Source organism: Cyrtonyx montezumae, unplaced genomic scaffold (genome assembly GCF_038088225.1).
Source record: "Cyrtonyx montezumae isolate F1298 unplaced genomic scaffold, pur_monq_1.0 scaffold_2, whole genome shotgun sequence".
Taxonomy (NCBI): domain Eukaryota; kingdom Metazoa; phylum Chordata; class Aves; order Galliformes; family Odontophoridae; genus Cyrtonyx; species Cyrtonyx montezumae.
In genome coordinates this window covers 30,453,915-30,524,530 of record NW_027071936.1, presented here as the reverse complement: position 1 = coordinate 30,524,530, position 70,616 = coordinate 30,453,915, and the positions used below count along the sequence as shown (strand labels likewise).

Here is a 70,616-nt window from a genome sequence, read left to right as displayed (position 1 = left end):
ATAAGCAGCTTTGAAGTGAGAAGGAATGGAAAGCAGCTCAATTAAAGGAAGAAAAACAGCAGGAGAAAGTAAAAGAGAAAGAGGATACAAGAAAAGCAAAGGTTCGAAGTGATAGGCAAAAAGGAATGAGCTGGCTGTGCTGTTCAGATCCCTATGGCTTTGACTACTGCCATTTTTTACCGTGGAACTATGAACAATAACAGACACAGAAACCCTCAACACTTACACTGAGTATGACTTAACAGTAAATTACATATTCACATGCCAGTAATTTTATCTGCACTATCTTGTACTCATTTGCTTAACAGAATATCTGAGTCAGTGTCAAAAATTTTAAGGTGTGTATGACACTATCCATGGAATCCTGCTAGAGAGAGGTTGCATTAATATGCTTAAGATACTCTTTGTTCTTTATAGAAACCTAACTGTAATTCATCTAACTACGTGCATATTACTTATTTTAATGTATTTTTGAGATTTTTTAATCTGATGTGACTGGTGTATAAGTTTGTTTTAATAATTTCATTGTGAAGACAGGCATCTTTACTTCTCATGAATCTCATCTTTAATTTACAAGGCAAAAACACTAAAAACTTCAATATCACATGATATTATATTTTCAAAATAGTTTCAAATTTAGGAAAAAACATGAAGAGCTAAGGTGCAGCTAAAAAAGAGACACGAGCTGTCACTCCTTAGCGTAAATGCATATTTAACAGTACATATCACCCTTTATAAATTTCACTTTTATATTTCAGAAGATCTGTCAGAATAAGATACTCATTTTTGTGATGCTTATTTATAATATTCAGTACTATACATTGAACGTGTCATACATAAAACACTGTCTAGCAATGTTTAAATGTACTCAAAAGAAATACTGGCAAACAATGTACACACCTCAATACGATCAACTCATGTATGGGCTACAGCTGTATGCTGGGTTTGGGCAGAGAAGAGATTTCTGTGCCACTTCACCTATACAGGCATTCTTACCACAAAAAACATTTGTTACAGTAAGGGCTAATGCCAGACAGCCTCTTCTTATTCTATATCTTTTGTACTTAGCACTACACAACTTGCCTAAGGGTTAAAAAACATTTTTCTTCCTATCCCTTGGCTGGTAGATAGAACTCTGAAACTGCAGTACTGAACTTCAATTAAACAAACAATAGTAACAACTGCAACCGCCATTATTCCATAAGATTATCTGCCACAATCTTTTGTGGGAACACAACAAAGGAGAGTAGCTGTCCTCTCTCAATGCAATAACTTGAATCAATAATTTAATGAATTATTTTGTAATCGCAAAAACTTGTGTATTTTATGACCTAATGCTTTGAATAAAGGGTGGGGATATAGACAGAGAAGCTAAGCATCCTACATAATAACAAAAAATCTCAAAAATCTCAAAAATCTGTGTGGAAACTATGGTAAAAATGCACCTCCTTTTAGGTTTCACTACTAGCTAAAAGACAGTTCAAAGGATTCTTACAATGTTAGAAAACATCACAGAAAATCAGAAGGAACCAGACTCACACAGTGCAAGAATAATTAGATGTACTTTTTCCACAAGTTCCAAGAAACTGATGTGAAAACCAGGTGTCCATAACATAGGTGGAGACTGGATGAATACTTGATTTTTAAAAACACCCTTCCTGGCAATTACAAAGAAAGAGCATATAAGAAGTTAAAATACAAAGCATTAGAGCAGTAGAATCATAGAATCTTTAAGGCTGGAAAAGACCTCTAAGATCATCCAGTCCAACTGTCCACCTACCACAGATATTTCCCACCATCTCCTTAAGTAGCCCATCTTAATGGTTCTTGAACATCCCCTCCCCTACCCCCACACCCACAGGGACAGTGTCTCCCCTACCTCTATGGGCAGCCTGTTCCAGTTCTCTTTCTGAGGAGAAATTCTTCCTAATATCCAAACAATAACTCAATATTATACCACAAGTCATATAATATCAGAAATATGCTCTAAGTCCATCACAATAAGACATCATGATGATGTCATGCTTGTCTTTTTTTTTTTTCCAAGGAGATATCATATACATTATTTAATTGCAGCTGGCTCCCAAAAGAATAAGCCTACAGACCTGCTAAGAGGGGCTGCCTTAAGGAAAGGAAGCATGCCAAAGAAAGCATAAGTGCTTCCAAATCACTTTGAGATTGTTTTTTTCCTAGATAAAAAGCAGAAAAAAATACCTTTAAAAGACAAAGGAGTTAAAAAATGGTAAAAAGTCAAGAGGAAGTATGAAGATAAAAACTGCCAAAGAAGTTGAAGTGGTTGCTAAAAGAAGCAATATTAAGTCATTTTATCAGCTCAACAACATCCCAAATAGCCAGTTTACCTTGTCAGGAAAGGTTGTCAAGAATAAACAGAAAATTCTCGAACAAAAAAAATGTTATTTTTCAAGGACCAACTCAGCTATCACCATGAGACACTTTAACAAAGAAATCACATTCCTAGAGCTACACATGAAACATATCACATTACCAAGTGAGGACAGGAAGACCTGCAGAAAGTTAAAAATAGTGAAAGTTAATGCAGACGAAGAGTGATATGGGACCAAGAAAAGCTTTTAAAATAACACACGAAGCAGAGATAATAGTTGTCTTACATGAGTGTGACTCAGTGCTACGATCATTGAGGTGAGCAAAACTGTGGAGATATGTGAAGTCATCTGCAGTGTCATTTTAATCACTTTTTCCTTTGGCTGAAGTAAGCAAGAATAAGTAGCATTTCATGTATTGGCCAGACTTTCACTCAAAGTATAATCAAAGGAACATCAGATACCATTTACTACTCAGCATACTTCATAGATGCCCCCAACACATGGAGAGTTTCTATCACAAACCAGTGCACAGTATCTTGAATTGTTATAATACCCCAAAAAAAAACTAATTGCTGTCATCACAATGGAGTTAACATGGTAAAAACATAGGCTCAAAAAAAGTGGTTCACCATACATACTGTTATTAAACAATGAAGTATTCTCTAAGCTATCCTGTTTGGCATTGCCATTAATTTCAATATAAGAAAATAGAGACATGCGATATATACATTCCTTTCCACAGCAACAACATAATCTGAAGATCTAAACCCTGTGAATGAAGTATTTGGGGTTGAGATGGCACTTAAAGCTAAAAACAAGAGCAGTCTAATAGTATAAAAAAAGAATTTTGTTAACAGAAAAAAAACTAAAAAAATCTATACTAGCCTGCAACTCAGTCACTTCATTAGAAAGTCAAAGTACAACAAGTTAGCTTGCATACACGAGCAGTGAAGAAAAAATCTACAGGATTTTCAGAATTAAATAGTTAATAAATGGGCAAGGAGGCAGTATTTACTAGTTTCATAAAGATCTGATTACAAAAAAATCTACAATTCCAAGACCATCCTACAAGCCCATAGCAAACAGTTTCCATCATACCTGATGGATCTGACAGTTAGAAAACAACCAGAGGTAAAGACTCACACACCTCATCCTTAAACTTAACAAAAATAAAATGGAAACATTCAGGACATATTACAAGATCATCAACTAAAATCAGAATGACTTTTTTTCTTCAAACCTCATTGGAATAAATACTGCCTGGGAACTAGGCCTCTCTTTGAACTTTAAAACAAAATGGTATAGTTCTCTGACGTTCCCCCATAAAACTTTGGGGTTGCAAAAAAAAAGTTCAGACTTTAAACCTGGTATGAAACAGCTGTATTACAATGCTATTTATTAGTATTACATGCTATTTTTAGTACTTGCAGTAAAACAAAACAATAATCAAGTCCAAAAATACAACATACTGCATCATAAGAGAAGTCTTATCTGGCAACCATTAGGGATATTAAAAGTCTGTTTATAAATGGAATTTTAATTCAAAGTGTTACAAAAACTTGATCCTTAAAAAAAAAGATCAATTTGTTTAAATCTGGTCAAGTTAGCTTTAAACCCTTTATGAAAATATATAGGAGTTCTTTCAGTTATTGCCTGAGATGCCTCCAAAGCAATGCATCCTGCAGTTGGGATTATACTTCCCAATCACATGAGGAAGTTAAACTAAAAAAATCATCTTTTCTTTCAACCCACTTCCGCAGAACATGACTCAAAAACAGCACTGTCAGCAAGAGGCACTGGCACAATCCAAGTGTGTAAACCATGGCAATCAGTGGCATTTTGGACACCCTACAGGATCCAAGACACTTGCTTGGCCAAGTCTGACAAAGGCAAATGAAGCAGCTGTGAAAACTGCCCATCTCGAGCAGCAACTGGAATCTGGATCTTCTGTCATAGATAATGGTTTATTACAGAAGAACTGCCTTCCCAAATTTGTGCCATTTGGTCCCATATTTTCACAAAGGTTAGTCCCATACTGTAAAATCCTCACCAAATATTTAATTAAAGAAACAAATAGTTGTAACTAATTATTAAGATTTTCATAAGGAATATCTGAGCAAAATCAGATACAATATCTGTTGTTCTTTGCACAAGTGGTTGTTGACCAGGACATAGAAGAATAGTGCTTGAGTTATTCTCCCACATTCAAATCAGAGCAGACTCTTACTGTATCAAATGAGGTAAAGCAACTCTCAGTTGTGGAGAATTTATAAAGGCAAATTAGTTCCCTAACTCAGTATACACACCAATATAAACAATGCATTTAATTATTTTCTTCATTAGTTCTACTTATTACTGTTTTAAAATACTGTATAGAAAATGCCAAAACTGATAAACAATTCAAAAAAACCCTAGAGAAGTGCAATTCTTCTGTAATTTCTTATGACTAATTTTTTTAGAGAGAGATTTCCTATTTTTTTGAAATCAGGAAGAAAATGACAAGCTTCATTCAAAATGAATTTGATTTTTCTGTCTGGTGACAGGTGATGAGGTTTTCAGAACATTTAGCAACGTGAAATATGACAGTATTCTGAGCATCACATGTTTACTTTACCTGATATATCAAAATTACCAACAGGGTCACAGTGGAAATACTAATTTTGGTATGTCAATTGTCTCCTGTATCATCATAAAATCCTCACTAGAAACCACACCACAAACTAAAAGCAAGGAATATAAAGGATAAGGGGAGAAAGATGTGAAGAATACTGAAAAATAAAACATTATCTACTATTTTATAACTGATTGCACACTGAATTTAGATGTCATATACATGCGCCTGACAGAGAAGTCGTAAGACACACAATTATAAGAATTATCATTATTATTCTATGAAATTGTGTCATTTGCTCCTACAAAAATAAAACCAATCTCACTTCTGAGTTTCTTTAGCAAGTTAACTTAAAACATTATGTTCTCACTAAAATTGCTTTAAATACCTTTCAATATTGCTCCAACAATCAAATAATAACAGCCCTGGGGCAAATTATCAATTCTCACTATTTATCCATTGAAATGTGCCACAGTTTCTTTAGTATTAAATAAATCACACTATAGCTGCCCATTAGTTCTTCCTGCAGCTTACTCCACATGAGTGTGAGAGCAAATTGAACTTGTGGACACTGCTACCACACAAGCTGAACGTACCAGCAGCCCAGTGTCTTCCTTGTGTTCTTGTCAACATACTGCAGTACAGGATCAACAAGTGCTTTAATACAGGATATCAGACCAATAAAAGTGAAGATACTGCTTGACAGCATACCCACAAAGAGACACTACATTACAGAAAAATCCTCAAATACATTTGGCCTCCAAGACTTTTTTTTTAATCTTAATGACAAAAGATCAGCTTCCTTTCTGTTACACAGATGCAGTCCCACTAAATTCACTGATGTTAAAAATGCAAGTGACTCAAATCTATTGAGAGAAAGTGATGACTTAAAAGAGCAAAGAAGCAAGCTTAAGGTGATAAATGGGAAAACAGAAATACTGAGCACTGGAATACACAGAGGGGGTGGCAGTGACAGAGGCAAACCAGCTGTGCTGTCACACTGAAAGAATGTGACAACGGGTGCTGTGTGTCACAGTCAAACACACTCCAAACATACAGACAAAAGCGTTTTAAGATGTGGCATTAACACATGATAAATGTAAGCTAAGATGGCAACTCCTATTGAAAACACAGTAAGTGTGCATATTTATAATTATTTCCGTAACTGCATGAGGATTTTTCTTCAGAAACCAAGCAAAAATTGTCAATCTCACAGTTAATTAATATCAAACAAAATGAGGGTATTATTGACTGTCCTATTCTGTGTGCTGCAGTGGTAATGCAAATTGACCTGTGTACAGAAAGAGACCATAATGATTGAATTAATGTCATAAAATAGGAAGCACTACTTTCAGAGCAGCCCTATTTGTAACAATTTTGAAGGAGTGTTTGACAAAACAAATCTGTGGCTATAGTGATTTGAATATTTTGCATGCAGCTTTATCTATTGATGAAGTATGCATCTTGAAAAGGGAAACACATAATATTGATTTTTTTTTCCTTTCCCAGTACGTGGACTCTTGCATATTAACCATTCTCAAGTTTCACTTCTTCTGAAAATTAGAAAAAAAATCTCAATTTACCCATATGTTAATGTATTTAACTCTTTCTGCTCAGATTTGATATGAGATTTTATGCAGCACTGACTGGAAGTTTGACGGTCACAAAATTTAGTAATGTGTCTCCTTTTTCAATAGTAATTATGCACAGCTCAGTAACTATTCCTGTAACTATTTATCAAAAGAAAAATCTCTGGTCATCTTCAATTTACCTGTTGTCTGTTTTAGCCAGAACAACTCACCTTGGAACTTTTCATGGGTAGATGAACAAAATGAAAAAGGTTGTAGTAGTCCCTTAAACACAAGAGACTATAGAGTATTTTTCACCTTGCTCTCTTTTCCAAACAATTGCAACTTTTTCTTGACTCACATCCAATGTATTCTTTTTGAACTCTCTCAGCAACAGACCCTCCTCTGCATGGTTTCGTATTACGTGCTTAGTTTTTCTTGTTTTCTTTGACATTCAGCTATCAGCAGGCCTGGCACGTGATCAAATACAGTTTAGAGCTGAGTACCCCCTAACATATGGAATGGCTGCTGACATCATAAGGTCAGCCACAGGATAGATTTTCTTGGAGTCTTTGGCACAGCATATAAAACAGACTGTTAATGGCCGCTGTTCTCATAAGTTGTAACTATTTTTTTCTTAGTAAGTTTTCAGAAGGCTGAGGAAATTCAGCAGTCTGAAATTGATGGACCTAATAAATGTATTAATGGAAGAAGTTGCATTACTGAAGATCTTAATTCACTGTTTATCTCTGGCCAGCTGGAAATGCATTTTAACCAGTCACAGAATGGAGTCTTGACCCTCAATCTTCCACACCCATCCACTCTTGCACAGGTTTATTACTTACTTTGCAAATCTCCTGTTCACATTTCCTCTTAAGACTATCTTATACCAATCTATTTTTATACACTGAAGAATCAGAAAGTATGATCACTTCTAATTAAGAATAACTTGATTTTTAGGGTTATTTCATGTCTAATTACTATCTATATGCAAAATCAATAGCTGTGGTCAGCTTAAGAATGTCCTGAAAGACTTCAAACCCAAACAGAGAGTCCCAAAAATTTGTGTGCCCCTTTATTTAAAAGGAAATTAGGTTTATTTATATAATTTAAATTCAGGCACGATCATCCTTTCTGTATGCATAAAGAACAAGATCTGATATCCCAGCAGAGCCACAAGAGATTACATACATTTATGAAAATAAATACATGACCTCTACATTTCCCTAATAATACAACCATGGCAAGATCTTCCTTCTACCTATACAATAAGCATACTTCATAGTACTGCTTGCTTGACAGCTGTACTAAAAAAAACAGCTTAACAAAATGAGAACTAAGGATGCTGTCATACAAGGGACATCACTGGGAAAGATTTTTAAAAAGTATTAAGAATTGTGTTTGTAGTCTGAATACAAGTCTATGCACCCACACTGGATACTGTAAGCATCAAGGAGAGATAGGAATAGTTTAGCATAACACACTGTACATTATACGTCAGGGCAATGGGATTATTACTCTTTGTTTTAAGTCACACCTACTGCCCTGAACTACAGGAAGCTGAATTGCTCCACACTAACCAAACACAGCAGGTTCTTGCTCTCTTGTTACAGATAGGAAGATTAAGAGAAGACATAACAAGTGGAAACAGCACATGGTAGAAGGTGGCAAAGGAAAAGAAAGGTCATAAGGCATATTGCTACACTATCTATATTATGTTTCTAAATGACAATTTGTGAAATACACCTTTCCATTAACAAATATGGATATTAAAATCATATAATCTTTTGAGTTGGGAGGGCCCCTTAAGGGCCACCTAGCTAAAATCCCTCCAAGGAATAGGGATGCTTACAGTTACATCAGGTGCTCAGAGCCTCATCCAGTCTGACTTTGAATGTCTCCAGGGATGGGGCTTCCACTGCTGCTCTGAGCAATGCATTCCAGCACCTGACAACTCTTACTGTAAAAAAAAAGTTCTTCCTTAGATCCATATTCAACCTCCTTTCTTTTAGTTTGAAAATATTTACCCTTGTCCTACCACAACAGGCCCTGCTAAAGAGTCTGTTCAACAACCCACCCTGCTTCCTCTTCCTGAAAGAAAGGATAGAGGAAATTTTCTCCGACTAAGAAATTTTTTCTAATATTGAGAATTCTTTCCAATTTCAAAGAAATTTGGTAAAATATGAAGCACCAGACATTGGAGAAGAACACAGAGCAAAATATTTAATAGTCATCCTGATGTGCAAGAAAGGGGAGCTGCAACAAAAAAAAAGTATAACAAATATAAAAACAAATGCTGAATGTAAGGACACCAGTGGGAAATGAACATGTGCCAGTCATGCAGTACAAAGAAGGAAGAGAGGGAGAAAAGCTGTTAAAAGCACAGCAAGAAAAGTGAGAAAAAAATATGGGATCAATAGCAAGCCCAGGAGAATGCTTAAAAGAGGGGGTAAAAAAAAAAGGGAAGGTAGTTTTATTTTTTTGTATGAAGAAACATTCAAAGTTAGAGGAGGAAGGAACAATCAAGAATAGAAAGTCACGAAGTTATGAGTTATGGCCTGGAATTTCATCTGAAGTTCTGCAGTTTGAGTTTTGCTGTTAATAAATTATCTTCACAGACCCACCCACTATTCTGATAGAAAAATGGCCCCTCAGTTTGTGCTGTACTGTTTATTCTATATTTAATGCTCCCCATAGGTGATAGAACACTTGAGACTGCCAACTGTCAACACATTTGACTGATATTTAGTATTAATGAGTCAATAAATATGCCCCTTTATAAAGAGGCAAGATATTCCTCCCTCTTTGATTTTTTTTATCATTAAAAATATACAGCCTTTCAAAGCATTCCCTGTCAAACTGAGATAATGAAGATTTCATTGGCCATGGACTTGCGCATGCTGATCTATCTCCTAAACAAAAGTGTCAGCATGTTTACACAGGAGGAATCTGGCCAGCTGGAGGGTTTTATTGAATACTTAAATATAAAATTAAACCATTTTTAACTATTGCATTTACTGTAAAAATCTGCAGAAGGTAATGACTGAATGGGTAATGTAAAACAAAGCACCAGCAGAGAACTATAACTAGAGGTTAGCCCTGGGAAACCCTGTCCCAGATCTCTGTAAAGCACAGCTGGAAGAAGGCTTCCTTTTTTTTTTTTAAAGTACGAAGCAATTAAGGGCATTTCCAAATAATAAAAATCCATTAAGTGTTCTAGAGCTGTTTTCTTTCCCCATTAGATTGTGTTGGTAAGTTACAGTATCCCATTGTCTGTCAACAGCTTTCCACATTTAACAGAACATTAAGGAGATAAATGCTTACATAATCAAATACTGTATATTTGTTTTTTAAATGTACCCACTATATTTAGTATAGCATCATGAAAACAAATACGGGAATTTGTTGAAATTGAGAACTGTATTTGCTCCTTAAAGAATTAAATTCAGTGCCTGCAGGCATGTAGACAACTCTGAGCACAGCCAGTACGGGACATAAAAGATCACAAAATAAAATATGCCTTAAAATAAATCATCTAAACTTCTGCAACCTACTGCTGATAGAGATCATAACATCACACATTGTATCAGTTTCAGCAACTTTTTTTGCATTCTGATAAAAACTGTGGATATCCAGAAGTAAACAGATTTCCAATTATTTTGAAAACCAGAGTGTCCCACTTCCAGACTCATGCTAAAGGATAACCCATAGGTCTGGCTACTTCAAATTTTGACGATTTTCTTCCAGTTCTGGTTTACCATGAGGTGCAAAGATGTTCCTATAATATTTTCTTACTAACGTAATGAAGGTATCATTGTCTTCAAATGAATTCTCAGCGAAGCCAACATAAACATTTAATATTGAAACACTCTGAGATGTCAGTATTGACACCTATGTACAGAAGTGTGCTCGCCAAAACACTCTGAGCAAAAAGATTCTCAAAACTCATCAGTAAGAATAAGGAACATGAAATGAAGAGACCTGAAGATGTTCCATAGACCACTGACCTCACAGAAACTGGAGGATAACATCCGTTTCATTAAACAACTTTGCATAAATGTTTTGATACTGGAAACAATCTAGGAGACAGTAAAAGAGCTACTACTCTGCCAGAAAGGCAAGCAGTTAGACTGGAAAGATTTTAGACAAACTAAAAAGCTTATATGTGATTCAATTAATGAAAAATTCTAGTAATGTAGATTAATGTAATAAAGCTCTCTTGTTTTATATTTGGCCCTGTTTGAATCACATTATACATTTAATGGGAACCTGTTCAGATTTCTCAATTATAACTAAAAAAATGGTTATTAAATATGAGTAAAACACATGTAAAGCAGCTCAGAAGTTTGTTTATTTACAGACACCTATTAGAAACCATCATTCAGTAAGACTGTATCTGATAGGGTTCTGGCATCACTACTAAGGATACGAGTATTCAAAGTTATTAACCAACAACTAGAAAAGAGATATGAAATTATAGTTTTATTTGGCAAGCTTGGATCATTAAAACACATTTTACCATTGCCAAATTCAGAATTATATCCAGGAGTAGAAAACATAGATATTATTTATAGATTGGACACAGCATCCTTCAGAGTAATGAAAGAAAAAGAAGCAGAAATGAAGTCTTCCTTCCACTGTCAGGATATGGCTAACAGGCTAAATATTATCTTTAAATCTATGAATTGGAGATGACTGAACAGAAGTATATGGATGTTATTACTTAGCATAACATTAATGAGATCAATCCTGCAACACTGCACCCAGATCTCATGCTAGTGTATTCACTACACTTGCAGAGCTAGAAAAGGTATACCAATAAGCATTAAAATGATACAAGAAAAAGAGAACACAGAGTGAGATTATATGTAGGTTAATATACTTTTTAAAAGACTAAGAAGTTGATACCTTCAGCAAAAACAAAAGATAGACAAATTCTGTTTAACTAAAAAATGAGACAATTATAATGATTGAAGTTGAAAGAAAGCAAATTTAAACAGGAAATAGAGCACAGATATTTCGCTCTGATTCGCTAGTTATTCAGGGAAAAGGAAAATTTTTGTCCCCAACTACATTCACATGAAGTCTAGAGACTATACTTTGGACACACCACCTATTGGGCTTCGTATATCATGGTACATCAATAAGACAGAAATGAAAAAGCCAGAACTACATAGAACGGGCTGAATAATACAGAGATCCCTTCTAAAAATTAAAAGACAACTCCATTAAGTTGTCTATGCTACTGAGAACAACTAAAACAATAGAAAACAAGTATAGTGTACTGATTCCACAGCCACCATTACATCCCTCAGGTTACCCCAGGTTCTTCAGGGTCTCAACAAGCACAGAAACATATTAAATCCAGAGCTCAGAGAGCGTTCCTTTCATCCATAATACAGCTGTCATGACTATGAGAGACCTTCAACAATAAGTCCCAAAGCTTCTGGAATCCCCAACATAAGGGAACTGCTGCCCAAAGTACAGCACTCAACTGAACTATTGTAGAGAAAAACAATGCCAAATATCTCTACTTTAAGCCAATTTTAAATTACCTAAGAAAGGTAAAGGTCACAATCAAATAACTAAATAACCACTCACCACACTTTAAAGATTAGAGCTTGCCAAATACTCCAAAGGCCAGAACCTCTAAAGAAAAACCCTTCCCCTGTGCTGGTCAGCTCTTAAATGTGGTTAGAATGACACAGGTGAATTGCTCACACCTGTGCTCCCAGAGCTGCCTGTGCTCCTTCACCAGATGTTCAATCACCAGTTCAGACCATGATTTAATGGTTCCCATAAAATTATATAAAGGTGAATATGTAGAATTTGCCTTTGTTGACCTGCCACCTATCAAGATCTTGGCTCAGTACAATGCTATATTCAACAAGTGGTGACAAGTCTATCTCCTTATTCTTTTTTTTTAGTAGCTATTGCCTAAATTTGCCTCAAAGTAGCTGTCTAGGGAATAACACCTGTGTTAAAGTAACCCAACCAGGTGGAACAAGACACTCCCCAGTTCCTTTAGCTGTAGGAACCACATTAGAGACATATCATTCTCTCTCTCTTCAGCAGCTCCATGTGCTAGTACATAACCCAGCCCCAGGAGGAGATGGTTCTGCCCACTCCTCTTTCAAAACAAAACTGTATCTAACTGCCTTTCATCAATTCTACTTCAGGGTTTTCATTTGTAATGGCTTCAGTAGAAAGTGCCTAATTATTTTAGCAGTTTAACCTTTATTGCCTACCTCTGATCAGAAAGATATCCATACCAGGAGAAGCAGAAATTTCACAATTCCCTAGAAAATAATTAGGGGAGAGGTTGGATGTCTCAAAATAGCTATAAAATCCTCACTGCAGGGAAGAATCAAAATAAATGGCATAAGAGTTTGTCATTCTATCTCACTGCTGTCTTTTTAAATTTTGCTTTATTTTGCTGGCTAACAGTACCTCCCTCACATCTTAATTGCAATATATTGATTCTAACAGTTAGAAGAAATATTTTACCACAGCCATATGACACCAAGTGACCTGAACATAAAGAATGTCTGGAATCAGTGAGATGCTATTGCTTAAAATTACTTGCTACGTGAGATGCAGTTGGCTTTTCAGCTTGTGTGATTTGTTGTGCCTCAGTCAGCAAGTACCTCGTAAATTCAAAGAACGTGAATACAACTCTTCATATATCTCAATCATTTAGCGGCATAAAATGTCACGCTTTGTACTTCCTTTAGAGGAGGTAGTACAGACATTTTTATATATGCACATGAGTACTTACGCAACTATTTATTTGATACTTGATAGTACCCCTGCAAATTTCCAATTTAAGATAAAGTATGCATATTAATTCAGATACCTGAGAAGTGTGAAAAAATTCTATTTCTTTTTTGCTCCTGAGGAGTTTTCTCACTACGTTTAATGGAATAAAGATACATTCTTTTACTGTGCTCAAAAAGGAATATCCTAGTATCGATGCAAATAGAACACTGCTTTAATTCCACTAAGTTTGTATTCATATCTCACAAGAGATGGTTGTATTGCCTTTTGGGACACAGTCTGGAGATTCACCTTCTGGAAGCCCCAACAGAGCCAGACCTCAGCAATGTGTTCAAAGAAAACAAGCTTCTTTCACATCTCAGAGCCCATAGGACAACCAAAAAGATGAGAGGGCTATTTGACGGAAAGGCTGAATTTTTACTTGTTAAAAAGAAAACAGACAGTCCCTTCGTCCGTTGCTTAGCGGAGAAAAAGAGCACGTTAAGAGGAGGCCGACGTATGCACCGCCGCTTGTAATTCGGGGATTAAATCACTTTAATTCCATGGGGCCGCGAGCCGCCACAGGTCCCGGCATCCGCTACCACAGCGCCCCCTCGCGGGCGCGGCGCAGCACACAGGGTCGCCTATCTGCAGGGCGGCATAAGGGGGCGGCTCGCTCTCGGCCGCTGTTACGTGATAGGGCGCGGGTTCGGGTCCCACTAGGCAGGACCAGCGATGGAGATGGGGACCCCCTCCCCCCCGCGCCAAAACGTGATTCCGCCTTGGGGTTTGTTGGTCTTCTGCCTTCACGACATCCCACTCTACAGAAACTTTGTGGAAGGATGGCCGCAGGTGGAGGCCTTCCAAGCCCAGCATGATGACCTGCTCATTGCTACCGACCCCAAGTCAGGTGAGTGGCCCAAGGGGAGATGGGGAGGAGAAGCATGGGGCACAGCTGAGTAGTTCACAGCCTCCTGCAATGCTGCCCCTGTAAAGCCACCCACAGGCCACAGGCACAACATGGCTGAGTGAGATCCTGGATGCAATCTACAATGATGGTAACGTGGAGAAGTGTCGGCAGGGTGCTATCTACAACCAGGTGCCCTTTCTGGAGTTGATGGTCCCTGGGATACCGAGCGGTGAGCATCTGAGGGCTGTGAAAGAAAAGGAGCAGTGCTGAGGCGGGTGTGGGGTCAGGGCACTGAGACCACATCTTGCAGGTGTCAAGTAAAGGAGAAAACCCTATCCCCACGGCTTGTGAAGACCCACCTGCCAGTCCATCTCCTCCCAGACTCCTTCCAGGAGAAGGACTGCAAGGTAATTCTGTGAAGCAGCTCCTTGTCTCTGTCTTTATGGGGCAGAAGAGAGGGGACACCACTCCTGCCCTGGCTTTCTCCAGGTGAACTACATGGTTCGCAATACCAAGGATGTCATAGTCTCCTACTACTACTTCTACCAGATGGCCAAGATCCACCCTGACCCTGGCACACTGAGCGAGTTCCTGCAGGCATTCATGGATGGGAAAAGTAGGGGCTGAACTCTCAGACTCCCCTGATAAATGCCAGTGAGGAGGGCGTCCTTTGCTGTGCCATTTTTCAGCTAACCCTACCTGCATGCTGCAGTGGCCTACGGGTCCTGGTACAAGCATGTGAAGGGCTGATGGGAGAAGAGGCATGAGAAGCGGCTTCTCTACCTCTTCTATGAGGACATGAAGAAGGTGAAAGTAGTCTGGAAGGAGGACCTGGAGCCCACCCCTGCTGCCCCAAGCCATTTTTGAAGGAGTGCCTGTGGCGAGCATCCCTACTCCTGCTTCTCCTCAGGACCCACGGCGATCGGTTCAGAAGATCCTGCAGTTCCTGGGCAAGGAGGTGGCAGAGGAGATGGTGGCAAGGATCCTCCACCACACCTCCTTCCAGGAGATGAAGAACCCTGGGGCCAACTATGAGACAATGCCCACTGCGCTGATGGACACAGCCTCTCCCCATTCATGCAGAAAGGTGGGCTGTGGCTTGTGGTGCCTGGTGAGGTGGGTCCCCAGGCCATACTGCAGCCTTCATCTGTGAATGTTGATATTTGGAGAGGCAGATTTTGCCTCACATGCTTTCCTACCCCCTAAGGCATCTCTGGTGACTGGGAGAATCACTTCACTGTGGCCCAGAATGAGCACTTTGACCACCACTACCAGCAGCACATGGCAGGCTCAGATCTCTGCTTCCAAATGGAAGCATGAGAGGTGCACACCCCAGGAGCTGTGCCCCAGTGAGGACCCGGTGCCAGATTCCTGCAGCAGCAGTGCCAGACTGGCACTCTCTACTGTTCATTTTGATTCCTGTAATAAAGTGCAGTAGATAGAATGTTGCCAAGAGATTTAACAACTATTCCACAAGTGGAAAAACCCCAGAGCAGCCAGGAGGTGCCCTCTGGCCCCACAGTGCCTTTTTGCCCAGGTGCGTTTATGCCTCTGAATTGCTGCAGATTGCTTTGCACAGTAGGCAGAGCAGAAATATCCATTGTCATTGCACCAGCCCTGGGTCTGTAGGACAAAGGCAAGAGGAAACACCTCATGCCCAGACACTAGTACCCACTCACTGGCACAGTGACATGGGATCATCCCCTCTCACCCACGGGTGTAATGCTCCTGCTCAGGCATCGCTGGAGTAACCTGGTCTCCATCCCACTGGCATTGAGGGTTTGCAATGAAGCCCCAATCTCCCATCTATGCCATTTCCAGCTTTGGTTTATGAGTTTCCAAGATAGTGAATTCTGGTACTGAGGAACATCTCCACGTGACTCCAGCTTCTGGTTTTGCCGAAAAGACCTGCAACCTCCCCCAAACGCAGCACGTCTCCCTTAAACTCTTTTCCCAGCAGCGCTGGCTGCTGCAGGCACTGCTCTTTTGCAACCGTGAAAACTTCAGACCAGCCTTCTGGGCACGAGCCTGAGCCCTGTGTCCCAGCAGTGAACCTCATGTAGGTAGCACCTTTCCCCACCCCCGGTTAGGATTAGGTGCTGAGCTCGGCACTGCTTCCCCCCCTCCTTCCCCCCCCCCGCCCCAGTGCCGGCTCTTGACCCTACACACACTTTCCCTCCCCCAGTGACGTCCCCATCCCCAAGCACCTCCCCCGGCCTCCATCTTCTAATTGGGAGAGGAAATTAAAGCTCCTGTGTCTGCGGGCACAGCGCTCCCTGCTCTTCACGGGACACAGCAGCAGGTAATGAGCAGTCCCGAACCAGCCTCTGAAACGCTAAGCCTGAAGACCGGAGGGGATCAGGAGGGGGAAATCTGTTTTCCCTGCCAGCTGCAGGGCGCTGGCAAGCCGCTGGGTAGTCGATCTCTGCAAGGCCAGCTTCGCGAGGGTGTGCAGGCTGCGAGAAATGCGTTTGGGAATCTCCACCATCGCCCAAGGGATCTAGAGACAGGTGCAGGTCTTTGGTTCACCAGATGCGTGGGTGTATCAAGCCACGCACACCAACAGCACCAGGAAGAGGACAAGCGGTCCTTTTACACCCACTTTTCTCAAAACTCTTCTCCTACCCCAAAAGCTGGTGCCAGGCTTCAGACTTCTTTCACAGACTTCTTTCTCTCTTAGCATCCTCTTTTTCCCCACCTCCCCAGGACACCAGCACACAGGACAGGGTTTTCTCCCATGGCGAGGATGGGTGGGCTCATCACGGATTTCAGGTCCTGACCAGGGATGAGGTGACCCCATGATGACCCCACTGCTATCTTGTGTCCCCTGCCCCCATCAGGATGAGTACAGTAGATGCCTACCTGCGCCAGCCCTGGAGCACTGTGCATGGCACCCCCATGGTCAGTGCCTTCGCTCAGAACTGGGAGCGAGTGGACAACTTCCAGAGCCACCCTGACGACATCGTTGTGGCCACCTTCCCCAAATCTGGTGAGCAGCCTCAGCATGGGAGAAGGACTGTGCATTGGAAGAGGAAGAGAGCACCATTTGAGGTGCCTGTGATGGGTTCAGATGAGAACAGTACCAGCCAGACCCTTGTCCTCTCCTTCAGGCACCACCTGGGTCAGTGAGATCGTGGACATGATCCTGCAAGGTGGTGACCCCAAGAAATGCAAGCGGGATGTCATCGTCAACCGAGTGCCCATGCTGGAGTTCGCTGCCCCTGGGCAGATGCCAGCAGGTAGTGGGCTTAGGGCAGATGTTAGCTCCAGGTTGGAGGGGCAACACTGGCTAAAAGGAGTGGGGGCAGAATGTGGTTTTCAGGTGTACCCTGCTAGTAGTAGGAGTGTATTTTGTAGGAACAGAGCAACTGGAGGGCATGCCATCCCCTCGTATCATCAAAACTCATATCCCAGCTGACATCTTACCCAAATCCTTCTGGGACAACGGCTGCAAGGTAATGGAGTTGGAGGGGACATAACAGGAGGGACCCTGCAAAGGGTAAGGGGGTGAGCAGCCCTGCTAGCACCTTGCGAATCCCCACATGCCACCAACACCAGCCTCTCTGCAGATCATCTATATGGGCCGCAATGCCAAGGATGTGGCTGTCTCCTTCTACCACTTTGACCTGATGAACAAGCTGCACCCCCACCCAGGGACGTGGGAGCAGTACCTGGAGGCATTCATGGCTGGCAAAGGTGGAAAGGGACCCATGGGGGCACATGGAGACACTGAGGGTGCTGCCATGCAGTGACATTCATGGTTGCTCTCCCCACACAGTGGCCTATGGTTCTTGGTTCGACCATGTGCGGGGCTACTGGGAGCGCCGGCGGGAGCACCCCATCCTCTACCTCTTCTACGAGGACATGAAGGAGGTGAGGGGCTGGGGTTGCCGGTGGGGTGGAAGCCTGGCAGTACTGTGGCTGAGCACCAGCCTCTGCCTCAGGATCCCAGGCGGGAGATTGCTAAAGTGGCCCAGTTCCTGGGGCGGGAGCTGACAGAGGGGGCACTGGAGGCCATTGCCCACCACACGTCCTTCGAGGCCATGCGGGACAATCCCAACACCAACTACAGAACGGTGCCCTCCCACCTCATGGACCAGGGTGTTTCCCCCTTCATGCGCAAAGGTAAGCAGCCCCAGTAGGTTCCCAGACCACTCATCCCCTCTGGCCCCTCTAAGACTTTTCTCACCCCCCAGGCATCACCGGAGACTGGAAGAACCACTTCACAGTGGCCCAAAGCACGCACTTTGACCAGTACTACGCACAGAAGATGGCTGGCACTGACCTGCACTTCCACACACACATCTGAGTTGCCTTCTCCTGTCCTGATTCCGCAGCCCCATATCACCCACCCATGCCTACAGGACTGCTTGAGCAACACCATGGGCTCTTTTTTCTAGTGCTGCTGGAGAGAAATAAAGTGTTTCTGCTGAGCCCACCCTGTGTGCTCGTTGCTGCATCACTGCGCTTGCCCTGTCCCTGACGCAGCCAAGATCACTCCCCAGACTGGGGCCACAGACTTCAGTACTCGTGTACTCCGTACTTTCCCCGTGCTTGCTCCTCCCTCCTGGCATGCAGACAAAGTCTCCTCCCACACTCTCTTGTCCTCCTCCCTTCTTCCCCAGAGCTTGCGCAGGGCCCGAGCCTCGCTGTCCTCTGCCACCACCTTCCCTGTGCCACCCTCCTGGCAACGCCATCCCGTCACTCTCCTGCTGTCACTGACCTTGTGCAGAGTGCACGCTGCCAGGTGAGGTCTCCTTCCCACACTCAGCTCCTCGGACTGTGGGTGCCTTATGGGGTCAGGTGGGCGGTGGGCTGCTCAAGGACCTGCAGGGCTCAGCCCCCTGACGTGACATGGCACAGGGTTTGGGCTCTGCAGGGGTGCATACAACACCCCAAAACTTCCTCCATGGATGGCAGCTGCTGCAGGATGTTTCCAGTCCTTGTTCTCCTGCTCCCCCCAAGGGCTAGATGGGAATAGAGGGGTGGTGCTAGGGGATTCTACCAGCCAGGACACCCTTGGGGTTTTGCTCCCTGTTCTAGAGGCATCACTGCAACTCCCCAGCTGTGCATGCAGACTGCTGCTCACTGGCCAGGAGTACCACCCTAGGCTGCTCCCCCCAAGCAGCTGCCTCCTGTAAGTTCTCCCTGCCCCTATCAGGATGGCCACATTGGACAAATACCTGCGCCAGCCCTGGAGCATGGTACATGGCATCCCAATGGTCTGCGCCTTTGCCCCAAACTGGGAGCGGGTGGACAACTTCCAGAGCCGTCCTGAAGACATCGTGGTGGCCACCTTCCCCAAGTCTGGTGAGAAGCCCAAACCCCACCTGTCCAGGCATGTCTAGGACCTGCTATCTCAGGAGAGCACAAGTGGGATTTTCTTTCATCCCGTGGTGCTCAGTTGGAGTCTGGGGGCTTTGGTTGTGCTGAGAGTCTCTTCAGTACTTTCCCCATTGGGCCAATTTCCCCAGGAACCACCTGGGTCAGTGAGATCGTGGACATGATCCTGCAAGGTGGCGACCCTGAGAAGTGCAAACGGGATGCCATCGTCAACCGGGTGCCCATGCTGGAGTTTGCTGCCCCTGGACAGATGCCAGCAGGTAGGGGTGGGGAGGGGGCTTCGCTGGGGGCACCCCACCAAGGGGTGTGCCCAGAGGCACACAGAGACATCCTTTGTGGTCCCCAGGCACAGAGCAGCTAGCTACCATGCCTTCACCCCGTGTGATCAAGAGCCACCTGCCTGCACATATCCTGCCCAAATCCTTCTGGGACAATGGCTGCAAGGTAGCCCCTAATCTTGGTCTCTTTAGCTCTGCATGTGGTGTTCGGAGCCCAGGGGGATGAGAGCATCTCCACCACTGGGGAACCTGGTGCTGTTTCCACACACTCTTCCACAGATAATCTACGTGGGCCGCAATGCCAAGGATGTGGCTGTCTCTTTCTACCACTTTGACCTGATGAACAACTTTGAACAACACCCAGGGACGTGGGAGCAGTACCTGGAGGCATTCATGGCTGGCAAAGGTGGAAAGGGACCCATGGGGGCACATGGAGACACCGAGGGTGCTGCCATGCAGTGACATTCGTGGTTGCTCTCCCCACACAGTGGCCTATGGTTCTTGGTTCGACCATGTGCGGGGCTACTGGGAGCGCCGGCGGGAGCACCCCATCCTCTACCTCTTCTACGAGGACATGAAGGAGGTGAGGGGCTGGGGTTGCCAGTAGGGTGGAAGCCTGGCAGTACTGTGGCTGAGCACCAGCCTCTGCCTCAGGATCCCAGGCGGGAGATTGCTAAGGTGGCCCAGTTCCTGGGGCGGGAGCTGACAGAGGGGGCACTGGAGGCCATTGCCCACCACACGTCCTTCGAGGCCATGCGGGACAATCCCAACACCAACTACAGAACGGTGCCCTCCCACTTCATGGACCATGGCATCTCCCCCTTCATGCGCAAAGGTAAGCATCCTCGGTGCGTTCCCAGACTCCCTGGCCCCTCTGGCCCCACTCAGACTCTTCTCACCTCCCCAGGCATCACCGGAGACTGGAAGAACCACTTCACCATGGCTCAGAGTGCACACTTTGACCAGTATTATGCACAGAAGATGGCAGACACCGACCTGTACTTCCGCACACAAATCTGAATCCCACACCCCTCCAGATTCCTGCTTTTGCAAAAATAAAAGAGTTTTACTTCTGCCTTCCCACTGTCTCCCCAGCATCATTTCACAGTCATTTGATAGCAGCTGCATCACTGTGTTGCGTTTCACCCACTAGGACACACATATAGCTGTGCACACAAAGCTTTTTGAAGGGAGGAATAATTAAGTGAGGTATGTGTTTCCAACACATGGGAAACAAATACATTTTCTGGTCCCTGTGTACATCTCTGCACATAGTGGTCCCATGCCCCTGCACATAGTGGTCCCATGCCCACTGTCTCCATCCTCACCTATCTCTCAGCAGGTGTTAGAAAAGCCCCCCGCTGAGGTCATGCTGGGGTGGGATGGGAGTGGACAAGGCAACTACTCTTCTTCCCCAGCAGCTGGGCTGTGGGAAAGAGGCCTGTTGAGCAGGATGGGGCCAAAAGCATCCCTGGCACTGCCAAGAGAAAGCTGGAGACCCATCTACTGTCAGGGACTTGGAACACCTGAGACTGCTGTCTCTCTGAGGGGATCTCTCCGAATATGTGATTTCTTTCTCAGATGCACGTTAAATGGCCCAAGACATTCAAAAATGACATTCTGGCTTTGCTGGCTGTTGCTTGTTTTCTTCTTACATCCCTTATTTCTTGCACCAACGAAACTACCAGTCTTTCATCCACATTCATCTCACCCCATCCTTTGGCTCTCCGTGGGCTTTCCTCAGGCCATCACCCCCTGGCTATGTATTTCTGAGCTGAAGAAATCTGTATGAACACTGGATTGCTTCTGGCAATTCCTCTCTCAGCCCCTCAGCATCATGACATGATGTCCAGCTGCAGGAATTTCCTTTCCTTTCCTTTCTGCTTCCACAAAGCACCACTGCTTGTGCCAGATTGCTCCTACACACATGCAAATGACTTGGTTTTAATTTCTTCCAGGCACTTTTCTTCCTCTACAAACCCTTTGCATGCATGCACTGATACAAAGCCAGGCCTTGCAACATCCCTTCCTCTTCCTTTCCTCTTGCTTCTCAAGTGGCACGCTACACCCACATCAACAGAAAAAAATTTCCCTCTTGTAACTCCCCCTGAACAGAGATGGACTCTGCTCTGCCTCCAGATTTTTTAGACTAAAAAATCTGCAGGTAGATAAAGTATGGCATTAGGGATATGTACAGTTGGTGAATTCAGTCAAAATTTAGCAGGGATCTCATTTGTTTTTCATTCCCCTGTGGAGCTACTAACATATAAATGAATTATGGAATGCAAGTAAACTCCTGCATGGCTCAAAGCAATGTCTGCTGCACACCCATTTCCAGAACCCAAGACAGCCCAGTCTTTGCCTGTTTGCTCTGTGAGATAACTCCCTGATAAGTCCAAACTTCACGCACTAGTATCTATCACCTTTGAGCTGACCTGCCCCAAGGAAAGGCCTGACACAGACGGGGTTGAAGAGGTACTGAATGGCTCCCACCACACCTACACCCTCCCATTTGCAGATCCAGTGGTTTCTGTGGCTGCCCTGCAGGAGCACTGACACCAGTCTCCCCTGCCAGGGTACAGCACTGAATGCACCTGGCTCCTTTCTCATTTTGTTTTTTTTCCTCCTTGCAGAGTGAAAAGGCACAAGCCGCTCCACTGTGCGCATGTTTACATGCTTAGGTGTCCCTGTAGCATGTGAGCAGTAGTGGAGAGAATTAAAAAAATCTGAAAACTGAACAAGGAGATGTTGTAAACACAGGTGCATTTTCATCCTCTGTCAGTGCTGAGATAAAGTCAAAAGCTGGCTGAGAAGTGGCACTATGTTACAGGTCCTAGCTCATCACCTTTTGCTGGAGTTCCCTCTTACACTTGGGCATCAGTATTCTACTAAGGCTACGCATGTGTTCCTACATCTAATTTCCCATCCCAACCTGCACTTGGAGATGAACCAACTTCTGAATTATAATCCTCAGTGTTCCCCACCCACACATTGCTCTCCCTCTGGAACACTTGTCTTACACAACTCAAGACTTCCAAGTTCCTGTTTAGCCCCAAAACTGCTTTACTGAAATACCAGCTAGTAAACATGCTGTCATTTGGTGCTTCTCAGGGCAAATGCTTCCCTTTTGTGCTCAGATGCTGAATTTCTGAGGTGCTGGTGGTCAAGGAGGCTTACTTGCTGCCACATTCAGACAGATGTGGAAGACGTTTTTGTACCTGTATGTGAAAAACATGAGGCTGGATGCCCTAATCTGTGTGTAATTAGTCTTGAGTAACCTACAGCTATTAGAGATCAGAGGTTACATCAGCTTCTGCAGCCGTTATGCTGAGTAATGCTAGCTACGTGAAATGCAGACATGTAATACCATTCACTTTCTTTAGCTTGCTTTTCTTTTGTTTGCTGGATTTCATCCTCAAATCCTCTTAATGTTTATCTTTTCTGCATGAATAGTAATGTGAGCACCACCTTTAAAACCCGTCCTTTTAAATCCTACCCTTAAAAGTAGGCTTTAACCCTCTGGTTCTGCTGGCAATAGCTCTTAACTTCTACAGAGGATTTTGTTACTGGGGGTTTAGAAACAAAATCTTACAAATTTGAGCAGTATTTTTCTAATGGTGAAGGTCTAGAGTGCGAGACATTTGAGGAGCAGCTGAGATCCCTTGGTCTGTTCGGCCCAGAGCAGAGGAGCTGAGGGGAGACCTCATGGTGGCTGCAGCTCTTCACAGGGAGGGGAGGAGCAGTGCTGAGCTCTGCTCTCTGGTAGGGCCTGAGGGAACAGCATGGAGCTTTTATAGGTGAGGGTCAGGGGAGTGTTAGGGAAAGGCTCTGCAACAGAAGGCGGTGGGCATGGAACAGGCTGCCTAAGGCAATGGGCACAGCCCCAAGCTGCTAAAGATCAGAGGGCATTTGTGCAACACTCTCAGACACAGGGTTTGGGTGGTCCTGTGTGAAGCCAGGGGTTGGACTCAGTGATCCTTGTGGGTCCCTTCCAACTCAGGATATTCTATGATTCTATGATTTTCAAATGAGTTTGCAACTCCAAGTATCAGTACAGATGGGAATGAGTGGATTGAGAGCGGCCCTGTGTGCCACTTGCAGCCTGGAATGCCAAACGTATGCTGGGTTGCATCAGAAAAAGCGTGTCCAGCAGGACAAGGGAGGCTATTATTATCCTCTACTCAATTCACAAAACTGTGCCTGCAAGGAGTAATGATTTTAAAATAAAAGCAGGTAGATATAGATTAGGTGTAAGGAAAACATTCTTCACTGCGAGGGTGTTGAGGCACTGGCACACACTACCCAGAGAGCCCATGGATGTCCAATCCCTAGGTCAAGCTGAATGGTGCCCTGGGCAGCCTGATCTGGTGGAGGGCAACCAGCTCACAGCAAGGAGTTGGAATTGGGTGGGCTTTAAAGTCCTTTCCAACCCAAGCCATTTGCTGATTCTACAATTGTGGAGAAACTACTGGAGGTGAAGCCAATTACAGTCACATGCTGCATGCTGGTATAATTCCCCAAACAGAGGGTTTAGAAAGTTTGTGTATTATTGACATAATTAAAAAAACAAACAAACACAGAGATGCATCTTCAGATTTCTATAGTTCCCAGTTAGTAAACATGTGCCTCAACTTTTGGAACCAAGTGCCACACACAGTACTTAGCAAGGCTAACATGCAACTCTTGGAAAGCTTTGCAAACAAAGCACAAGACGCAATTTGTTCCTGCAGGCAGTTTGTAAATGAGTCTATTATATAACAACCAATTCTGTTATACCAGCTAGGATCTTAAAAGGAGCAAAAAATATTTTTAGTCATTAGAAACCATATCTCTGAGCTACAGGAAGCAAATCCTTCTGAGAACCTGGCTCAGTAGCAACACTGTGATATGCCCTAGTACAGAGAAGATTAACTATTGAATTACTGAAGTACAACAAAGCAATGAATAGTCCTAGAAGACATGCCCCCTTATGATCATACCATATTGTATTACTTTGTCCTATTGAAAATACATGTTCAGGGTGAAACTTATTTAAAGTCCTGCCCAAAGCCAGATCTTGCCAGAGTCGCCCAGGCTCAGAGCAGGTAAGCTGCAACACACAGAAGCAAACCAGCACAGCACATTGCACCATATGAACCAGAGCACGAGGATTTTGCACCTCAGAAGGCTCTTCTAGGTAAGAGATCTGCTACGTGGCATTGCCCTCTTCACCCTGCTGAATCACGTTAGATGGAGCATACCATTTTCTGTCTCATTTCTGTTCTCATTTTGATACTTGGTGTTTAAGAGCTCCTTTCAGGATGCAGTGTTTACATTTCCAAAAGAGATACACCCAAGAATATGCAGGCTCCATCTCAAGAAGTACCTCTGGCAGCCAGGATGCACTCAGACCCACAGTTAGACACCCAAACCAAGCCCACAACGTGACCAGTGTGCTGCTGATGCAGCAATGACCCTTGTGCACCAGAGCTGCCATAATTTATATTACTTAAACAGTGTGGAAGAGGTCACTTAATGATGCCTACAATATCACTTGTTCCAGTTAGTCCCATCACAGGTATCCCTCTACCTTGTGTAGCCCAGGGCTCTTGCCCCAAGGCTGGCCGTACTTTCGTGCATGCACTTCATGCAGCACAGATGCCTGTTCTAGAACCCTGTGCATATTCTGGGAATAAAGAGTAAAAAGTATCTTTTGCATACGTAATTTGTACCATAAGATGTAGAAACATTAAACTATACAGTCATCATGGCTGTTGCAATTGAAAGCAGATCTCAAGTCAGATGTGGCTGTACATTCTTCAGCAAATCTCAATATTCCTTCAATGTTTGCATAGATACCACTTATTTCCTCATAGTTATAGATCTGCCAGCATTTAATGACTAATATAGCACCTATACAGCAGAAGAAGACCCCTATTATTTGCTTTCATGTGTTCAATAAGGATTTTATTCCTCAGGGAGAAACTACAAAGGTACAATAAATAATTAAATTCTTGTGCAAATGGGCAGATCTGAGGGTAGTAGGGACCTCTGACAGCACTAGGACTGCTGCCACTCCTATTTAGGGAAAGGAGTACTCGCAGGGGAAAGTTAAAGGTAGGAAACAGAAAGGGAAGAGCAGATCACCGAGCATCCTTTCCTGTCTTTTCAGTCCAGAGACCACACATAGGTTTGAAAGACCCTGCTTGAGTAGCAGCAGGCTCTCACAGACAACGCAGAGGTCGACTACTTCCAGCTGGAAGAGAAAGCTCCCAGGCTATCCAGCCCTCAATCCTGCCATGGCCACAAAAACCACCAGCTCCAATAGATGCCTCCAGCTTCTTGCTTTCCATGCGGCTCTCATAGCAGCTGTCTTCTGTGGGAACGTGCTGGTATGGCCAACAGAGGGCAGTCACTGGCTAAACGTGAAGACGGTTATTCGGGAGCTCATCCACCGTGGGCACAGTGTCACCATCCTGGTGTCCAATGCTTCCCTCTTCATTCAGCCCAAGGCTGAGACCACTGAGAAGTTTGAGATCTTTAACGTGCCCTTCAAGAAAGACACCATTGCAAACCTGATTGAGGAGATCATGGCATTGTGGCTTAACAACAGGCCAACAGCCTCAACCTTCTGGCAGTTTTACAAGGAGCTGGGGAAACTGTCCAAAAGCTGGCACCAGGTCAACCGGCAGATGTGTGATGCAGTGCTGACCAACCGAGAGCTGATGGCCCGTCTGCAGGGCTCTGGCTATGATCTGCTGCTGTCAGACCCAGTGACTCTCTGTGGGGACCTTGTGGCTCTCAAGCTGGCACTGCCCTTCATGTACTCATTGCGCTTCTCTCCAGCCTCCACTGTTGAGAGGCACTGCGGCAAGATCCCAGCCCCACCATCCTACACACCTGCGGCTCTTTCTGAGCTCACTGACCACATGTCTTTTGGCGAGAGAATTAAAAATATCCTGTCTTATCACTTGCAAGACTACATTTTCCAGAGCTACTGGGGAGAATGGGACATCTACTACAGCAAGGTCTTAGGTAAGCTGTTGCTAAATAGCTCCTCATCACTCAGCTTCTCATACTGTGCTACAGAGCTGGGAGCCTCGAGGGTGGCAAAGGGAAGGCCTGGAGGGGGGAGCAATCAACACACGGCCACCAACAAATCTTTCATTATATCCATATATGGAAAAGTGAGTAAGCCACCAGTGAAAGAGTCAAACAGCTGAGGTTCAAATTGGGTATTAGGAAAAATTTCTTCTCAGAAAGAATCGTGAGGCATTGGCACAGACTGCCCAGGGAGGTGGTAGAGTCATCGTTCCTAGAGGTGTTCAAGAAACGTGGTCGTGTGCACTGAGGACGCTGAGGGACATGGTGGCAATGGGTTGGGGTTTGGACTGGATGATCTTAGAAGTCTTTTCCAACGTTAATGATTCTGTGATTCTGTGACCTCTATGGCATGTAATCGCAGTCTGAAACAGTAGGCCAGTGTGATTACAGCGACCAAAGGAATAAATTCATCTACAAAACAGGAGCCCCATGTTCCCTGGCATGGCACAGTACAAAGACAAGAATCTGCAGTCTTCCCAGTTAATTCTAATTTAGAGTTGCAATAAACTTCCTCAGCACAGAGTGCTCTCAGCAAGGAGAGCTCAGCTCATACTTCTTCCACTCCTGTTCTCACACTGAAACCACACAGCAATAGAACTGCTTTCCTGATGCAGAGCATCGCAACTAGGTGTGCTACATGCCAGCCTTGACCCTCAATAGCAACTGAGGTGTTCTGTGCTTTTGTAATAGGCTTTACTTACATCACTGCTAATGAGAACCAATCCTTTCTAAGTACAATTTCTTTTGTGCAAACAGACCTTCCACCTACAAGGAAACAGTAAAAAAAAAAAAAAAAAAAGCCATCCTCACAGGCTTTTTTCTGGACTCTTTTAAGCAAAAAAAAAAATCCATAGAAAAATGTGCTTGGGTAAGTGCACAATCAACATGACATGTTTACTGAGCTCACATGAACCCTGTGTTAACAGGGCACTTGCAAATCTCGCAGGATGCAATCTGCCTGCACTCTGCAGGACTCCACAAGCATACCAAGCTCCTGCCATGTGTGCAGCAGACAGGAGCCTCAGCTCAGTTTCTCAGAGCCTGACCACTACCTCCACTTCACCTTCATTATGGAAAGGAGACTCTGGACAGCACAGGAGCCACAGCAAATGCTCTGCCCGACTTCATGATTGGGAAAACAGAACTAGTCAGGAGCACGATTATTCCTGTCACAGTGGGGAAATCTCACATCATTTCTTACCTGGAAATCAGAAGTATGTCTGTAAATAAAGCAGCGTAGCAGAACTTCTGGTTCTACTTACAGCATATTATTGGCACTTGGTGGCAGTCAGGACAGCCCATGGCCATAGACTCACATCTCTCCACTTTGCTTTAGAGGAAATATCTTCCAGCTTCAGCAAACCACTGACCATCAGATGGAGCCAGCTGGTTCCAGTCACCTTTTCCCCGGGAAAACATGCTGTTATCCACGACGGGATTTTGCACCAGCTTCCTTGGCTCTTTGCCCTGCAGTGTCATGCAAGCCCAGCCCATCTTGGTGTGCCCTGCTGCTCCCGAGGAAGCAAGGTCACGGAAGTACTGTGAAGCACTGCAGATCATGTCGGGGAAGAAGGTGGCTGTGCTGTGGCTGCTGGCTGTGCTGGGCTATGTGTCTGGTGGGAAGGTGTTGGTCTGGCCAGTTGACAACAGCCACTGGCTCAACATGGAGTATATCCTGCAGGAACTTGTAGCCCGGGGCCATGAGGTGACTGTGCTGCTGCCTTCATGCTTCCTTATCCTCAATGGCACCCAGCCCTCACCTTTCCAGTTTGAGGTGGTAGAGGTGCCAATCAGCAAAAGTGAGATGGCTGCCACACTGGATGAAGGTTTCTATTTTTGGTTTTATGAGGAGAGAAGATTACCTTTCTGGCGAAGTCTTTACAAGATTTTTAATCTGCTGCACAAGTTTGAGAATATAACCAGAACCATTTGTGATGAAGTCATGAAGAACAAAGTTCTGCTGGAAAGGCTCAGGGCATCTGCCTTTGATGTCCTCCTGGCAGACCCACTGATGCCCAGTGGGGAGCTGTTTGCAGAGGAGCTGGGTATCCCTTTGGTGTACACCATCCGGTTCTCCATGGGCAACACGGTGGAGCGGATCTGTGGGGGGCTCCCAGCACCTCCTTCCTATGTGCCAGCCAGCTTAAGCTCCCTTACAGACAAAATGACCTTCAAGGAGAGACTGAAAAACATGTTCTCCTATGCTCTGCAGGACATCGCATACCATTACTTTCTCTGGGGACACTGGAATCAATACTACAGTGATATTTTAGGTAAGGCTGCTCTTACTTGCAGAGATTACACATACTGTACACGTAGACCTGCAAACCCAAAGCTGTGGTGCTAAGGTATAAGTTAGGACCAAGGCACACCTGAATTCCTTTCCTCCAGAACTGTGTCACAGCAAACAACCCAGGCTAGAACAAACCTTACTCATTTCTAGCTACAGCTAAAACTATACATTTACTTTTTACATAGGCAAACCTGTCAAGTGCTAACACCACTTGAAACAGCCCATCAGTCAAGTGCAGCAGACACAAAGAAGAGAAAAATACCACTGCAATTCTACCAAATGCTACTGTTGAACTAAAATTCACTTTTAGAAGGCTCTCTACCAAAGTTACCTCTTTTTCCCTTAGTGACACTCGCGCTCCTTAGCTCTCATCAGAATGAAGAGAAAACAGCCTCCCTGATTATTTTATGGGTCTGAAAAGAGCAGCTGTCTCTGCAGACTAAGAGGACTGCAATGCACCGATTCTCAGTGGGCAGTGATACAGTTCTCCCACCAGCAAGGAAAAAAAGTCTTTGGCATTTTTTTAAGGTGTCTAAAAGAAGAAGTATTTGGGGTTACTTACTTGTTTATCTAATGACAAATGCAGAACTAATTTTGCAGTTTTGTTTTAAGAAGCTCTTGTCATGATTAGGAAGAGATAGAACAATCTTCATTCATTAATTAACACATTTATTCATTTATTTCATGGTGGAAGAGCAGTAATTGAAAGGCTATTACTTCCACGTGAGGATTTAAGTGCCTTTATTTATTTTTCAGATCTGTAGTAGTGGGTGGTTTTGTTGAGAGAGCAAAGTTGGCAGAAAGTCATACTACTGGAGTACTTAGCTACATATTTATTTGTGTTGCTTATCAAGTTTGGTAGCAGCTAGAAAGCCTTGTGCTGGAAGCAGTGTACTTTGCTGAGCCAAGGCTGTGTTAGCTTTCGGCTGCCTGAACTGAGTGATTTATTATGTTTTCTATTAGACATAAAATGTATGCATTAGCATTTAAGGTTACACGTATAAAGTCTACATAAGATCACTTTTTCTCCCCTCTGAATGCAATCTGCTGTGTCTCCTGCTTGAGCTGTATCAGTCTAGTGAGGGTCCCATGTAGTGGTGCTGAGCCCCTGGAGGAGTGCTCAGACCCTATTGTGACTGAGCATAAGCCTCATCCTCCCGCTCAGGAAAGAGCAGATGCCCGTTCTCTCTTTGCACATCAGTGGCACAATGCATCTTTGATGTATCTGTGGGATTGCCTTCAAGAGGGGAAATGTGGACTCTTGTGTTGGACTGCCCTGAACAGTGATGGGCAAAGAAGTTGAGCAAAACCCAAGCTCCCCATTTCCTCCTCTCTTCCATGGAATGGTCTTGATGTTGTGATGACCTCTGCCAGGACCATGCCCTTCCAGTAATGTGTTCACAGCATTTGGTAATACTAAATTCAGGATGAGAGCACACTGTGGACTAGTTGTGAACCACTGCAGGATTTTGTGTCCGCACCTAGTAAATCAGGAGATTAAAACTGTAACCAGCCGTACAGGTAGTCTGGTTCTTAAAGGGCAAAGAAATAATTCTAGTCTGTAGTCAAGTGAAAAGACTGAGCTCCTTGTGCTCCGCTAGCCTGAACTGCTGCTGAGCACTGGCATGTGTACCTTGAAGATCTGGCAGCAGGGCAAGGGCTTCTGGGCCTCGCAGGTTGCACTTTCTGGTGAGCAGAAACAGGAGTTGCCTTCATTTTCAAGGCTCTGCAGGAAATTCCAGAACAGGATTTACTGTTTGCCCAGCCCTCCCACAAGTGGCATTTGGTGTGCTGACATGCCCTCTTGGCACCGAGTGGATCACACTTTTACTGGCTGCTCCCAAAGTTGTTTGCACACTATAGTGAACTATTTCAAGCGTGCTCAGACTGGAGTTGTGCACGGATTGCTGAGATGATGGGGCAAAGATTCTCCTGGCTACTCTGGAGCTATGCGTGCTGCTGGAGTGTTGGCCTTTGTGGGAAGGTGGTGGTCTGGCCCACTGATGCCAGTCACTGGATCAACATGAAAGTGTTGCTGGAAGAGCTCATTCTCCGGGGTCATGAAGTGACTGTGCTGGTACCATCAACAAATCTGCTCATCAACTACCAAGACCCCTCATCCCCTTTCACCTTTGAGGTCCTGAAAGTGAACTTTACACAAGAGACCCTGGATGCTGTCATGGAGGACTTCATCAATCTCTGGCTTAATGACCTCCCTGATCTGTTCCCCTGGGAGGTCATGTGGAAGATGATGAAAGACATATACTCCTTTTACAACATGTCAAAGCAGGCCTGTGACGCCTTGGTGTCAAATCCTCAGCTGATAGCAAAGCTGCATCAGGCCAAGTTCGATGTTCTGGTCGCCGACCCTCTATCTGTATGCGGTGAGCTTGCAGCAGGACTCCTGGCAATCCCTTTTGTGTACAGCTTTCGTTTTTCTGAGGGGAATGTTGTAGAGCGGCTGTGTGGTAGGCTCCCATCTCCACCTTCTTATGTGCCTGCTAGCACAATGGGGCTGACGGACCAAATGTCCTTTGTGGAGAGACTGCGGAATTTCTTCTTTTACCTTTCCATGGATTTATTTTTCTTGAAGTTTTGGCGAAATGAATGGGATGGGTACTACAGTAATGTATTGGGTAAGGCAGCTGTTGAGCATTCTCTCTTGCATAAACTGTGTTTTTTGAATGTTTTGAGAGCTTAGTGCTGTAGTATCAAAATACTTTCTTAAAATGTCTCACTATGTTGTAGATGATCTCCTTGAAGATGTAGTTCTGTGTTAGAAGGGAGTACACTGAGCTCCTTCCATTGCTGATAGAAGGGAGGAAGAGGTCTCTGAAGGAGGCTGTAGGTCACTAAAGATAAAGACACTAGTCTCTGCTGTGTCACAGATACCAGTCTGATCTATACTTCAGTCCTCACTCACATCATTTGATGTAGAACAGGTCTCTGATTTCTTTTCTACATTTTAAGCAGAATGTTTTCATGCAAAATTTAAGAATTCACTGTAGCAGTTTTGATACATAGTAGTGCATAATTAACCTAATTTCTTAACAGAGGTCAGCAGAGATGATAATTCTGTGTTGGTCAGACAGCGATTGTGCTTTATCTTTTAAGGCTTGTATAGCCTAACAGATACCAGTGCAGTCCTATTCTATCTCCACTTAATGATCTTTAGAGCATGTAGTCGCAATTTTTTGTCAATAGTGGTACTGCTGATTAGCTCTTCTTGTGAGCTGCATGCCTATTTTAGTGCCTATAGAGGAATTTAGAGGACAATTGTTTCATAATTTTGAGGACAGGAACTTCTACAACTAAGGTGGTAGCAGATAAAGACTGGAGGGTAAAATTACTGTTTCAGTAAGTGAAGCTAGTGGAGACAGTTTCATTGGTAACATGGAGCTAGGACTGAAATGGAGCCGATCCTGTTCTAACTACTGGCCATCACTGGATGGGAAGAGCAAAGTTGCATGCATTCATGTTGCATGCACCATCTGGAGGTACTATCTGGCAGCCCTGATTAGTGTGGATGCTAAGTGTGGGTTTGTCTTCTCCAAGAATAATTGTTAAGTATTGTCACCTTTCCCTTTCCTTCACCATACAGAATTTAAAATACAGTTTCCTTAATCTATATATTCAAAACTTCTGTTCTAGCCTATTACAGCACAGGTTTGACTCAGTCTATTCAAGAGACCTTTCAGTTCAATGGACATTGAACCTTGTATAGAATATCTGTGTTCAAGCAGATAATGACAGGGCATCTACTCTACTGCCCTCCAGTCAGTTCCTGTGTTTTCAGTGAACACTTCTTTGCCTTTCAGACTAGCCCTTTTTCCATGGGTTGAACTTCTCTGTCACGCAGGACTTCACAATTTCACACTACAACTTGCAAAGTTACACTTTCATATCACTCTAGTAGTAATGCAGGGGTCATTTTCACTCCCGTAATTTTGTAGCTGGGTCATTGACTTCTACTTTAGAAAAAATAATAACAACATAGGAAAAAAGAAAAAAAAAAACACCACACCACCATTTTATTGTTTTTTAAAGCTGAACAAGTAGTATGAGATGCTCTATGGGCAAATTTCTACCTGCTATTTAAATTGCTTGGATGTTATTTGCATTAGATTGGCCTTGAAAAATCATTTAACACTTTTAACCCTTTTCTACTCTGTGAGGAAAATACTGCAGAGAAGTTGCAAGATGTACCTAAGATGAATTTTCCAAATGGGAAGCTATAAGAGAGTTTTTCCCTTTTTTCTTTCTTCCTTTTTTTTTTTTTTCCTGCAGATGAATTTCTAGAGACATTAGATTTTGCCTAAAACAGCATTCACAGATTCCCTACAAATTTCAGCAGATTTCCCAGTTCCAAAGAGAACTAGGGCTAAATGTGCACGTTTTTCACTTTAATCTGAGCAGCCACAGACTGAGACATCATTTGAAAAAATGCAATAGAACTTAGTTAAAAACGTTCTTCTTCCTGGAGTTCTGATCATCACTTTGTGATTCATTTAATTTTATGTGGCCATGAGTTTTCTGTGACTGTTTTCTTCTGCCAAATGGCTTTTTATTACAAGCATGGGTAATGAAATTTTCCAGCAGTACAAGAAATGCACAGAAATTAAACATTTCCCAACTTGCTCATGTACTGCTCTACATTTATCCTGGAGGTTCAGAATGGTTTTAAATTTTTTATTTATTTTTTTTTGTGGCAACTTAATAAGAATGAAGAGGGACAGGACAAGGAATATGTCCACGTTTTCTCTTCATGCTCAGTTTGACAGTATACACTGACTGGGAGTACCAAAATACAAAGGTAAGGCAAATATTTTGCAATCTACTACAAACAGGATTGTACTCGTGATTGTTGTAAATGCCTTGTACCTTGCCCACAGGAAGGCCCACAACCCTGTGTGAGACGATGGGGAAAGCAGAGATATGGCTAATCAGAACATACTGGGATGTTGAATTTCCTCGCCCTTTCCTGCCCAACTTTGAATTCGTTGGAGGACTTCATTGCCAGCCTGCGAAGCCACTGCCAAAGGTATTTTGAATTTGTTCTGCCATTGGCAGGTTGTCTACAAAATCTATTTTCATCCCTGATCAGCCGTATCATGAGAAAGCTCATTCTTAAAACAGATGTTCTACTGCCAGTGGGAGCAGGGAGCTGTTTAGCAGTCTGCCCAGAACTGTACAAACTGAGGGCTGGGTTTTCAGCTTGCTATCAAAAGGTGATAGCTGAGTCAGCAAGAGCAAATATGGGTATTTCTTTTAGGAGAAACAGGCATTACCTCAGAGCAGTTAAGTGTAAAATTTAATTGTAAGACATTGAATGAAAACACCGAAATACCCGATGCAGCAGGACACCATGACAAGAAAAAATTTCTAGGCAAAATGGAGCCAAGACTTGCAGAAAGGGACTAGAGCTGACATTTTCTCTATTGGTGCTTAGTTTGAGAGATCTTAAAGGGAGTAAAATATTCTGCATTTTCAGCCTGCCGTGACTGGCAACGTTCAGGTGGAATTTGAAACTCTCTTGACTCTTAACTGCTACAGGGGTTGAGCTGAGAGAGAGATATAGCCATTTCCTTTTGGATATTATTACTTCATTTTATGTGACACTACCTGAAAGAAGGAACAGGAAGATCTACTGGTCTGACATGTTAAGTCTGGTTAACAATACATATGCTTCAGGAAATGCAGAACTGGCTAACAAAGTGACAGCAACAAATTGATAAATCTCTACTCAGGATGTTGCAACAATCTGTCAGTTGTCAGTGATGTCCACTCCTGAAGGTCTGCATATCACGACAAACTGCCAGGGAGGGCGTCACAAAGTACGCCTTTGCATTCCACTACCAGGATCCATTGCTGCTGGTCATGCTCTGAAAGAAATGTTTCTCCTGAAACTTCCAGACTTGGATTCAAAGAGACAAAACTTCTGTTCGTCTTGGTGCCTGTCTTGCTCCTTCTTGGGGGAGAAGCTGCCTGTTCTGCACAGGGCGATGTATATCTTTGTAATAGCCTTCTGTCAGCAGAGGTGCTTATGACACCACAATTATCTTCTCGATAAACTAAATTAATTACTCTCTCTCTTCACATAATTTATGTGATCTGCATTGTGTGATTAGTGTTCATATGCCTTCTACCTCTTAGGAAATTGAAGAATTTGTTCAGAGTTCAGGGGAACATGGCATTGTGGTATTTTCTCTTGGGTCAATGGTCTACAATCTAACCGATGAAAGAAGTAATGTGATTGCCAGAGCCCTCAGCCAGCTTCCACAAAATGTGAGTTTACTTTCGAGCATAAAACAACCTGCCTTGTTTTTTGTCACTCACGCTTCCTTCAGCAAACCTACATTTGACTGGCCTGATTTTTATCTGCATCTCTGCTGGATATCCCATGGCCAGAAGCTGGGCTATGCAGAGGTAGACTGCTGAGTCATCCTAAATAAGGTATTTCTTCTCCCCATTCCTGACCCATATGATATGGAGATGTGGCATAAACCAAAATAACTAACCAAAGATCTCAACTGGAGCCAAAACTATTTGAATCATTGGGAAAGGATATGTGAGATTGAGATAATGCTCTGCTTTACATGTAATAATACAGAAGATAATGCCACAGTCATAGTGTTTATCTTAGTGTTCTTTTGTTCAAGGTCCTCTGGCGATATAAAGGAAAAAAACCAGAAGCTCTGGGCCCTAACACCAGAATTTATGACTGGATACCCCAAAATGACCTGCTTGGTGAGACTGTTTCTACCTAGGATGAATTACAGCCTTGGAAAAAGCTATTTCCTATTTATTTATTTATTTTCTAAAATGGCTTATTTGGGTGAAAGAACCCCAACACTTATGGCTACAGTTAGTTTTGTACCTCAAGCAACAGGGATTTAGTTCTTGAAGCCCTAATTTCCTAGTTCTTTTTTAAGGCAAGTAGAGCCAGACCATAAAAGGAGTAGAGATCAGTGGCTCAGGAAGGCAGCAATTCAAGCTCAGCTATTCAGATGGATCTCTTAAGAAAAAGTTAAGTCTTACAGAGCCCAGTAGCATTAGTTTGCAAGGACTAAAAACCACATGTAGGACAGTAAGAAAGAAAGTATGTGCTCTGGACTTCATCACTGCAATTCATTTTCTGGGCACATTCTTCATAATGTTTCAAGCATTTAGGTCAGCTAAGAAGGCTGCAGAAGTGGCTTTTACAAACCTGAGCCAATGTGAAAACTAGAACTGCACAACTGCAGAATGGCTGAAGTAACTTTAGAGTAGTCTGGAGGAATGTAGTAGTTCACATACAACGTTCAAGTATGCATGTGGGGAACTTAAGCTAAATATGCATGCTCTGATGCCAATCCAGAACTCAAGGTGCATTTATTTAAGTAGTGGGCAGCTCTGATATTCCTGTGAACATGCCCTGCTGCTGCTACATGTGTCTCACCTTCTCTGTTGCAGGCCATCCCTTGGCAAAAGCCTTCATTACTCATGGTGGAACCAACGGGATCTATGAAGCTATTTACCATGGAATCCCAATGGTTGGGATTCCCATGTTTGCTGATCAGCATGACAACATTGCTCACATGAGGGCAAAAGGAGCTGCAGTTGAGCTGGATTTCAGCACACTGAAGACGCAGGATCTAGTTGATGCAGTGAATACAGTCATTAACAATTCCACGTGAGTTTTGTTCTTCTGTCAGAGTGATGTTATTTAAACCTTGGGCAGCTGCTGTGAGATATGCTGGCTTTTCTGGGAACTCAAAATACTGAATAGCTGGCACTTAGGTCTTAGATAAAAAACAAATCAGCATCTCAGAAAAAGAGAGACCAGCAATTCTACTTCGTTTGTATCTTGTTTTAAGATTCCTTTGAAGAAGGAATTGATAGCTCAGGAGCAACTCCGAAGGTGATTCTCTGTTCACTGCTAGCATCAATTCTTGGGATACACTGCATGACAATACGAAGTTGTTTTATCCTTTTTTGGAGCTGACACAGTTCTCTCATCTGAGTCTCCAGTATCCTTATGTTATTGCGGCAACGCTGTACCTGAACAGATGTAAAAAATTTTACGTTGCATTTTTTACAGGAATAACTGAAATCATTTGGAATATTTCTTTGTGAAAGACTAGTTTTCTCTATTAAAGGTTGTACCTCGAGTTCTGTGCAGGTAGAATAAACTGGGCTGGTTTCAAATATTTTTTAAATAATATTTTCAAATATTTTTAAATAACATTGCTAAAAGTAAAAGTAGCACTTTCTACCTCAAGACAACAGCCAGCTGTGGAATAAGTTGTTTCAGAAATCAGTGACAAATTCCCCCCCACCCCCCCCTTTTTTTTTTTTTCAGCTACAAGGAAAATGCTTTAAGGTTATCCAAAATACACCATGACCAGCCAATTAAGCCTCTAGACAGAGCTGTCTTCTGGATTGAATTTGTCATGCGTCACAAAGGAGCAAAGCACTTGAGACCAGCTGCTCACCATCTTACCTGGTACCAGTACCACTGCCTGGATGTTCTGGCCTTCCTGTTCACCTGTGTAGCTATTGCCGGCTTCATTCTTGTCAAGTGCTGCATATTTTGCTTCAGAAAATGTGGTAGGATCACAAAGAAGAAGAAAGAATAGATACATTGATCTCATCAGCAGTCTTACTTCTCATACACTGCTTCAGTAAGGCATTTCCGCGTATTCCTTGGTAAATACAATTATTAGGATATTCTTAAAGCTATGTGTATCATGAAGCACCTCATTGAACTGGGTCATGGAAAAAAAAAAAAGCAGTTGGAGAGCTGCTTGCTAAGCCAGCAAATCACTTTTGGTCTCTAGAATATGGAATTATAGCTGCTTAATCCCTTGGGAAGCTGTTTGCTGATCAGAGAGTATTCCTAGAATGGTAATTGCCACTCTAAACTTTTCAAATCCAGTTTGGCATCCTTTATAAATTCAATCCTTCTGTGTGTTGTCCAGTGGTCCTGCAAACTGTTTTCTTAGCATAGCTCTGTCCTCCCCCATAAAGTCACCTATGCTTGGTGATTCAAAACCAAAACACCTCTCCTGCAAGCATAGTTCTTTCCAGATTGAACACCGAAGCTTCTAAAAAACACCCAACTGAAAAGCTGACATCATGAAAGACTGGGAGCTGCCAGAATCTGGTGAAGAAGACTTCATCACTTTCTACAAATGCACTACTTAGTAGTAGAGGGGAGATCAAAGCTTATCTGAGTAGTGAAACCAGTACTAAAACTGCTTGCTTTCCTCTGGGAACCATTCCTTTTTCCCATCCAGTACGCTTGGATTCTTGCTGCACACACAATTATTCCAACTTCAACACCACATCAGTGTGAAAATAACCAACACCTGTCAGTAACGTGCTCATGTTAATCCCCAAATCCTCTGAGCCATAGTAACTGATAAATGAGAAACAGAAATCTTGAGGTGGAACCCACAAAGAAGTCACGTCACACATGGGAACAACACAATAGTTACATGCCTTGCCTGAAGTACTGGTAGGAAAATAATGCTGCCTGTGGTTCAGACACAGTGATGTTCAATGTTGCACTACTGAAACTATTTAAGGAGACTTTGCTGATGAAAACCTACTAAACTGATGCTAGTTCAGACCTCTTCCTGTTCAAGGGAAGGCTATTCCACTATTATGCCAGCACAGTTAAGAAAGAATCTGCCCCGATTTTAACCAATGTTTGTGTTCTGAATGTTGTGGATTTGTTTTCAAATGGAGTGAGAAAACATCATCTTTGTGTACATAATAAAATTCCCCTCAATACATTAGCTTTTAAATTGTCGCCTCTGTTAACAGCTTCAGTTCCACTTAAATCTCTTCATACAAAAACCTTCACAAAGTTGTAAGTGAATGGTTTTCAATCTAGAGTGATTAGTACAAGATTACTAGTGTTTCTCACAGCAACTAGGAATCCAGCATGGTCATGACAGGATGTGCAGAAACATGTTGACAGTGAACACATGACAATCAGGTCCTAGAGCAGAATGGTTTCACAAAACATCTTCATACAGCTGTCTCCTGAGGCTGAGCTCCACCACATTCCATCATTGGAGTCCTCATCATCCAGCTTTGTGAACGAAAATTGGCTGAGGATACTAGTTCTGTTGTATGTCAGTAGCCTTACTGCCGTTTAGGCATTGGACAGACAGAGATAACAAAGGACATAGGAAATACAGTGCTCTGCACTGGGAAGATTTAAGAAGTAAACAGATCCCCCCTCAGTCTTCTTTTCCCCAGGCTGAACAGATGCAGGTCACTCAGCCTTTCCTCATACAAGAGGTGCTCCAAGCCCTTCATTACCTTTGTGGCCCTCTGCCAAACTCTTACTTACTCAGAGCAATCTGCTTTATCAAGCTCTGGATTAAAGCCAAGCTTAAAAACAAAACAAAAACCCACCAACATCTATTATTTCCAAACAAAGCAATGAAATATCTGAGAGAAAGTAGGTAGTCTGTGGTGCATATCTCTAACTGGCCACAGTAAGCACACTCAGTTTGATAGACCAATCTAACCCTACGGCATACTTCTCAGTTCATAGCTCTGTGGGAGTTAAACATGTAAAACTTCTTGAGGTATTTAAAAAACATTGCTATGTGGAAGTCACATTTTTGCTCATTTTTACTATACATGTTTAGACTCAAATACACAAAATCTGAAACACTTGTCAGTTCTAAAAAAACCCATCTGTTTCCACAATCACCACGCTGGCAAATGCGATACTGCAGTTCATTACTACAGATAAAGCATACAGTGCTGCAGAGCTGAAGGACTTTAAGACAAGTTATAGCGAGTTGTTTGATTAAATAAGAATAAATAAAGGCTACAAAGACATCCACAAAGGTTGTGCTACAAATGCAGGTTTTGAGAACTAAGAAACTGCTGCAGAAACTGAGCAATGTCTTCTACAATATCCACTACAACTTTTCATTATCTTTCTTCACTGCTCAATACCATTAGCATTTAGATTCAAATACTTTCTATTTACAAGAAATAACAAGTGATGCAGCAATCTCTACAATGAAGCCATGGAGAGAGGTATGATTGTGGCTGAGAACAGCCTATTAATAGCATGAAGATCATTCTAAGTACAGCCTTAACTTTGACCAGCTGCATGAGCTGTGTTAATCGACTGCTTCACTGTGGAAACAGAAAAGCAGTTATTTTTTTTTTTTCCATACTTCTTAATCGCAATGGATGAAACTGATCATCTTTATTTTCTCAACAGTTTCCTAGAACAGCCACATTCTAGGAAAGCAGGCAAGCTTAGAAGACCAAGAAACTCAATCTGGAACTTTAACCATTTCAACAGTTACCAATTTATTTTTATATATAAAAAAAAGAAATGGTAGCAACGTAGAATACAGCAATATTTCCTGGCTCCACACACGCAGGTTGTGAACATTCCAAGCAATGTGTACATTTTGGAAGGAGACTAGACAAGATAATTGACCAAAATGTTACTGAACACAGGAAGATTTTTTTTAAAAAAGGTTAAAAATTAGGTATCAATATTGTCCTTTTAATATTGCTTTCATTACTGAAGACTGAAAAAACACTTGACTTTACAGACAGAGTTAAAAACAAGAAGAATAAGAGGAAGGCTGCTATGGCACTGCCATTCAGTCATAAATCATACTTAATATTTGCATACTTGATAGCAGCATTCTCCCACAGAACCATGTAAAACTACAGGAAGAAAACAAAGCAAAAAAAAATATGGCAGTTTTCCATCAGTATTCAAAAACCTAGAATGAAATCACTAAGTAGATGAACACTCATTGAGAATTAATTAATATGTACATTCTTGACTGTTTCCCATCTTGTTCCGACGGAGTTGTCAAGTGTCAGCTTTGTGTATTCTATTTTTGGCCAAACTGAGTTTTTCCAGTTCACAGTTCACTGCATGCTTGGAATAAAGAGAGTCATTATAAATCCTTCTACACAACGAACTTTAAGTAGACAGCTGAAAATAAAATGTACTACTTGTAAACACACAAAAAAATACAAGCTCTTTCTGTTTCAAGTGAGCACTGGTTCAATACAGATTATCTTCGGTATCTACCTCTTTCTCCTCTGTCTCTGTCCCGGTCACAAATCCTCTCCCTCTCCCTTTCCCTATCACGGCCTCTGTCACGTTCTCTGTCTCTTCTATTATCTCTAGGACGGTCCCGTTCCCGCTCTCGATCCCTCTCCCGAGGCCTGCTTCTCCGACCGCTGACAACTGCTTGTGTGCGGCGAAGAAAGTCGTCTACCCTCATGTCATAGTCGTGCTGCGATGAAAGGACAGCTGTTTATTCCCCTTGCCAGGTGAAAATCCCCTCCCTGTCCTTATCCACAGGACTGGCTGAAACTCTTGGGAAAGCCCAGTATAAAAATAATAATTAAAAACAAAACAGCGACAGCAACAAAAAAAACTGAAAACATGCATCCGCAAGTTTCTTCTCTCATCTTCAGGGCAGCACCATACATCTGTGTTTCTAGTGTGCATGAAGTAGAAAATAGTAAGATGGGGTTCAAATGCCGAGATACCAGCGGGAGACCTGAAAGCTAAACAGCTTTTGAGGCCAGCTAAAAAGTATTCAACCATCCACTCTAGTTTTTTACATCCCTTTAAGAGTTACAGAACTCTGTTAACAGAGAAATTTGTTTTGTGCATAATTGCATGCAATTATAGAAGACCACATCCTTATTCAAACAGCTTCAACAAGAAGGAGTTCACAGCTTGACAACTGGATACTCTTTTAAGCAGACAGGTCAATTTAAGACCGCATTCTTGTAATGTTTCACTTCTACATGACCTGGAAGAGAGGTTTTCCAACAATGCTGAAAATTTCTTGTCAATCTAAATGAGTTATCTTTCAAAGGAAAACTAAAATGTACTTATAAGATCTGTATTTTCCAAGTCAACACATTTCAGGTTAGGCTATCTACATCTGTACCCCAAATTCCTCCCATTTCTCATCTAGCCTGAAGACTTGTCTCCCCCTGTCTTTGTGGACACTTACTACTCGTTTGTCTCTATATCTTGCTTCATGTGGTACAGGATGATGTCCTGAGTATGGAGGGTGAGCTTGAGGTGGAGGTGCATGGTGCTGATAGTAAGGATGGTGTGGTGGCTGCTCCATACCTGGGTACGGTGGCTACAAGAAAGTTAAAGGCAGTTTGTTTTATGTTCCAAAACAAACATATGTATATAATGCTTAGTGCTGGGAATACAAATAGAGTTTACTTCAATTCAGGTGGAAATACAGACACCTAAAAATACAATTTCTAGGCTATGATCAGATGTAACAGGATATTTCTCATGAAGCGTGCATGCTTTATCACTATTCTACCATTGATTTTTCAGAAGTCCAGGGAATACCCTGCCCAGACCCAAAACACACCCCTTCCCCATATCTACCTTAAGATCACACTGTAGGTAAGCTTTTGCTACCTAATTCTGTTAACTGCTATTTATTAATGATCTATACATGTAACATTTTTGTCCCAACTTGTGAATTCTCATATTCTTTTCAGTGTCACACCTACAAATATATACTGTTTTACATGAATAAGCTTACTCAGCAAGGCAAACTATTCAACAAAATGCTATCTGAATATTATTATCACTATTTAAAACAAGGCATCTATTTACTATTCTACTCCCTTTCTTTAAATGACCAAGGCCTTTCTTTCAGATATTACTGAAGCATTTTGGCTTGCATCCCTGTTCACAAACAAAATAGGTGGAAGCACTGTCAGCTTTTAGGATATTTATGCAATATGCAGAATGAAGAAGGAAAAGTGACAGGAAAATCTGAAGGTTTAGCTGTTTTAGCTGTGCTTGATAAACCACTTTCCTCCCAGTCTGACAACATTGTTCAATTCTTTCAGTTATAAAAAGTCAGAGCTGCATTTCAGATGAACAAAAATGAGAGGTATTTCCAAGTCTGGCAAAGCCTTTGGCTTTCACAACACACACAAGAGCCAGAAGACTTGTTACAGTTACTCAAAATCACTACTCTAGCTCAGGGTTGTAACAAAATAACTTGTTACAATGACTTTTTTCTCACTGAATGAAGAAACCAAAGCTGAATTTAAGTATTAGTATCAGTTAACATAATTGTACGTAAGTGTATTCAAACATATGCTCATCTGGACAGGGAAATAAATGCATTTCAGTGGAGGTTGCTATACAGCATGTCTTACTTTCACGATGCTGTACAGTATGTTCTGCTACTTTTCCTCATGCTTCACTGCCCTAACCAAGTGTTAATGCAAGCCAGTGTGTAACACCTCAGCATGCCATGATCCTATGCAGCCAGTCCAGTACTGATACATGTACTGTCTGAAAGAAAGCCAGTTACTACAAATCTTTAACTGAACACAAAATTGTCATACCCTCCTGTGTGGGCTAAAAATAAGGGTCTATTATCTCTTCTGAGCTTAGGGTCTACCCCTGTAGGTTCGATATAGGTCGGATTCTCACTGCTGTACTGCTAACTAGAATGACAGACTATTACTGAATAAAGTAAAAATACAAAATAAGTTATATAAACTTTACACAGTTACAGCAGCGATACATTTTAGGATAAGGAAAGGGTTGAGCTCAGATCAGATATACTAGGCTCCCAGAGCAGGGCACAGAAGAACAGCCGTGCTTTGTAGAAAAAGACAAAGTTGAACAAGACACAAACCATTCCTTGCCACGGTGGTGGTGGTCCCATGCTGTGGAATTCCCTCACGTAATCATTGTAGGACTAAAACGAAAGATAGGGATATTAATATTTGTGACAGGAGTTCTTCAGAAATGCTGAAAGATGGATATAAGTTTCCCCCAAAATCAGCATGCTCAAACTTACCCCATTTAAAAACACATCTCGTCGAACTCCTGAAAATCGTCTGTTGGGAATAAAAATTTGCAGAACTAAATTCACGTTATCCATACGGTTAAGTTACCAGGACATAAAATGAATAGCATGAACACACCTTACCTGTCTACTTCAGGATACCTGGGATCCTTTATATACCCTGTTCAAACATCAAGCAGTATTAATTTACCATCTCATGATAATAATCTTTAAATACATACTAATTACAATCTATTATTCTTCAGCTATCGAATTGTAACAGGTATTACCCACTATATTCAGTTTCATAATAACTATAGAGAACTTGCAATTTCTTGTAAACAGTACAAAAATAATAGCATAATATAGTAACAAAAATTGTATTTTACATATATAGTATATACACACTCATAGGAACTTGCACACAGTATAACTACATCAAATAACACCCATGCAAACAAGACTTGGAGTTTTATTCAAATAAAGCAGGCATGCCTACAGGCTTGAGTACTGTCCCCAGACAGTCACCACATGGCCATAGCTACTTCATAACTTATTATTCCCAGCAATTCTTAACACCAATTTCATAATAGGTCTTGGACATACAGTTACACAGCTAAAAAAGTTAAAAACAAACAAGCTAAAACGACCTGGAAAAGCCTCACAGGGTAAAGAAAGGTTACAGCTATTCAAAATAGTGCAAAAACACCAAGCATGCTTATATTGCTAATAAAATAATGCCTTTGAATTTCATTAGATTTTACATTTTTGTTCTGTACTCTAGATAATGGTCTTGGAAAGCCAGGAAGCAACAAGTGGTTTTTTTTGTTTGTTTTTTTACATCAAAGAACACTAAATTTGTCAATGTTGTCAAACTGGACAGATGAAAGCAGACTCTGAAGAAAGATTTAGAGATCTACTACTGAAATAAAGGTATATTCCCAGTAACAACAAAGCAAGATTCTGCAGATTACAACTGACCATTTTCTTTAATGTTTGCTTTCTGAAAAATAAAAATCTGTCATATTACCAGTGTTGTTTTACTGTAATTGCAAAAGCTTTTCTGGAAAGTAGCAAAATTGTTTTCCCATGCTTGTGATCAGACCCTGTTATAAAATGCAGTGAAAGTTTCTCTTCTCTTCCTCATGTCAAGCTTGTTTAAAAACAAAAACAAACAAACTTCTGAAAATACAAATGATCACAAAACCAGCATCTCTAAATACAGCCTGCTACTCGTACAGCCTCAGCTGTCTTTTTCAGCTGGAAATTTATGATAAACATTTTACTCTGACAATTACTGCATTGACAAGTAGCAGAAACTAATTCTAGTGATGGGCAGGCACTTCAACTAATCATATTATAAAAGCTTTTGAGAGGATCATGCACAAAAAATTTACACAATTGTGAGATTCTTAAAAGGGCACGGTCTAGAATAACTCATCTCTCTCTCAAACCACTAAACTCTTGCCACAGGAATTCTGCAAGAGGTGGGTTAAATCCCCAAACCAGCACATAGGACAAATCCTTTGGGTTTTTTTTTTTTTTTAGTTGTGTGATTTTAAGAACTTGTTTTTATTTTAACCCAGCCACATCAGAAATTCACTTTTAGAACTTGTGAGGATGGACTAGAAGAGCAAACACTTGTGAACTAGCGCACAGAAACCTTCACAGTAAGATATTAACCTGGTCTTTGGTGAAACTCAGGGGGATAGTCAATCCTTGGTTTCTTCCTGCTGTTATGAATATCATAATCTTCTGGTCGACGCCTACACAAATTAGATATCAGAGATTAAACAAGGCTGTTTGGAGCATTTGGCACAGCAGAATACCTCAAAGGAACAGCTTGAGCTACCCAGGATCTCCATTTAACCACTCTGAATTCCATTCCATTAAAAAGATCCTACAGCTTTAAGTACAAACTCAAGTAATCAAGAACAATAGTCAAATTAAATACACTCTTCTTGTATTATGCTACGGGTGCTATGGTAGTTAGGAAAGGAACTCTACCCACTGGTACATTTGTAACAAACAACAGGTAACAATTTTATCTGAAAAAAGAACATAAGACTTATGCTTTAACATGCCTTCCACATTACATTCTGAACTAGTCTGTTGGATAACAGAACTTAAACTTCTAAATCCAATTAAAATAAATAGTACAGTATATAATTAGTCAAAAGGCACAGACATCACTATATTTGCCAGCTATGGAATGAAGGTTCTATTAAAGGTTTTTTTTTTCTGTACATTTTAAATAAAACTGTACATTACTTGTGAAATGGCTTCTTTCACTGTAGCTTGTCTAGCTAGGTGGGCCAATGGTATTTCTAATTACTTCTGTTCCAAGCAATTTACCAGTAATGCATCAGTGCCATCAGGACAGGAAGCTCAAGAACACTTTAAGCTCCCTAATTAAAATAATTAGGGCTCTCTTCTACAAAAGCCATCTTTTCTGTAAGAGAAGTGTTATCTGAGAATCTTATTCTCAGGGAGAAAGTCTGTTTATGAAACAGTTACATTACAGTTACTGTTATGTTTAATACAGAACTGAAAACTGGCTGCTAACGCTGCTTCAACAAGAAATATAAATACTAACAGGAGACTACAATGCTAACACAGAAGCGTTTCTGAACACAAATCAGCTACACATCCCTCCCTCCCCCAATAAGCAGTAAAATTACTTATGATGAAGACAAGAAATTGATACTTTCTTGTAATGCTTAATTACTGTGCAACTTGCTTGCTGAGTAACAAGCTTTCTCTTTACGAAGAGCTATTTTTCCTCCCCCTTCCCAGTTTCAGTTTTTAAAGCCCCCTATGCCCAGTTAAAATGAAATCAGATTCTTTACTACAAGAAAAAAGCCCAAAAACCAAAACAGTTGTATCTACAGTAAAATCAGATCAAGAAAAACAGAAGCTGGTGTAAAGAATAAACATACCGCTTTCTTGTAGTTTTGAGAGTGCATTTACGACCGGTATAAAATATGATAGAAACAGTTCATATAGTAGTCCAACTACTGACTTTAAGCTGTAAGCCACATACATAAATGGAGGCCCTGGCAGGCATGAGAAGGTGTGGTGCTGTTATATGTATAGTTTGCAGTCCATTGCAAAACCTTCACTTGTATATACTTTATTGCACTGGAAACCTCTTAGCTTAACTTCACAAGCCATCTTGGTGTTCAGTCCTTTAAAGCCAAAAATAAGGGGGCGCTGCCAGGTTTCCTCCTACCTACTCGTTACAGTGTCCTTTTTTTTTTTTTTTAAAGATCAAGGAAATGGGGACTCTTGTTGGGTATCTGTACCTACCACAGGACGTTTCCACAAAGAGGAAACTTAACCAAAGGTTTCAGCCCAAATCATACAGTCTGTATGCAAAGTGGCTACACAGGGAAAAGGTGTTTGGCAGAAGGGCTATTATCAGTTCTTTGCAAAGACTTCTCCAATTCTGTAACAAGTTAAACCCCTTTTTCCTGGAAAATGATGTTAAGTTCATATAGCAGTGATCAATAACCATGTCGATCCTCTAAAAATACTTTAAGTCCACAGGTACTGCCAGCATCTGGAAAGGTTGTATATACAGACACAGCAACAGCCTGTTGGTTTGTTGCCGGGTCTCCAAGGGCCACTCGATCCCTTTTGGAGAGAACCTATTGTTTTCAGAAGCTCAGCAAGATGTGTGAATTCAGTGGTTACATGTTAGAGAATATCTGCCAATGGGGTTAACACAGCACGGTGACACAATTTGAAACAGTCCCAATAATGCTCCTCCTCTTGAATATCAAAATAAATTAAATATTTTATCCTCAAAATGAGGCGGCATCTTCTGAAAAATTATAAGTGCTCCTTATAAAAGTCCCATATTTGATAAGGCTTATCCAGAGACACACCTGAAAGAAAAGGCTTTTACAAGATATTAACACATTTTTGGCATATAAATATTTCCTTCTCTCCATCTAGCCTCCTCGTAATAAATCCAAGCTTACCTACAGCTAGCGTTAAACATTTTGCATTATCTCCACAAATTATCTAGTCTAAACTAGATGGTACTTTAAGAGCTTTTTTTTTTCTGCAAAAGCAAAGATCCCCATTTTCCTCTTGAATAATGACAGACCGGGAAATCATGTGAAATCCTCAATGAAGCCACAAACTTGTCCATGCAGCTTGATTTGAGGATTTTCTCTCTTCTTTATCGCAGGGAAAGCTTTGTCGAATCACATTCCTCCATCACGTTATTCTGATACATGTGCCTACTATCAGTCCAAAGAACGTTTCTAACCTTCCCACGTCCCGAACGGGGTCTCGACGAGACGGTCGTCCTCTTGATCGGGGTTGTGAGTGCATTCTTCTCTTGTGCCTCATTTTATGAATGAGTTGATACAAGTCAATACTTTCATCAGGAGGGAACAGAAGACAAAGCTGGGTTCCACATTCCGGCTCAATTTCCTACAATTAGTTAGAATTTCAGTAGTGGTTTATAAACCAAGAAACTCTCCTCAATTACATTAACAATACATATCTAAAACAAAACCCCCATAAAAAAAAAAAAAGCTTCAAAGAGATCTCAGCATCGCTACAGACAGAGCAACATTCACTTATATTACCTTTGACTCTTCAAGAAATACTTAAAAGTTTCATAAAATAGTCCAACACTCAGGGTAACCATATCTTCCCATTAAGCATCCAGGCCACATCACTGTTTTGCTACAGTATCAGAGGACTGTTTTTCACCATAAAGAAAATGACCACCTATTACGGACAGAAAAGCAACACACGTAGGAGAAAAATCCATTCTAGCTGCACATACAAATCCGTGGCCTGATGAAGTTGACTATCACCACTCAAAAAAAAAGAGATGTTCAGTCAGTGATTGACAAATCCATGAAAATAGCAGCAGCAGTCAGAACAAGCAAATCACATGTCAGGATTATTAGGAGAAGAGAACAAGAAAATGATTGAAATAATTCTAACACACTGAAAGTTCACGTTCCACCCATACTCCTGGGGTGTAGTTCTCATCCCCTTGTCTTTACAAAAGAAAAAACAAAAGCAGGGGTGCAGGGACAATAGAACTGGAAAAACTTCAAAGAACGTGACAAGGATAACTGCACAAGTAGAACAATTCTTATACTGAATGACTGAACAGATTGTGACTGTTCAGGCTAAGAAAAAAAATGGAGAAAACTGTAGGGCATAGAGGACAACAGCTACAATAGGAGAGTGACACTGAGTTGCTTGGAGGAGAGGGACAGAGAAACTTGCTGACCACCTCTTCTGGTACAAAAACCCAGGGCTATTAAATGAAGATAGCAGGAAACAGCTGCAAAACAATTGAAGAAAGTGCTTTCTTCAACCTGGTGACTAGCAGGCCTGGGGAGCGTCCTGGGAAGTATGCTGTAGATATAAAAATCTCACATGAGTTCTAAGGGTAAACATATACATCCTCAGAATAGAAATCCATTGGGGGTTACACAAAATGTAGATGGGTAAGCGAGAACCACTTCAAGAAATAACCCAAGCTGAAAAACAAACATCAAACAATGCTTGCCCATTACCTAACAGTAGAGCAATTTCATGAAAAATTAAGAACACATCTAGACTGCAACTCTGCAGCGGAGTATACAAAACATTAAAGAATATATTCTTTATCATTTAAGAAAAACAAAGTTAATAGATTTTTTTTATAAAAAAGATCCCACTAAATTTGAACAAGATAGAAGATACTGTTTTACTTCTACTACCCAACAAAGTAAATGTGTCTATGAGCAAAATAACACATGAAGTATGCATTTTTCCATTCAGTATGGGGACTGTGCAACTCCCATCTTGCCTCTGGAAAGCAAAACCCATTATTTTAAATCAAGGCTGGGTTACTCGATTACAGCAGCAACACGTCTGCACTCTAGTATGTCTGACAAGACAGAAAGCTATCCCATTTACAATTTACTAGCACACATTTGATTACGGTAGAGCCTATGTCCTAAGATAGACAGGGGAAAGGAAAAATGCACTGAAGAACACAGCTGGAAGTATCAGAAATTGTTCTTAAAAAAAAACCAAACAACTGATGCTATACAGGTTTGCACACCATACAATCCACGACATATTACATTTCAATCCCAAAAATATCAGTTTTGAAGCATCAAAACTGTTTATCACAAAGACAACAAGAACATCAGCAGTCTTCGGTCTTCTTGTTCCTTGTTTCCTAACATTAAAATTAGACAAATGCCTCTGTTACAGGATACAACAGTGAGTAAGCGATCTAAAGAGATTCCAAATCTACACATATAAACTGAACAAGCACTAGAACATACAAATTATTAAGCAAAAACCTAACCAAAACAAAAAACCAACATTAACAAACCTGTCCATCGCGTCCAATCTTTACCGGCTTATGTTCGTTCCAAGGATTGGTCAGGTGAGCAGACTTAGTGAACGGCAATTCACGCCTAAATATGCAAGTAGTATCATTTATAGTTTTGTCTTCATATTGTTTATTTTAAAATAATTTACACAATACAGCATAGCATAACAAATAACCGTTACCCTTTGTACTGGTAGGTCTCTGAATGAATGCATTAGTACCAGAAGAACTGAAGATTTGAATTGGTATAGTCTATCCTATGACAGCCTAGTTAACAGTGGAATAAGTCCACCTCATTAAAGAAATCCTCATCTTAGTAAAATACTGAGATAGTGTCATAATAAACAAGTACAATCTGAATATGCTGACTAGTCTCTGTGAGACACGGTTTCTTTATACACTACCTGCCACTGAAATAAAATCCAGCATGTGATCTTACTCTTAAGCTAAAGTATCTTTGACGTTACAGTAGGTAACATCCCATGGTTCTTTCCAACATCAATTTTCCTATAAATACAAGTAAAAACTCCTCTGTATTTATTCTTTCTGCCAGCACCAGAGCTCATGCAACCATGCACTAAATCTCATAGGACCAGTTTGTTTTCTTCAAGATTTGTAATTGTTTCAGTTCTACTCATTTATAGAAATTAATATACTGCTCACATCCCTATTATGTGTCTCTACTTATTTCGCATATTATTTTAGAACACAAGCATTTCCTTTCTTTAGCCAGATGACGTACATCAAATGAACACAGGAAAAAATATCCTGCAAGGATGGCTGTTTGCCACAGCTGCCTATCAAACTATCAGTTGCTTCTCATCAAGAACTTCAGAATACACTTTCCCAGTTTCAAGGTAATATATCAGTGAAGGAAAACACTCAAGTGTTGAAAAATCTCTAAGATAATTAACAGACACTCAAATACTTGTACACCAGGTACAGATCTGAGTACCACACTCAACACAGGGCATAGGTATATGAAGGATGGAAAATAGAACTCTATCACAAATAAATGATACAACATACTGTTAATAAACAGAAACATAAATGAACAATTATTTACCTACAAATCCAGTCAATTTTAAAGACACCTCCCAACATTTTTGCATTCATTCCTGCAGGCAGCACCCAGTGTATAGGTGATCCTCCATGATGGGATTCCGAAGACAGTCGTGCAAATCCTGGGGATTTCACATCAAGTGTAACAACTAAAAAGCTACTACACAGAAAAATCTCACCTTCACTTACCTTACTAAATGCTCATCTCCCTTACCTTGGAATTTGCCACTCTCCCTTACAGAAAATATCAAAATAACACTCCTCGCTGATCTAAATGCAGCATTAAGCTTCTTTTCATTCACTGGAAGTGTTGACCATACTCCCTAAAACAAAACAATCCCCAACCCACCACCAAAAGAGTTAATGTCACGTGGTTTAGCTGACAGAAGACATCAAGTACACAGCTTAGGTGAGGAAAACAAGACCAAGCTAGTGTTCAGGGATAAAAGATAATAAGACAGAATGGTATTGTTAAAATCAGTTATCTTGGAAATTACTTTTAACCTGCTTCATGATAAAACTTATGGAAAAAGATTGCCTTGTCTTTTTTTGAACACTGTAGATGCATTGACCACTTACAAGATTTCATTTGTAATTACAATAGGTAGATGAATGTATTTTACTTCAAGATTTTTAAGCTGTGTTTTAAGTGACCTTTGCAGTTCATGTACTTTTTTTTTTAAGAAAACACATTAGGAAAAAAAAAAAGAAGCACCTCTGAGGAATGCTCCAAAAGTAATGCCTCCGATTTTATGATGAGGTGGATGCTGGTGTTACAGCAGCAGAGGTTGAACCTTCCCACCAGCATCCCATTGCATTTCATTGCTGTGCAACACAGGAGCAGGGAGACAGTCTGACAAAATAGTTTCTGACACAGAAGCAAAGGTTTGTCATCAAATTCCTCCATGCACAAAAAGCAGTGCTCAGTGACATTCACCAACGCTTGCTGAACATTGATGGAGACCAAACAGTGGCCATGAGCACAGTGAGGTGCTGGGCGAGGTGTTTCAGCAGTGGCAACAGTGGGTCACCTCTACAGGCTCAGATCTGTAGGAGAACAGCGTGCAGGCTCACATTCATTGGTGGCAAAAATCAAAAACTAACAGTTGCAACTGTGCTTTTCAGCATTTATCAGCTGAGAACTTGCTCTATCAAATAGAATTACTATGCTTTGTGGTAGTTTCCATGGAAATAAACAGCAAGTATTAATTTCAGAATGACCTATATATAGGTCATATATATAGGACCTATATACACACATGCACACACACGAAAGGAGGACAGGTAGATGTGAATGACACCCCTGTTGGGGCAACAGATTAGCAGAGCCTTGAATTTCTTTTAGCAAATGGGCAGACACTGAAGACACCAGACCAACATTTTAAACTGGCAATACAACCCTAAGTAGTTTGTTCAGCAACCCTCATCTTCATCAATTCCTACCTTTTCCCTTCCACCAGACATCTGTGCAGCCATATGCAGAAAAAACCTCAACCAAGCTTCAGGCTAGCAATTGAACTGTAGAATAGCCAGCCTGCTACACTAATTTTCAGCAAGATCAGCTCCCCATTTGATTTCTCAGAACAAGTTCAGAAGAGAAGCTTATGCTGTGATCAGTATGCTCCAACTTCAGCCTCAGAATATTTTCTAGTAGATAAAGAAACTTATCTTATACCAAAAGAAAGGACAGCAAATAACATGTTTTTATGTCCTACGCTGTGATCAATTACTACTTGTCTGACCTTAGGACAAGCCAATTTATTGGAAGAGTCCCCAGAAAAACATTTGTTTTCTTACTCACTTTTAAGCAGATGCTCACTGCTTTAGAATCACAGAATTGTAGGGGTTGGAAGGGACCTCTAGAGATCAAGTCCAACCCCACTGCCAAAGCAGCTCCCTAGACCAATTTGCACAGGTAGGAATCCAGGCAGGTCCTGAACGTCTGCAGAGTAGGAGACCCCACAACCTCTCTGTGCAGCCCGTGCCAGTGCTCTGTCACCCTCACTATGAAGAAACTCCCACACGCATTTAAACTGATGCACAGGAAGTTCCACTCGTGTCCATTTCCCCTCACACTATCGCTAAGCACTGCTCAGAAGAGTCTAGCCTCGTCCCTTTGCCTCCTGCTTCTTAGGTATTTATAGACATAGATCAGATCCTCTCTGAGTCTTTGTTTTTTCAAGGCTGAACAGACCCAGGTCTCTCAGTCTTTCCTTATAAGGGAAGTGTTCCATGCCCTTTATCATCTTTGTAGCCCTTCGCTGGACTCTTTCGAGGAGATCCTGATCTTTTTTGTACCGAGGAGCCCAGAACTGGACACAATACTCCAGGTGAGGCCTCACCAGGACAGAGTAGAAGGGGAGAATCACCTCTCTTGACCAGCTTTTTAATACACTCCAGGATTCATTTGGCATTCTCGGTGACCAGGGCACACTGCTGGCTCATGACCAACCTGCTGTCCACAAGGACATCCACGTCTGTTTCTGCAGAGCTCCTATCCAGTAGGCCATCCCCCAACCTATACTGGTAGTACATGCATTTATTCCTCCCTAGGTGCAAGACTCTACGCTTGCTCTTGTTAAACCTCATTTGGTTCCTTTCTGCCCAATTCTCCAGCCTGTCCAGACCAACCTGTCCAGGTTTGTTTCTGAAATCTCACTATGAGACAGAACAACTTCTTACATTGGCTACACAAAAGTCAACTTAAGAATGCTGTGAATCACATAATATTAAATACTTATGCATCCTTTCTGTTCTGCTTCACTAACAACTAAACACTGCCTCTACAGCAGCTGATAGATACATACAGAACAGCAGGTAATACCACACTGCCAAGATTTAATGGAGGAATCCCAGAGAAACAAAAAAGCCTTATACTCCAATAAGGAGCATGTACACCTCCATACACCTCCACTCACAGAACTTCTGCCCTAAGGAAGCAGCAATCAGGGTGGTAGATCACCTCATTCAAACTATTTCTACCAGTAGCTTCTAAACAATGTTGCAGTCTAGGCAACATGCATCTGCTCACTACAGATTCCAAAGCTCAGCATCACCAGAGATGCCACATTCTCACTGATCATCCTGTACCATTTATAAAACTTATCTGATCGGAAAAATCTAATACAAAGTGAAAATTGCAAAGTATAACAACACTGAAAATGGAAAGCTCCCTCAAATTGATGGAACCAGGCAACCCATAGTGCTGAACTTGTCCAAGACTACCACTTGACTTAAACCATATTCTGGAAACAGTTATTACAACTTTTTTTTTTAATAAAAACAGCTTTTCAAAAAAGACAAAAATCATTTTCCAGGACATCTGAAACAAATTCAATGCACTGATTACAAGGACTAATCTAAATTCTTGTCAATAACTAGACCTCCATTCTCTTGTATGAAAAAATGAAACATGGCGTATATCCACAGTACTTCACAACTGTTCACTTTAAAGTGATCAGTTTTACAGAAGAATATCGTAGAGACATTCAGAACATACCATGAGGCTACAGTGCCTCAGATAGGCACAGAGCACAGGAAACTAGCTCTCAAAAAGCACTAACCAGCTATCCATTGGTTGCCATTCTCTCGACAGTTTCAGAGTAGATAAAACTCCAGGCTTCACTCACTCACAGCTTAAGGCTCCTTTTTAATTATATAAAGAACAGTGACAATGGCCTAGAAACTTCTCTAGGTTACAGTGGAAGCAGAGTTGCTACCCCTAAAGAATCAGAGCAGTAGCTTTCATCATCGCCTCTACCAAGATCTGAGTAAAGCAAAGAAGCACACATCATAAAAAAAAAGCATATTGGTATAAGCTGTTTTTGAACATACTCGAAGTTATCAGTTTAAAGAAAAATTAACATACCTTTGCTTTAGCAAGTGAAACGTTTTCATGGTTATTACTCTTGATGAGAAAAAATCTTGCATCTTGGAGAATATATTTAAGTTTACTTGTCTGGTCTGAAAAAAAAAGCGTGAAATAAGTTTAACTGTAAAAATTCTGTTTTCAAAAATGTTGCTGTAAAGCGCAGATAGTTATTTGCCTCCTTCAAAACAGACTGTATCCCACCCAATTCCTACCTACGTATCAAAGCAATCAACCACCCAACTTGAAATTTGAAATCTAAGCTGTATAGTAAAAGATGCCAAGGGAAATCAAACTAAAACTTAAGATGTTCTTAAGTAAAGAAAAAACTAAAATTAGCAGGATTCAGTGATGTTCCGATATATAAGACTTATTTCCTTCCTTGAGACTCTCTGAATGAATAGTGGGAAACATGTATCAACAGTAATCCTCCAACAGATAATACTGATACAGTTCTCTTTTTAAATGGAAGCACCTCATTTTTTGCATTGTTGTTTCTGTGAGGAGGAAAAACGGCTGAAATTTTTGCATTACACTATCAACACACGCAAAAGTAGCTTAAGATTCACTCATTATGTTCACAGTTAGGGCCTCAAAATGCTTTATATCGGAACATTACTACTTACACATAATTTAATGAACAGAGACAATGGCTTGCTGTGGGGCATGCATTAAAAATTCAAATTTAAATGATACCTTTTTGGACAGCACGAACGGAAGATGATAATTTCTCATGCTTCTTTTCTGAACCTGTGTTTAGCCAAAGTACATTTTGTTCAGATTGAGCCTTAATAGAGATAATATACAATTTCTACAGCCTTGTAACATACAATTTTCATTCATGACAAATTATGCTTACTGGCGCGCACCCACACACACAAAAAGATACTGTTCCATGTGCACGAGTGTTTATTTGTTTTAATTCTTGGTTTGGTTTTGGGTTGTTTGGTTTGGGTTCATTTTTTAAAATAGTATTTGAACAGTTTCCTACTCAGAAAACTAGTCACTGAATCATCATCTTCCAAGTTTTAAAAAAAAGTGAAAATTCCACTTAAGCAACAGAATAGCATTAAAGTAACAAGAAAGCCCACGCCCCCCACCCCAAAGGTATTCACACACAACATGCCAGAAGTCAATACCAAATTATACAAAGCTACATCCCCATAAATCTCTACAGCCAGTTACATTTATTTTAGACTACTCATTAAGATTTGATGCAAGTCAGGATAACAAGCAATAAAAGGAAAGAATACCTGCATAGGATTCCGATGCAGAACTTCCACTTCTATCAAAAACAATTGGAGAGATACCTCTAGCTCTCTTCCTTTCCTTCTTTTTCTCATCTAAAAAAAAAAAAGCAACAAAACAAACAAAAAAAAAAAAGCAAATAATACCAGTTCTTCAGACATCACACAAGAGGCAAAATTCAGATGCAAAGTACTGAAACAGGCAAATATTCATGATGGTAAAGCTAGTGCTTGGATTATACATTAAAATCCTAGTTGCTGCACCCAAAGCAGCATTTGCTTCTTTTGCATGCAAATAGTCAAGCTTTTAATTCACACAAAGAAGACATATGCCACAAACCTAGAAATTGCAAGCGAAGCTGAAAGACAGAGTTAACCTCCAAGGTGTTCTAGTAAGGGTTGGGTTAGTTCTCTCCAACCTTCAGTAAAATTTACACCTCAGTGCACAAATTCTGACACTGACATGAGCTTGCTTGCTCAAAGCTTAACAAAATGTCAAGAAGTTTGAAAACAAAACACTATAGCACAGTTATTTGCACTCTATAAAGATGAGTTATACTACAGACCTTTTTAGAACAATTATTACATAATTACTTGTCTTTAGGTTACACTCTTCTGTCAGATAATTCCAAGCAACAAAGCTGAATCAGAACACAGATGTTAAGCAGGGTGATTGCCTGATGACTTCAGATCAGGAAGCTAAACAAGTGGAAACTTTGAAATACTGTAAATCTTTCTTTTAAGAAAAATTTAAACTGTACCAAAGTTTATTGACTCCATAGCAATTACAATAGAGATAATCTTTTTCAAGGCTTATTTGATCCAAATCTTTTGTCTGCTTACATAAAGACAACTAAGGGGAAGAATGTTCAGCTATACTCAGAAAATCGGTTTGTATGAACCTGAAATCCTCCAAACAATGCAGTACTTATGTCATTAACATCTCCTACCTATAACTTAGCACTAGTCACTCTAAACAACTGTGAAGCATTTGTTTCTAGTTTTTGCTCAAAACAACTCCTATTAGCTATTAAGACAAACTTAGAATAATTTCAACTTATGTTGAAATGTGTAGAAGGCAGATACTGCCTAAGCTCAACTACCAAACATCATACCTTCCCTGGTGAAGACAGTGCTTTGACTGCACCAGTTTACCTGGTTACTCAACTACATGAGTGCAGAATAGCTTACCTCCAGTTTAAGATAAATTGCTGGCAAATAAATATGAAGAAAATATTAACTAAGAAACCATTAACTATGGAAACTACTAACATTTCAAAGCACTGAACAACAAGGTCCAAGCAATCGAGAACAATATGAATTTTCAGCATGAAAATCCTGGTATCTGCAAGTACTAGTACAATGAGAGATCACTTTCCAGTAGGATTTTTCCTTCCCTAGAATATTTTGATATCAAGAACTCAGTAACTTGCGTTGCTAGAGATTACTTAACACATGTTCATTAAGTGAAAATTAGCCAAACTCTCAATGGCAATGTACTTAGATCGGGATGCTAAATGTCACCCACCTGATGCATCTGAACCAGATGCAGATCTGACTGACCCATCTGTGAAAGAGGCGGATTCAGAATCAGAATCACTGGCTTCACTTCGCGTGTCATAGTCATTTCCTTCCTTCTGATCTCTCTCATCCTGTTCATACTCTTCTTCATCCTCTTCTCCATCTTCTTCCACCTCTTCATCCTCCTCCCCTTCATCATCTTCCTCTTCTTCCATTCCTTCCTCCTCGTTTTCTGTATTGCCTTGTTCAGAAGAGCCACTGCTACCAGTCTCATGATCCGAGCAATACTCCTCAGAATTAACCTCTTCTTTAGAAGAATGGCTGGATCTGCTTGGTCTTCTATCCACATCATGTCTGATTCTCTGATGTTTAAAGAAAAAGTGTATCAGTGGTCACATAATATTGTTAGGATGCACACACAGTCCTAAGAGAATGTGCCTTATAAAAGCCTCAGTTGTTTTATTTATAAGGCAGCAAGAACATTTAATACCTCTGAACCATCTGGTGTGGAAGACTTTGCCCTTCTGTCAATATCCCTCTTTCTCATACAAGTCTTCTCTGGTTGTCCTTTATAAGAATCCCTGGAACTGCTCGACACACGTGTTTTTCGATCACCATCTGGGCGTCTGTTTCTATCAGACCTCTGGTACTCCTCATTCTTGTATTCTGATACTGGCTTTCCTTTTGTAGTCACTATTCTCTTGTTATTGCCAACTGACGAACTAGGAGGCTTTGGCATCATCTGCCTCGATGAATGCACGGAAGGTTTTTGTCTCTTGCTTTCAGTGTTTTCCATCCTGTCACTTTTTCTTTTTGATCCTTAAATAAGAAGAGATATCAAGCTCAATGTTATTTTGTGTAACAAACCTAAACGCCAACAGAGACTCCTGCTTTCTCTAATTCTGGTAAACACCTTGTTGTGTTCAGTTGTAAGCTTACTAACAACATTCAGAAAGACTTGTTAGGAGCAACTAATGTTGTAAAGTATAGTACTTTAAAAAAGCAACTGATCCCTTAGGTTTAAACAAATGCTTTTGATATTGGCCTAAAGCTTTATTAACAAGTAAGCTAGAACAAGACTTGTGGATCCCCTTGCTCCATTTCACTTTGTTAAAGCAGTTAAGTTAAACCATGAGTACAGTCTTTTCTAACAGCAAATACACTCATCACAACGCAGACTCCACAATTACTTCTGAAGCAAAAAGTAACCTAGTTAAATGCTTGTTTGGAAGGTCAGGTCGCCTTGGAAGACTTTTTGGACTCTTAACTCTTTGAATCAGGTTCTAAAACTTCAAAGACTTAGCCCTAAGAAGACAGATTTATTTCTTCTACAACTTACACTTTTACAGAAGACATCAACTACAAAAGTCACCTACCTTTTTTCTCACTTTTATCTTGTTCGCTGTCTGGGTTATATAACTCATCATCTTGGTCAGGAGCATCAGTTAAAATGTCATCCAGAACATTTAGTTCACCATCTGAAAACAAAAAAAGTTAAGAACAACTATAAAGAGTCCGAAGAACACTTCCTTTACAGATCTGCCACATAACAAAAAATAAAGTTTGCCAGATTTTACTTTTTCCAAAATTTTGTTTAGATGCATGGATTGAGTAAAACCAATAGAATTAAAACATGCCACAGGATGCATATAGATCTCTGAATAAGGTCCAACTTGGCTCTTCACATCACACTTTGCAGGAAAGCTGACCTATAAGTGGAAGCTTAATAAATGTGCCTGTACAAAATTTGTAATAAACACAAAAATCAGTAAGAAACTGGAATATAGTCTGAGTGCCATCAGCAAAGTGAAGGGACATTTCTACTCCAAATTATTCCCCCTCTTCTGTCCTGATATTTTTGTTCTCACTGTTACGTTCAGAAGGGAAATTTCTGATTGACCTCCGAGGAAGAAGCCACAAAAGGGCAAGATAATTTAACAGAAAGAGCATAAGCTAGGTCATCCCACTGAAGAAGCAGAAAGACAAACTGCTGAAAATCAATTCTGAGTTGCTGTAAAAAAATCTCCAAAACTAATTCACTTTGATCACCAGAGCAGGAAAAACAAAAACAAAGAAGATTAATGCTAGAAGCAGTAGATGACCATACTTGCCATATAACTTTTAAAACTGGTCGCTGCTTCCAGCTGCTTCACTTTGAATGAAACCAGAAGGGATATGTGGTGATTCTGGTGAAAGGGTTCATGGGATGGAGCACAGCAAATCAATATTCTAATTGCATTAAAAATAAGACTGAATTATGCCTTAGCACTTAAGGGGAAAAATAAGAAAGCATTTATTTTGCATTTCATATTATTTCTCTGAAATTCTGAGCTCTTTCACTCTACAATACTGTCAGTGATTTTATTTTCTGTTTTAGATAACAAAAGCAGAGCAAACTCCAAGGACTCAGCTACTGACATTATCTGTTGAAGGCACAGTGTGCAGCATTATAAACAGGCTGACAGAAAGCTGGGAAAAAGCAGCAAAAAAAGTCATTCTAAGTTTGGCAATTTGATTATCTCAAAACCTTAAGCTGTAACACAAGATAAGTTTTACAGCTTGGCATTAGAAAAAGATAACCCACGTCAGAAAGAAAAGTGACTTTTACAAGCTCCTCTCTTCTATATACACCTGAATCACCACGCACTAGCTTCCCTGCTGGCATTTCTGTGGCAAGGGAATGTAGAAGTGGTCTCTGAACTGCACAGCTGCTGCTGATGATGCAAAGGAGGTGGTGCACAGAGAGGGTTAAGCCTCTCCCTGGCAACATGCAAAGGACATTCAAAGGCAATGCAAAGTTACATTTTAATTTTCTCAGGAGCTGACCTGTATGCTTGCAGATACATCCACATCCAATAACCTTGCTGTTAAATTTCTAATCTTTAAGAGACAGGCTGATGGCTGCACAACTGCTAAACATGATTTGCAATTTCCTGTAACGCATCATATTTCCTTACAAAAGACTAGGCAAGTTCACAACATAGGATTTTATTACTGAAGAATAACAAAAATTAGGTGTACTAGAATTAAAATCACCCATTTCAGACCACGAACAGCAAAACTCAGCCTTGTTTCTGTTTTAGGGAGGCAACAGCATACTCACATAAACCACATTAAACCTACCTACTGAAGTTGCATTAAGAAGCATTCAAAAATTTGCCTATTAGTCAGCTTCAAAACAAATGAGAAAAGGATAAAAATTGAGTGGAATAAGCAAGTCTGACTCCCTGATAAATGCTTTCAGAATTAGGTGGGCCTGATTTATAGTCAGAACCCTAATTAAGTACCCCAGGGAGAGAAGGAATGGTTTCCAACCCCCCCCTTTTCTGTGATGCATTTGACTCTTAAGAATTTTCCAGATGTATTTAGCAGCCTGCTGATGCAAAAAGGGCAATGTGACCACATAGCTCCTACCCATCACCTACATCAGGCATAGTGCTCAAACGCCTTCCATAAAATGAATGCGCTCACTTAACTGTCACTGTCAGCATTCAATTGGACCAGCTAAATTATCTCAGAGAGTTCAAGATAAGCATCAAGAAAAGCACAAAAAAAGAAACAGAAAAACAATAGAGGGACAGATTTCTTACAGTTCATCTCTGCTGAAGGGGGAAGGTCCACATGAGTCCATTTCACTACAGACACTCCCAACTGGGCTCTCCTGCAACTCATCTTATGTTGACTCCGGGATGTGTTGGATCCCTCCATGAACAAATTTAACTCACCTGAAACAGCAGGAAAGTCACCTGGGGAGAGTGTTTTTCCTCTGCTGGCCAAAAGAGTTAGATCTATTCAAGGAAGGGTCCAAACAAGAATCTGAATTGGCAAACAGAGGGGATAAGACCAGGCAATTCAAAACGGAAAGGGTCAATGATGATTATTTCCACTTTCCCTAAGCAGTGAAACAGCATTTCTCTCTTGAAAAGAGTATAAAAATAATATCACATTTACAGTAGAAATAAATTCAGTGTAAGCAAATGTGCATTAACATATACTATTAAGTTAGAATCAGCTCTTTCAGAGCGTAGAAAACAAAAAAGCAAATTAAAATACAAAACAAAAAAATGCTTCTTGTCCGTTACTCGTGACTTGATCAGTCAGTGACTAAAAAAAAATAAAGAAAAAAAAACAAACACATCCTAACAACAACAACAAAAGGCAAGCCTGACAGAAAAACGGTTATAGGAGTTGAAATTTAGAAAGTCTATAGTAAATAATTCCATTTCACTGCTTTACTACAATGGCAGCTCAAGTCTGTCAAAACAGGCCAATTATATCTAACCTCCCCAGTTTTACAATAATAAAGTCAAGAATTAAACATCAGAAATACTTACTCATCGTCTCTAACAAAACCTAGTAGGAATTTTAAACACAATCTGGTTTCAGAGTAAACATTAAACAAAGCAAACTTTCACCACTCTGACAAACGGTCAAAGACATTTCAGAGCCTGTAAGAAGGTTTATGGGAAATGCATATTCCACAAAAATTCAAAATAATGCAAACCACCCCACACCAGCAGTGACCCTTCACCTTTTTCAGAGAGCTGCTATAATCTGCGCTAACCACCAGAAAGCAATCTTCTACGTTTGAATTAGGTTTTAATGTCTTTAAGGTCAACATAGTGAGGAACGATTTAGAATACGTTAACCCACGGTACCTAGTAACCTTCAGCGGTTCCATAAAGGCAGTTAAAGCAAATAGAAAGTACCAAAAGAATATCCTAACGTCAGTTTCTGCTGAAATAACTCTATTCCTTCCTCCCTCCCCCGCCCCCAAAGAAAAAAATATATATATGGCCGAAGTTCCCAGCATATTTGCAGCAAATAGGACGCCTCCAGCTCAGAGATGCCTACCCTGTTGAGCACGGCTCAGCTCGCTGACCCAGTGCCTCACTCCCAGCCCTCCCCCCCCCAGTCACCTTGTCCCGAGTGGGCCCTGTCACCTCCAACGTCCCAGTGCTCCCAGAAGCTCCTGCCCACACAGAGGGGCCGAACCACATCCTCAGACTACGGAAACCACCCCCAGCGAAGGCCTCCTGCCCCCACCCCCCTCTTCCCACGGACGCTCGCAGGGCGAAGGCCCAGCACCACCAGCCGAGCAGGCCCAGAACAGACGGATGGTTCGGACAGAAGACAAGCTCCAGAACCACCCGCTGAACCCGGCTCCTAGCTGTAACCCCCAGATACCTTTCTCCTCCCGGCTATCCCCCGCCATCACCGCGCCGCGCTCAGCGCTTAAGATGGAGGCGCCCTCTCCGAGCACGTAACAGCTCCCGCTCCCCAGCATGCACTGCTTTGTTTACGCACTGAGCGAGCGCCGCCGCAGGAGGGGCGGGGAGAAACCGGCGCGCGTCTGCGCATGCGCACTGGGAGGAAGGCGTTGAGCGCGGCGCAGCGCGGTGTGCGCATGCGTGCTCCTGGCATATTTAGGGTAGCGCGGTGCAGTTGGAGCCAGGACTTCGTTGTGATGTTTACGTGTGGTTGTGGTCTTGCTGGTTTTTTTTTTTTTCCTTTTAGCAAGCGGGCAATAGTGAAAGAGGAAAAAAATATGTATATAACTCAGGGACATGAAGAAGGAAAATAAAGTTTTGCATTTTCTGTTTGAGGAGGGACCCTTGTATGGTGTTCCTGTGGTGGCTGCCTGGGGGTAGTAGAGCTGTTGTAGCACCTCCGTGGGGCACTGTAATTGTGGCCTTTCTTGCTGTTGGGGATTGGGCTTCCCTGTGTTATGTTAGCTACGTGAATGGTTTGCAGCTCTACAGCAAGTGTAGCTGTAGTTGTTTTGTAGTTGTTTTTTTCTCAAACAGAGTTAGTTGTTTTCTGGTTGTATTTGTTACAGTGATGTTCAGTTTGCTTTATAACAATTCTGCTTCTGTATAAAACAAGTGCGCTTTATTAAGCTGGATTGTCATTTGCATAAACTTAGGATTAGTGTGTACTTTTTTACTCTAAGTTAAGTGAAAATTGTGCCTGCATTTCACTTACCTTTCCAGGCAGCTTGTGAGGTGATTGAGGCACCTGAGGGTTTCATTAGAGCTGTATGTAACTCACAATTATCTGAGAGCTTGTTTTGAGCACTGTGGCATTTTAAATTTTATTAGCTAGTTTGTGCTTGTTAGAAAAGGTTTACCAGATTGCTCTGTTCCTCTGGAAAGGTTGCACTGTGTGGAAACAGCTGCTATAGACTGAATGGTGATTTTTTATTCTCAGATTGTAGACCTTTTTTTAGTGTAGTCTGATGCACACAGGCAGTCAGCTCAGTACTGTGACTTTCTCCTTCCAGAACAGTGCAATTTCAGAATTTCTCTTGGGTTCTCTGATACATATGTTTCTTCTCAGAGGGCAGGCAGCTTAGTAAAGTGTATCTAGTCAACTGGGCACCTTTTGGTTAGCTGACCTAGAAAATTGTGAGGAAGCACATTTCCATTATAGAGATGAAGGCTATAGTACAAAATGTGAGATGTTGGTTAGTATCATCTAACTTATATCGAACATATCAAAGCCAAGTGCAAGGAGGAGGATAAAAACATCACTGTAAAGCTACAATACTTCTGCTGAGAGACATTATAAACTAGAATGAGGTGAAGAGAGAAAAAAAAGCTGAGATAACTGATTCTTACTGGTGATAGAAAGGTAAATGTTCTTCAATTTTTTTGTGAATAAAGGCTGTTATTACTGTGGTTCTGTGATTCAACATTTAATCATCAATGAGTCTTTACCCTTTCTGTGAAACTGCGCTTTGTGTTATACGCAGGACTTGACCCTAGCAATTCTTTTTTTTAACATTAAGCTCACGATTTTTCAATCACAGACTGAAAAGCAATTCTGATAGGCACATGTTCCTATCATATCAGTTGGGTATGTCAACTTTAGCATTTGGAGTACCTTTGAGCAACTGGAATACACACAACAGTTTTGCTTGGCATTCCTGAGCAATGCTTGTTTTCCCATTTACCAGTGGTTACCTTGTGATATTGATTTACTGTTTCTTTCAGATTAGATTTATGGAAAGAATTTAGAGAGAGAGCCAACCAAAAACCTGTCAGTCTGTGCAAGTTCCACTAGATGGTACCATAGGTGTGAGTTAACTGAAGGGCACTTAGTCAGAAGGAGCTGCAATTTATGGTAGCATACTTCTCTTTGAATCTTGTGGAGGCTCAAGGGCAGCCTTGGAGGAGGCTGTGCTTGAAAGCCAGGTGTAGAATCTTGGTGACTTGCATCCTTCTAATGTGGCACAGAGGTCAATTGCATGTAAAATGCACTCAATTGAGTGTCTACCACCTTTACTGTAGTGTGTTTAGGAAAAAAAATCTATGGATAAGGACAGCAACTGAAACCCTACTTGAGGTTGAAATGGCTTCTGAGTCTCAGTTTGATTATCGTTTGAGTAGGAGGGCAAGATTAAACCATCTCCAGAAATACCTTCCAACCTTAGCCATTTTGCAGTTCTATTATTAAAGGGCATTTGTTTGGAAACTGTGTGGTAAGGGCTGCTCCTTGATGCAGTGAGGCAGCTTGTAACCTACGCAGGAAGCTCCTGCTACAATGTACCAAATCCCAAGGGAGATGGAAGGGGAAAAAGAGATACTAAGCTTTTTTAGTTTGCACTGTGCTAGAAATTTGGTAGATAGCCTTTTAGTTTAAGGGACAGTAATAGTTTTGCCCAAATGTGTCCAAAAAGGGATGTGGAATTCTCTTGGTGTCTGCAGAGAGTCCTTCAGAGCTAAGTTAAGCGTAAGATGTTGATTTGAAGTTCTCCCTTTAAATGGTCTTCTTAAAACCTCAGTATTAGTCTGTCCCTGACGTTTTGCAAGTAACTGTTGGCAGGGATTATCTTAATAGTGTTCATTAGAGATGGATCGCTTGTGAGGAGTGACTGTGGTGAGTGAGAATAATCCGAGTCCTACTTCAGAGGTGAGATCTGCATGTGCTTTTGTGTGCAGCCCGTTTGCTGTCTGTGGGGGGACTGAGAAGGGATTGTTGCTGACTGTCAAGGGGTAGGTTTTGGAAAATGATTTGTTTGTAAGCCTGTTGTAGCCTGTGTAACTTGAAATGTATCTATTTATGTATAAAGCAATTGTGCTTTATCAAGCTAGATTGCACCAATCCTAAACTTTAAAAGACATGCTTTCCCAGCAAAACCTGGGTGAAAACAGTGCCTGTGCTTCAGTTGACTTTCCAGGCAGCTTGTGAGGTGATGGAATACCACCTTTTTAAGGTAGATTAATTGATCTGAGTTGAATTAATATGAAAAATCCACTTATTCAGAATTTGTCTTCCAGGTTGTAGGACGAGACTTAATGCTGTTCCTCTTCCCAAAAGGTAGACTGGTACAGATGTGATGCATATCAGCAGGGAGCCATTAATGTAGCTGAATTATGGTATTTGTCTTCTGCCTGTACACTTGGATAGTGTCACCATGTCTATCATTCTCATAAAGGCTGATAACTTTCAGATGGCGCGATTGTTAATCCTTGTCTTTTACGTACAGTCCTGCAGCAGTAAGGTGTAGGTAATAACCACTTTACTATAATCTGGCTATGCCAAAAGTCCTTCTAGATTTACTTTGTGATGCTTGAAATTATTCTGGCTATGCCAGCCCATGCGGTATGTTTTGTATAAAAAGAAAGTTGTGACTTTACTGAAAGAAAACTTCAGAGAGTGCTGGAAAACACTTGTTGGCATAGATAGTGATAAAGTCTTGTTTATATTTGGTTTGATTTCTGGTTTGAACTTGAAGTAGACTATAGGAACTGCTAGTGCTGAAATGCAGTTTGTGTGCTTTCTGCTCTGGGCCAGAGTGCACTAGCAGTAGCGTGCTTCCTGTTTGAGATAATTGTATTCTGGACTGACTGTATGCCAAGTCCAAGTACTTCAGATCACTGAATTTATTGGCTCACTGTGTCATTACAGTGTAAACAGGAAACTCCCTGGAAGTGTTATTCAAAAAATGTATTTAATTAGTAAGCTGATGACGGAAGATTGGGGGGGGGAGGGGAGGGGGATGATAGTAGTGAGGTGTTACAGTTAGAAGGAGCAGAGAAATTAAAGTTCTTGGAAGCCAACAAGTTATTTTCCAATCTTCCAATATATGTTTGGCTGCTTTTCCCAGTTCTTTTTTTTATATTTGTTTGTTCCTTGTTCGGTGTTATTTTAATTCCCTTGTCTTCCATTCTCTTCTTTCCCCTTTACATCCGTCCTCCAATGAGATTTTTCAGGACAAGAGTGGTAAAGGTGGTACTTGCACTGGGTATAAATGAAGGTTAACTACTTTCTGAATAAATACACCCAATAAATGCTTTTGGAAGAGCTTTGTTGCGCGACAGTGAGTTGAACTTTCATGTCACTTTCAATGATGTGCAAGTCATAGGTGAAAGCTGATTGTGTTGGGTGTTCTTCTCTCTGTATTTTTATTTGAAAACCTTTAATTTCATTGTCATTGCTACAGTTTTCCCTTGTTTGAGTCCTTCCACTATCAGACCTTGCAAACAGCTGAGGACATTCAGGGTTGTTCTGCAGTGGGGTGATCCTTTCTTTTTATCTCTCCTATCCCTTTTGTTCAGTTGTGCTGTTCTCAGCTCTTACAGAGTGCTCTCTGACCTGATTCAAATTGCTGATCTGAAAGAAAACAATTTTTTTTTCAGGATGATTTTTCAAGGAGCCGAATAGACTCAAAGAGGGCTGTCCTGTTTCAGTAGCCCTAAGTGCATCTTGCACCGAGTCCAGCTGTCTGGTATGCCTTTGTCAAAGTATGCCTTTGCAGTTTTTTAGGTCAATCTCCTACTGAGTCAGGAGGTGGCAGCATGTCACATTCGGTGCACGTTTCGATACCAGACTATTTTGAAGTACTTTGTGGTTGGTATGTGATCTGTAGTGGCTATGCTCAGAAGAAAGAAAACCCAGGGCTTGCTCTAGGTCACTGGTATGCAAGTGCTTCTTGGCCTAGCTTGATCTTGTCTGGAGTTGTCAGGATTTGTTGCAGGTGGTTTTTCTAATTGGTAAGTTTTTGCTTCTTATGCTGTTTCCCCAGGAAATAGGCAATGGATGTAAGGCTGCAGTTAAGGTCATCCCTGAGGTGCCGTAATCACATCTGAGAAATACATTTGCATTGGCCTGAGCTCAGCAAGGTATTTACAGAACTAGCAGAGCTCTTGAACAAGTATTATGGAAGCCACAAGTTCTTAATCAGATACTTGAAATTAAACAAGTCAATTTGCTCCTTGCTGAATCATGCTACAGTTAGCTTTTTTTATTACTCATAAGCTCTATAGCAGAAGTTTGGTGTGTATACTATGCTGCACTGAAGAGGTGAGGAGTGTTTTTGGTATTCTCTACTTGCTCCCCTCTGTCTGCTGTGTGCTGGTTTATAGCTGCTGAAAAGTACAGAAGTACAGCTCTCTTTTCAATTGTCAACTCACTGGAAGTGTATGAGCAATTATTGTGTGGTACAAACTGTCTAGCCCAATTAGACAAAGGATTAAAGAACAGGCTTGACGAGTCCAGATGTCTTCATGGTACTATGATAAACCCTATCATTAGCTAGATAGCCCTACCTTAACTTAGCCAGAAATAGATAAATAGCATCCTGGAGGTAACCAAGGAATTTTTTTGATCACAAAAATAGTATCCAGTGCTCTGCAGAAGTATTCACACCCATTGGCAGCAGTACAATTTAAAATTGTACATGATGGACAGATACCTTTCAATAACATGGAGAGAAGATATGTCAAGCTAATGGTCTTGTGCCAGTTTATTTTCCCAGTCTTCTGTCTTCTCTGAGGGAAAATTCTGGAGTTCTCCTTTCTGGACAGCTTTTCAGACTAGAATTTTAAGGAGATAGCACTGTGTGCTGCTTAGGTGCCTGGTTATAGATGTCACCTTCTCCAGGAGGCTGAGCTCTTGCTGTTGGAGCTGAATGCAGTGAGGGCTTCTCCATGCTTATGTTTCTGGCGGTGAAGAACTGTTCAGGGGTGAAAGTCTGATTTAAGGCTGCATATATTTATTGTGGTAATATTGCTGAGAAGTCACATTTAGAGAATGAAGGAAGTTTGTGTATAGCGAGTTTATAGAGATTTTTCTATTAAGTATGTCTCTGGCAAGCCTAGACAAAATGAAGTCGTTTCCCATCTGTTTAGTGAAACTTCTGGTGTTGAACAAGGTGTGAGCGTGTCTTCCTCTCAACAGAGGCAGTAGCCTCATCTCTTCCATGCTTCCTCCTCTTCTGCCCCAGACTGCTGGAAACAGTATCTGAGAGGAGTTGAAGGGCAAGAACTAAGATATGTTTGCGCATATATTTGGGTTTAGTTAGAATTTATAATACATTATTTCTTGACCACCAGAACATAAACCCCAGCAGAATGGAACAAAGTGCTATGTCGTGCTATGTAACAGTTGGATAAATTTTTATTATTTTGTTCTGTGCATATAGGTGGGTGGATAACAGATAAAATTGACACATACTACAATGGCAGGAAATTCCCTTGTTTCTAGTGTTGTTCCCCCACCTCTGCAGTCTCTGTGGTCAGGCCCTGGTGTGAATAAATGTCAGCTCAAATTATTAAAGCTGTGTTGATTTATACTGTCTTACTGTAATTGTTTCCTGATGGCTGTAGCGTGCATCATCAGTGGATTCATCAGTAATGACTATTATGGTGGGTTCTTCTATGGGCATAGTTGTTTTTCTTTTCCACATTATTTGTTCCAATGGAAACCATGTTGCCCTGTTCTTAACCTTTCCTTCCAGCATGAGAGGAGTTGGTAAGGCAGTGATGCCATGTATTCTCATTCCAGTGCAGGTTTTAGCTTGTCTCTTGCTTTTGTATTCCTTGTCTTCCAGGTGAATCACTGCTGTTATCTTGTGTCACACCCTCTTTTTAAACCACAGTGCTTTTGAGTTTTGAGGGACAATGAAATATTGGTGTTACATTGGAAAATTTGCTCAATGTGTCCAACTTCATTTGCTGTGTATTTTAATTCTGTGCGTTTGCTTATCAAGCTCTTATCAGTGTAATCTTCACCAGATACTTAAAATCTTGAGTAAAGCAATTGGTTTTTGTAGATGAATAGTAAAGCTATACAAGCCAGGGCTGAAAGGATTGGTCATCTGATTAGTTTCCCACCACAGATGTCGTCAGCTATGTTTAAGTACTCCTGATCATTTATTTATAGAAGCTTTAGAATATCAGCAATTAAAACTTGGAAGAACAGGCTGGACTATTTTAAGTATTAAGATAACATGATTGAGTATTTTATTGCCTTCATGTTTTAGAATGCTTGGAGTTGATGTTTAGCGTTTTACCTTGCAATGCATGTTAAAGAAATGAAGCTAAATTTACCAGACAGAAATTCCACTTCAGTAAATGAAGTGGTAGAATGGTGGTAGGAAGACATTGGTATGAATTCTGTTACTAAATTCAGTGTATTAACAGATTTGGTTTTAAAACTTTGAACTGAGTTTCCATGCATTATTAACAGAGGTGAAACTAAGAAATTGTTTATTGTTCTTGGGAAATTGTCCT

The 70,616-nt window shown here is 41.3% G+C and overlaps 5 protein-coding genes across 13 annotated transcripts; 4 read left to right on the top strand and 1 right to left on the bottom strand.

The window, feature by feature from the left end:
- Nucleotides 1-14,015: 14,015 nt before the first annotated feature.
- On the top strand, nt 14,016-15,634 carry LOC136048537 (sulfotransferase 1 family member D1-like). Its single transcript, XM_065736188.1, is given in 8 exon segments — nt 14,016-14,190; nt 14,294-14,436; nt 14,517-14,597; nt 14,680-14,806; nt 14,903-14,997; nt 15,101-15,248; nt 15,251-15,277; nt 15,398-15,634. Coding segments are annotated over 8 exon segments (909 nt in total). The 3' UTR covers nt 15,511-15,634.
- A 1,351-nt stretch (nt 15,635-16,985) lies between these two features.
- Nucleotides 16,986-18,628, top strand: LOC136048890 (sulfotransferase 1B1). The gene is made up of 7 exons (XM_065736792.1): nt 16,986-17,179; nt 17,301-17,429; nt 17,548-17,645; nt 17,760-17,886; nt 17,969-18,063; nt 18,135-18,315; nt 18,387-18,628. Exons 1-7 carry the CDS (start codon nt 17,032-17,034, stop codon nt 18,497-18,499), a joined length of 891 nt encoding a protein of 296 aa, XP_065592864.1. The 5' UTR covers nt 16,986-17,031; the 3' UTR covers nt 18,500-18,628.
- A 74-nt stretch (nt 18,629-18,702) lies between these two features.
- On the top strand, nt 18,703-20,891 carry LOC136048889 (sulfotransferase 1B1-like). Its single transcript, XM_065736791.1, has 8 exons — nt 18,703-18,937; nt 19,352-19,500; nt 19,665-19,793; nt 19,880-19,977; nt 20,091-20,217; nt 20,300-20,394; nt 20,466-20,646; nt 20,719-20,891. The coding sequence occupies exons 2-8, from the start codon at nt 19,353-19,355 to the stop codon at nt 20,829-20,831; spliced, it is 891 nt and encodes a 296-aa protein (XP_065592863.1). The 5' UTR covers nt 18,703-18,937; nt 19,352; the 3' UTR covers nt 20,832-20,891.
- A 5,198-nt stretch (nt 20,892-26,089) lies between these two features.
- On the top strand, nt 26,090-38,203 carry LOC136048887 (UDP-glucuronosyltransferase 2A2-like). Of its 3 annotated transcripts, none has more exons than XM_065736789.1 (6): nt 26,090-26,825; nt 34,080-34,228; nt 35,341-35,472; nt 35,847-35,934; nt 36,640-36,859; nt 37,529-38,203. In XM_065736789.1, the coding sequence occupies exons 1-6, from the start codon at nt 26,090-26,092 to the stop codon at nt 37,803-37,805; spliced, it is 1,602 nt and encodes a 533-aa protein (XP_065592861.1). In that variant the 3' UTR covers nt 37,806-38,203. The 3 variants fall into 3 exon arrangements, with proteins under 3 accessions (XP_065592861.1, XP_065592862.1, XP_065592860.1); XM_065736790.1 differs by lacking the exon at nt 26,090-26,825 and adding an exon at nt 28,416-29,167; XM_065736788.1 differs by lacking the exon at nt 26,090-26,825 and adding an exon at nt 31,003-31,823.
- Nucleotides 38,204-40,472: 2,269 nt separating this feature from the next.
- Nucleotides 40,473-63,380, bottom strand: YTHDC1 (YTH N6-methyladenosine RNA binding protein C1). Of its 7 annotated transcripts, none has more exons than XM_065736799.1 (18): nt 63,018-63,105; nt 61,689-61,823; nt 59,475-59,576; nt 58,589-58,917; nt 58,106-58,460; nt 56,584-56,673; nt 56,027-56,080; nt 55,331-55,425; nt 51,677-51,785; nt 51,467-51,584; nt 50,401-50,485; nt 48,313-48,479; nt 45,717-45,799; nt 44,178-44,214; nt 44,046-44,085; nt 43,881-43,943; nt 42,207-42,341; nt 40,473-41,471 (listed from the first exon to the last, which is right to left on the bottom strand). In XM_065736799.1, exons 2-18 carry the CDS (start codon nt 61,804-61,806, stop codon nt 41,247-41,249), a joined length of 2,205 nt encoding a protein of 734 aa, XP_065592871.1. In that variant the 5' UTR covers nt 61,807-61,823; nt 63,018-63,105; the 3' UTR covers nt 40,473-41,246. The 7 variants fall into 7 exon arrangements, 6 of the variants coding, with proteins under 6 accessions (XP_065592871.1, XP_065592869.1, XP_065592870.1 ...); XM_065736794.1 differs by lacking the exon at nt 63,018-63,105 and adding an exon at nt 63,286-63,373 and having other exon boundaries at nt 40,474-41,471; XM_065736796.1 differs by lacking the exon at nt 63,018-63,105 and adding an exon at nt 62,433-62,523 and having other exon boundaries at nt 40,474-41,471.
- Nucleotides 63,381-70,616: the final 7,236 nt, after the last annotated feature.

Coding starts and splice junctions, on each gene's coding strand:
- LOC136048887 (XM_065736789.1), top strand. CDS start 26,090: ATGGCCACAAAAACCACCAGCTCCAATAGATGCCTCCAGCTTCTTGCT. Junction 35,473..35,846: donor TCAGCCAGCTTCCACAAAAT/GTGAGTTTACTT, acceptor CTTTTGTTCAAG/GTCCTCTGGCGATATAAAGG. Junction 35,935..36,639: donor ACCCCAAAATGACCTGCTTG/GTGAGACTGTTT, acceptor TCTCTGTTGCAG/GCCATCCCTTGGCAAAAGCC.
- YTHDC1 (XM_065736794.1), bottom strand. CDS start 63,313: ATGGCGGGGGATAGCCGGGAGGAGAAAG. Junction 61,824..63,285: donor GGATAGCCGGGAGGAGAAAG/GTATCTGGGGGT, acceptor CTGCTGTTTCAG/GTGAGTTAAATTTGTTCATG. Junction 48,480..50,400: donor AGATTGGACGCGATGGACAG/GTTTGTTAATGT, acceptor AACTAATTGTAG/GAAATTGAGCCGGAATGTGG.
- LOC136048889 (XM_065736791.1), top strand. CDS start 19,353: ATGGCCACATTGGACAAATACCTGCGCCAGCCCTGGAGCATGGTACAT. Junction 19,794..19,879: donor CCCTGGACAGATGCCAGCAG/GTAGGGGTGGGG, acceptor TGTGGTCCCCAG/GCACAGAGCAGCTAGCTACC. Junction 20,218..20,299: donor GGCATTCATGGCTGGCAAAG/GTGGAAAGGGAC, acceptor CTCCCCACACAG/TGGCCTATGGTTCTTGGTTC.
- LOC136048890 (XM_065736792.1), top strand. CDS start 17,032: ATGAGTACAGTAGATGCCTACCTGCGCCAGCCCTGGAGCACTGTGCAT. Junction 17,887..17,968: donor GGCATTCATGGCTGGCAAAG/GTGGAAAGGGAC, acceptor CTCCCCACACAG/TGGCCTATGGTTCTTGGTTC. Junction 18,064..18,134: donor TCTACGAGGACATGAAGGAG/GTGAGGGGCTGG, acceptor CCTCTGCCTCAG/GATCCCAGGCGGGAGATTGC.